At 31.9% G+C, this 72,089-nt stretch overlaps 3 protein-coding genes across 3 annotated transcripts; 1 reads left to right on the top strand and 2 right to left on the bottom strand.

Annotated features, from left to right (window-relative positions):
- The first annotated feature begins 4,052 nt into the window (after positions 1 to 4,052).
- On the top strand, positions 4,053 to 30,042 carry LOC132750750 (aminomethyltransferase, mitochondrial-like). The gene is made up of 9 exons (XM_060741144.1): positions 4,053 to 4,171; positions 6,874 to 6,957; positions 7,539 to 7,733; positions 8,133 to 8,315; positions 8,634 to 8,712; positions 9,498 to 9,643; positions 10,615 to 10,801; positions 13,216 to 13,332; positions 29,456 to 30,042. The coding sequence occupies exons 2-9, from the start codon at positions 6,877 to 6,879 to the stop codon at positions 29,674 to 29,676; spliced, it is 1,209 nt and encodes a 402-aa protein (XP_060597127.1). The 5' UTR covers positions 4,053 to 4,171; positions 6,874 to 6,876; the 3' UTR covers positions 29,677 to 30,042.
- Positions 30,043 to 39,787: 9,745 nt separating this feature from the next.
- On the bottom strand, positions 39,788 to 42,046 carry LOC132754122 (uncharacterized). Its single transcript, XM_060745061.1, has 3 exons — positions 41,486 to 42,046; positions 40,827 to 41,106; positions 39,788 to 40,750 (listed from the first exon to the last, which is right to left on the bottom strand). The coding sequence occupies exons 1-3, from the start codon at positions 41,824 to 41,826 to the stop codon at positions 39,788 to 39,790; spliced, it is 1,584 nt and encodes a 527-aa protein (XP_060601044.1). The 5' UTR covers positions 41,827 to 42,046.
- A 9,376-nt stretch (positions 42,047 to 51,422) lies between these two features.
- LOC132748938 (uncharacterized) lies at positions 51,423 to 54,082 on the bottom strand. The gene is made up of 2 exons (XM_060738968.1): positions 53,474 to 54,082; positions 51,423 to 53,095 (listed from the first exon to the last, which is right to left on the bottom strand). The coding sequence occupies exons 1-2, from the start codon at positions 53,530 to 53,532 to the stop codon at positions 51,739 to 51,741; spliced, it is 1,416 nt and encodes a 471-aa protein (XP_060594951.1). The 5' UTR covers positions 53,533 to 54,082; the 3' UTR covers positions 51,423 to 51,738.
- Positions 54,083 to 72,089: the final 18,007 nt, after the last annotated feature.

Raw genomic sequence — 72,089 nt, forward strand, 5'->3', positions numbered from 1 at the left:
GCAGTAATTGTAAAAATTAAAAAAAAAATTTGGAGATAGACCAAAAATGTTTATTTTTAGATTAAAAAATTACTCTAAAAATGAGTTTGCGGAGATATGACAAAGTAAGGCTAAAATTGTAAATACTTTTTGAGTTAGCATTTTTTAAGAGTAATAATTTTACTATAGAATATTAGTAGATTTTTACATTCTAAAGAACATTTTCAGCCAGAGTGGTTGAACCGCTGACACTGAATCACTTTATCTTCGTAAATTACTATGTCAAAGTGTAAATTCATTCACGTGATCTCCAACGTGGGCCTTTCTCGATAATAACAATATAAAATTGTGCCATAAAAAAAGAAAAACAAACATTTTACAAAATTTTTAATCAATGAACTTGCTAAAACAAACTGACATATTTTGAACCATTATGAAAAATGAAATGATTGTAACCATCTCTAATATTGTGATTAAATGATACAGATATAAATTATATTACCATTTCATTTCATTTCATTTTATTGGCAAATCGGCAAATAAACATTACCTTTGGCCATTAACAGAGTATCATGAAAAATATGGCCAAAAGTTAAATAGTTACAAACATTACATCATACAATATATAACAAAAAGAGTACAAGAATGAAACTAATTAAGAAGCAGTTACATCTTCAAGAGACTGTTGCCTCAACTTAAATGCATTATGAACATAGTGAGCACATTTAAGAATAAGCTTTTTGTTATTAGTGGACAATATAGTCGAAAATTTTTGTATAGTAGGCCATGAAATGTTTCCTAAATATTTGGATCTTATAACAGTATAAATTGGACAACATAAAAGGAAGTGGTATTCTGATTCAATAGAGTTATATATACATAGTTTACATTTGCCATCGTTTCTATCAATGTTAAAATGTTACCAATAATTCTTTTTAATTCACACAATTAAAGTCAATACCACATGCATTCAAAGTCTCAAGTATTGTTTGTGGTTTAATATCAACGTATGAAAAAATATCTGCTCAAGTTCTTAACAATCTTTCAAGATTGCAAAATCGTCGTTTTCAAGATTTTACATCCAGTGAATTTTGCGATCTCCCATATTGGTTTTTGTCGCACAACGTAGATACTGGACATTCCATGAACAGGCTAAATCAAACCGAGCCGGCAACATTTTAGATCATGTCGTATTGTGCTTTAAGAATTCTGCTATTATCTAATAAATATAATCATTGATGACCCGGAGAACACTGAAACTCGCATGCAAACTTAAAATCTATGTTTTGACAAGACAGTGGTATTCCGATCCCATTGGAATGTTAAATATCTATTTATTTTGTGAATATTTTAAGACTTAAAACAATGATTTATCTGAAACTGATGGCAAGTCAAAACTTCCCCACAGACTTGATGTTGTTGATATAAAATTCCATAGTTTTGTGGAAGTTCTGCTAACTGCAGTCACAAGTTCTAAGAGACAACATTTCTGTAAGGACAACGTCTGATAATGTAAGTAAGTCTGACCTGAAATGGACAAAATATTATCATTAACAATTAAACAACAACAATGTTCGATACTCCAAATAGTTCCAAATAGTTCATACGAATATCCGAATATAGTTATCCGAAACTATGTGATTGTGAAACTTTGAGAAATATATATAAATTAATGATAATACTATGAAACAAATACTAATACAAAATATAAATTCACTTATAAAACGTATAAAAGCTAAAATATATTACTTACATTTTTATGCTTCAGAAATCATTTTTTAACTGTTACTTTCCTAGTTAGCTGGCTGATTTAGATACGATTGTTGTTGTTATCACTGGAGTTAGAACAATTTTATTGTCAGGCCCCTTCAGGTCACATGACATATATTTTTCAACTTGATTGGCTGGCACGAAAGATTAGCCTAAAAGTGTTACATGTGTTGGAGATACGACGAAAAAAGGCTAACAGCAAAGCTTTCCATTGGACATAGAACAAAATACAGACGCTATATCTACAAAAGTATGACGTAAATCTTCACAAGTTTTGTTTTGGAGATAGAACAAACTAATACTAAAATAAATGTGCAGTTATCTCATTTTTGGTAAAAATGGAGTTAGGACATTTTTAGAATAAGGCGACGATTTGTAGCTGAATTCCGATGGTGAGGGAGCACTTCACTAGGTGCAAACTATTTATGATGTGTTGTTGTTCAATAATCTAGACGAAAAATGCCATAAAGATTTATAAAACAATAAAAATTCTGTGCAAGTTTTACATTTATAATGTATTTATAAAAAAAAGTCAGCGCGACACATTTACGATTTTTTCCTGAGCACTATCTGACGTTATAAATCTTATAAAATGTCAATTGCAAATATCTTAGTCCGTGCATTATAATGTGAAGGCCAATACCAATTGTCTCTTGTTTATTATTTTTTCAATTATACTTTAATAAACGAGATTGTACCAGTCTTGCTTTTTCTGTTTTGAAATTAGTAAGTTAATAAAAAAACATGTGTACGCCAGTCTATGTGATAACTAAAGAACTGAACAAATAAATAATGCTTTAAATGTCGTCTATCTATGTGATATAATTCTACTGCTAATCGAATCTATCCTTTACCATTACATTTCATTCCTTATTAAGGTCAAATTAATTTTCCAGACAAAATATTTCTTTGTGTGTGTATTTGAGTTTTACCCATATGTGCGAGTCCTCAAGCAGAGTATTTTAGTTTTGGGCTGATAGTGAAAGATACAGATAGAGTAAGATATTCCTGGTTCTTTAACGAACCAAGTAAAAGCACTCATATATGACCTCGATCTAAAATCTCATCCGAATTATAAAGTTTGTTTTGAGTAATTTCAGTTGTCCAGCCCGGGAATCGAGTCCACAATGTTGAGATGTCTCGCGCTCTAACCGATTGAGCTACGCGGGCTGGCTATAAAAGATAAAACATTCATAGAAGATTTCTTTGATGCCGCAGGTGTTTTATAAGTAAATACTTACAGGAAACAATACATGTATGAAGGGCACATGAGGTCTTCCTCAACCAGTAAAGCAGGAACGTCGCCATATGACATATGATTTTTTTTTTTTTTATTGTCCTCGTCATATGATGCTGAAGGGTCGAGGGCATCCCAAACAGCATCTTACAATGTCATTTCATGTATAATTATAAACTGTATACAATGACAAGAAACAATAATATAAGATACATGTATATAGGAATGTTACTTAATAGCTATAATACTAAACATAAAAAAAACAACAACAAAAAACAAAACTTGCCCACCTTTGATACATGAACCATTGGTAGAATTTTCTTTGCTAAAAGAAAAATATTTTAAATATAAACTTAATCTGAGGCGCCCTGAAAAATAGTTTTGACCAGTTTCCATTCTTTTTCAAAATCTGATAATGTATTTCTTTTGAAAGCTTTATTTCTGTTTAAATTGTATTGAAATTGAAGAAAAAATTTGAGTCTAGGGAATGTCAAAGTTCCATTTAAAAATCTACTTTGAAAAATGAACTGTTTTATTAATAGTAATGTATTATACAGTGGTATATTGTTTGTTCCTAGGATAGTTTTTCCTTCACAGTATTCCTTTACTATAATTGCTTTTTTTAATTTGGCCGGACCTTGCCATAAGAAATCAAATAAGATTGTATTTATTTTTTTCAACATTGTTACATATCAGGTGACATATGAAAATATCAATAACAACAAAGGTAAAATAAACATGTATTGAGTACACATAGAGTATATGTGTAACGTTTTAAACTCTATACACTACACGTGAACACAGTATAAATCCATGGTGTACTTTCGAAAAAAATGGCAGTTTTTATCTAAATTCAATTGACTAGTAATTGGGAATATAGCTTCCCATACACAGTTCGTGCATTCTATAATTCAAATACATTTGTAGTATATGTATTTTTGTTCAAATTTGGCATGACTATTTATCAATTCAAACATCTTGTTTCTGTTATTTGTACGTTTTATTAGATTACGGCTTAATGAGCAGATGGACCCTCACGAAACGGTTTTAGTGTTGTCTGACCGTAAAAGTATTTTTAGTTGCTTTGGACCTTGCTTGTAGAGCAGACGCTTGCATTTACTCACAAAATAAATTTCTATTTCAATTGAAGTTATTTACTTCCAGAATATCTTTTACTCACGGAAAGTAAGACATGAAACACATACGAATGAATCAAAATAGTATTGTTTTGCTTTTAATGAGAATACCAAAGAATGTCACATATCTTTACAAGCTTTATTTTGAAAAGTAACTTAATTTCGCGACATTGTTTATGTTGAACTGGGTTGAAGGAAATAAGGTCATGTCTTGTAATGGCTACAAACGTTTGATTGTACTATTTTGATACATGTCATTGGTGGTATTTTATTTGGTATTAATAACATAATGAATCAGTCATGTTTAGTGCTTTTTTCCCCTTTTATTTTACGGCCAAATACAGGCCACGGGCTCATATACATGTATGATTCAGTGCAGCATATTCCCCCAACAAAATCAACTTAATTATGATCGCTCGTTTTTTGTTGTTGTTTTTTAACATGAGACATATTTTTCATATTTAAAGCCAGTATAGGTGCAAACGGATCTTGAATTGCATGCAGTGGAAAGTGCCAGTTTACCATACATTGATGATTAATTTTCCTGTCTCGCACCTCAGGGCCTTTTTACCTTCTATAACAGGGGCCGGTATAGGGCTGCTTCATTTACATCAAGTTTTTTCTTCCCCTTTTGCAAATATACCGTGCAATTTTTCCCCAAAATTAAGGGCTGGGCTGCTTCCCCAAACTGAAAAAAAAGCCCTGCACCTGATAATGTAGTCCTATAAATATGACGTCGCTTTGAGATATTTTTTCTTCTGGGCAAAGCAACGTCATATCGAAATTGCTCAAAAACCCATAGCATGTTCCGCCAGAAAATCGGGCGGAACGAAAAAACAATGAAGACAGCGTGTATTTACATAAGTTTTGACCTATTTATGAACAAAACTAAAAAATAAATACCTTTTGTCAAAATAATTAAACTGTCACATCCGAAAAATCATGATTAAATCCTCTCATGTATTTCAATTCTTTTTACAGCCGATAAACAAATGGCGGCCATAAAGTGCGGGAAATCTGATTGGCTAATTCAAATGCAAGCGTTTAACTGAGTCAGAACAATCTAACGGAAAATTTTTTTTTAACGAAATAATTGCCCATGCACCGTCAGTGTGTTCGAATATATTTTTCCGTTCAAAAAATTGGAATCAATCTGTAAAGCACCTTGCTTAACCAGTATGGCTGATAGACAAAAATAGATTGATGTTTATATTTTATTTTAAATTGATAAGTACATTGTTTGAGAGTTTTTGTGTATGATTGAGCATGAAATTGAAAGAAAAGAAGATAAGCTTTTGAATAAAGCTGCTTTTGAATAAAGCTTGAAAGGCAAGACAATAGACATTTTTTTATTTTTTTATGATGCTATGCGTTTTTGAGCAATAACTATTAGACGTCAGACTTGACCGACATAAACTATAACAAGCCTGTAACGTCTAATATATTGGACTACTGATAATGGTACATCAATCAATAATTTACTTGCGCGAAGTGTATAACACCCATGCGAAACAGATACATACTTTGAAAAACATCGTACCTTTACCATTTATTATCTGATTTTGTAATTTTAAAGTTTATTTTGAGGTAAAATATTTTTTTAAGCAAATGTTCTCTTTTTTTTTTTAAATACAACCCATCTATCCACACCAACAGTTAAACAATTTAACAGGACAAAATCCACAGTAAATTTCCATTTTTTTTTTTATTTTTTTTTTTTGCCAATCTGGTACAAAGGGCTAAAAATTCATTAATATTTTTTAAAATAAGTTCAATATGAAATAAGTTGCACATAATAACTTATTCACAAATGATCAAGGATCCAATATTTCAGTTTTATTGAGTTATTTAATCTTATTTATTTAAGCAGAATTGATTACAAATAATATTTTCTAATCACAGAAAATTTGGCAGATACATTTAATTTACTTGGATGTTAAAAATATCTAAGTGTTGTCTTTCTGGAGAAACATCTTACAAGAGTTAATGACATAAACTGAAATGTTGTTGATTCTAGAACTGGTACAAATTAATGGCACCCAACAATATCAGTGTGAAATACATGTAACATCATGGCAGCATTCTGTACATGTGTATATACATGTAGTTACACATATATGTCTGAAGTTCTGTGCAGTCTGGCCAGAATATGAAGTTGGCTGCAAGATACAGCTTTTTGAAATTTATATATATATTAAAAAAAGAGAAATATAGACAGTTCAGTTCAAACTATAAAGCTGGATCCCAAATAGGCCTAGGGCTGTCATTGAATATCGGGATATTCAGCATCCAATACAATATCGATACACATTTTCAAATATCTATACAAGCTAAAATTATTTATTTCTGTTAGTAAATATATACCTCTCAATTTTTCCTAATAAGAGAAGTCACTTTTTTTCCAGTTTTCTCGGCTAACTTGAACTTTAAACTCTGTTTTCAAATGTCAGTGACAAAAATATCAGAAAAAAGAAACTTTCTGTTAGTTTGCAGTATTTGTAGTCTAATACAAGCATGCATGACTCTATGATCCTATTTTATAACACACATTTAAATGTTTTTCATTGTATTTACTGTTAAAGTCGATATATCGTAGATATTTGTCTCTCGATATATCGATATAAAATTGTCCATCAATGACAGCCCTATTCCCATAGCACACATTTTAAGAATAGTTTTAGTTGGATTATGTTTCATCAAATTCATTGCTTGTTTCATCAAATTCATTGCTGCTTTTATCTATGCTTTCAGGAAATGATGTTTGGTTTCCCAGCTGCTCTTTTGAAGCATGGATATATACATGGTGTGAAACATTTCAAAAGATTTGCAAGCACAGTAAGTTATTTATTTAAATTATTTTCATAATAAAGTGAGAATTCACAAATCATTATATGTTTTTCAGTGATATATAATGTACTGAAATGTGGTGTACAGTGAATTATATTTTGATATTTTCAAAGTCATATTATAAAAAAATAACTGATTACTCATTATGAGCTATATTTGACAACAGATGAATTGATTAACTTACATTCCGAACAAATGAAGTAAAATTATTTCAAGCCAGTGCTAATGGGCATAGATGGTAGCTTGCAATTTCCAGTACCGTCCATGAACAGGCTGAATTTGGACCTGAAACATTTTCAATCTTGCCATATTGGATTTTCTTTAGGGATTCCATTTTCCACTTTTTTACATAAACAAATCAGTGTGATATCTTCATTATTATATACTTTTTTCGTATTGCCCAGGTTGTCAGCCTGTATAGACAAATGGAAGCTTTAAATAATTAACTCTATTAATATCATATGGACGAGTAAAGAAATGGCTCTGATAAAAACCGACAAGTAAATCAAAATCAGATTTTGCCGTCCCTGTTGAAATGTTATGTTTTACATGTTTTATAAACATTACAGAATCTGCTTCGAACATGCTTGTATGACTTCCATGTTGAGAATGGAGGTAAAATGGTACCGTTTGCAGGCTGGGAAATGCCAGTACAGTACAAAGACTCGATATCAGATTCTCACAACAATGTTCGCACACAGGCAGGAATATTTGACGTCTCGCACATGCTGCAAACTAAAGTTAGCGGGAAGGATCGCATCCAGGTATTTTCTGTAATTGTGTCAATAGGGATATGTAATTTCTTTGAAATTAAAACAGAATTTTTGTAACTTTTATTTTGTATTACAAACAAAATATGTAAAGTAATGCAAATCAATAAAAGTGAATGTTGCATGCACAAAATCATTGCTAAAACCCTGCTTAAAATAGCAGACTAATATTTTGTTTTTATTTTGTTTACATACAATATTCATGTGTGTTAAATAACAGAGACATCTTATGTTACAACTTTTTGGAGATTCGACCATTAGATTATGGGAGCAATATAATTTTACTGTTTTCATGAATTCTATAAAAAATATTTCATATTTCATATAGCTTTATTCCCTTTAAGTTTAAACTCATAGATGCTTTATTAATCATTTTCATATTTGTATGTACAGTATATGGAGAGCCTTGTAGTAGGGGACATTGCGGGTCTCAAACCTAACCAAGGAACACTGTCCTTGTACACCAACAACACCGGAGGTATTATAGATGATCTGATTATAAGTAACACAGATCAGGGTTACCTATATGTTGTCTCAAATGCTGGATGTGCGGATAAAGATTTGCCGCTGATGATGGTTAGTTTGAGCTTTAATTATTCAAATATTTATATCAAGTTGATTGCCGTTTTCATTGATAATAATTATAGTGATCAAATGTATTAATGGTTTTATGCCTATTTGATATTTACATGAGGTAGAATTTTTAATAAAGCAGTATTTTACACAGAAACAAATGATAAATACATGTGTGTTCATAAGTATTACAAATATAATGACTCGTATATAGACTGAATAATTATGTTTTACTCTTTGCATATTACTATATTAGTTTTCTTCATTGACATTGAAAACTTTAATTGGCTGTTAGAATAGAATCTACATATTTGGTTTCAGAATCAAGCCGAGAATATGAGATGTAAAGGTCTAGATGTGAAAGTGGATGTGATATGTAAAGGATTGTTAGCTCTACAAGGTATGGTTTTAATAATGTCTTATGCCAGCAAAAGTGCCAACAAAATCAGCTAAAAAAATTGAACATGGAATCACTTGATTTTTAGGGAGTGTACCTGTCTGATTTATTGTTTTGGTGTAAAAATGAGTGGGAAAATTACAATGTAATTCTAGAGACATAGGAAAATAAATGAATTAAAAAAACAAAAAAACAAAGCAGAGTAATTCTAAAAACACAGAAATAAGAAATTCTACAAACCAATACAAGTCAGTAGAAAACCAGCAGGATAAGTGTTTTTGCAGTGAAAGTCTCTGTGAAAAATAAAAAAAAAAAATAAACTTCCAGTCTAAAGAACGTGTAAAATCTGTCTAAAAATTATAAAAAGTCTGTCCGAAAAGCGGGAAAAGTATGTCTAAAAAAGATTGGGAAATCAGCCTTTAAAAAAGAGAACTGTCTAGAATCTAAAAGAAATGGAATATCAGTCTAAAAATCAAGTAAAGTAATTTAAACGGATCCAGGAGACAAAGTTTTAAAAACCAAATAAATTTATTTGAAAAGTGATCTAAAAATTCAGTTTAGTATTTGATACTGACTGTCAGCATGCATTTTCTTATATTCCTGGACTAAACAATTAATTATTTTTAGGAGAAGTTTTAAATCTTTAATGACTGAATATCAAACAGTACAGATCATTATCAGATGACATGATCGTTGCCAGTCATAATGGGTAGAATCTGTTGCCACCAGAAGGCAAGTGGTTAATGTACATGTAATAAACGCTTTCATTGCAATATTTATATTTTCAGGTCCAGGTATGGTAAAAGTGTTACAACCAGGTTTAAAATTTGATCTTAGTGAGTTACCATTCATGACGACCAGGTCGGCCACGGTATTTGGTATAGATGATTGTAGAGTAACAAGATGTGGTTACACAGGGGAAGATGGGGTAGAGGTAAGTCAGTGATTTTTCTTACTTAATTGGGAAGAGGCCTTAGTCTGAATTTGGGACTAATTTCCTTAGTCTGAATTTGGGAATAATTATCACTAAAATTGCTGAAATTAGGAAGTAAAAAGTCTGGTGTAAGTTAAGAGTTTTGGGAAACTGCATGATTTTAGAGAAAATTTCAATTGGGAAGAGACCTTTTATAGGTCTCTGTCATATAAGGTAAAAAAACACTGTATGTTGATGTAAAGTTCTTTTGTTGTTTGATGGATAAAACAAAATAGACCTGGCCTCAAGGTTATAGATTTTCTTTTGATGTCTGTCTTGAATCTCTGGATTTTCATTGGTCAGTGTACAATCTGTCCAATTAAATTCCTGAGATCTGAGTTTGAGCATAGAAAGTTTCTTAATAACCTCAGACCCTCTTCTCAACAATAAATTTATTCTAATAGCTTTCATTAGGAATCTGCACTATTCTTCTACTGGACAGTTTTTGACTCATTTATTTTTACTGATTGTTATGGAGAAAAGAAACAGTGAAGTGCAACTGGTTGGTGATATTGATATATTTCTTTGTAATTTTAAACCTTTGTCCTGTTAGTAAATTAAAGTTTGTTGTTTGAGTTTGCCAGAGATGCCAGTATAAAGTTTGTTAAAAAAAATTCTGCAAACTAATCGGACTAAACAGATTTTGAGCCTCTTTGTGTCTGAGGTGTTATCTTTAATGGTTAGGCATCAGAATTGCAGCTACAGTTTATCCCTGCTAATTGAAATAGGTTTGCAAGGGTGATGAACACTCAAGAAGGTCCATTGAATAAAAGTTGCAGATTTAACAGATTGGAGAGTGTGTTTAAAAGCTCATAGCTTCCTACACCATCAAACTAACGAATTCTGTGTAACCAAAATGACAGGTCACGCCTCCTCAAAACAACTGTATTCTTGCAATCTTATTCCCTGTATATTACTCAACATTTATATAGATATCAGTGGCTACAGAGAGAGCCGCAGAACTGGCTCAACATATGTTAAACAGCAAGGATGTGGACTGTAGGCTCACAGGGCTTGGTGCTCGAGACAGTCTCAGGTTGGAAGCAGGTCTTTGTCTCTATGGTAATGATATTGATGAGAACACAACACCTATTGAAGCTACCCTGGCTTGGACAATAGGTAAAACATTTTGTTGCAATTGTTTGTGATTGTGCTCTTACAATATAAGAGAAGGTATTATTTACAAATAATTAGCCTTTGTATAGTTTAGGTGTCAGGATATATCGCAGAGTCAAATTTGTATGTAAATTAATGCATTAATGAAAATACCTTTCAGTAAATAACTAAGCGTGTTCACCTTATGTTTGAGGGGTTGCCTTTAAGGGTTGAGGCATCTAAATTGCAGCCTCCGTTTATCCCTGCATGAACATAAGAAACACTAAATGGTTCCAATTAACTGGAGTCTATGCATCTCTTAGCTCCAACATGACTGTGAGGTGGTTTGGAAACCTGTTGTTGCTTTAAGATTGTAAAACCCAAGGTTAGCTAAAATCATCTTCCTCATGGTTTCTGCGCCATTTAACATAAATTATGTTGTTGTGCCATAAAACTAAACAAAAACAATTTAAGTGTGTGAAAGCAGTTAAGTTATAATTACATTATTAATACATAATGGAAAAACCAAGGAGAGCTTTGTAAAATATTGTTTGAATTCTACAATGCTAGTATCAACTTGCTAAGCTCAATAGAGAGAGAGAGGGCTACAGATTAGTGATCAAGGGGCTGCTGTTTCGTTTCTCGGGCAAGTCGTAATTTTTCTGTGGATCTCATACATTGAGTCTAATGATTATTTGTCACTTTTATCACTGCTGATTCAGAAAGTGTAGGAGTATTTTTTGATCTTTCGGAAGAAATTATGAGTAAGTTCACTGGGAATTTCTTTTAGGTGGATTGACCGTTAAGATATGATAAAAAATGTATTAAAAAGTAGAAAAGCAAACAAATCTAACATGCTAGAAAAAAATTAGCTGCTGAAAAATAAAATGCACTTCATTCTAATTTCAGTTAAGTTGTTATTGTTTTAGTGTATGGTGATTAAATAATAAAATAAATGTGCTCATAACTTAAAATTTTGTGCTAGATAAACTTCTTTGGTGACTAAAGAAAAGCAAATTCTTTTTTGAAATTTCCAGGCAAAATTAAAAGATATGCTGAATAGGATGAGCTTTATATGTACTGATTGAGACTGAATGTGCAACATTATACAGTATGCTTGGCTTGCAATAAAACCCTGCCATACCTTTGTAACAGGTTAAAGTAGTGAATTGATTTGAAATACTGCTAAACTTGTAATAAGAGATCCCTTTTGCAAAAGGCTTAAATTGTTGGTTAATATATCTGTCTCTTGAGACAAAACTTGACTTTTGCATCAATTAAGCAAATTTAGACATATTGACCATGACATCACTGCTGTGGTTACAGGAGTTGTTCAGCTTCATCATTTCCCCTTTTTTTACGTAGAATATTTGCCTTTTCTTAAAAGCTGTTAAAGATATTCACTTCAAACTTGAATAATTTGTTGACTGTCAAGGGCAGGTAAGTCTGCTAACTTAAAGCATGTTTGATGAATTATGTCCTATTTCTATGTTGCTTTTATTTAACTTTATAATCCAGCACTGAGAAAAGTGGATTGCGCTGTCCGTGAACAGGTGTTGTATTTCTTTGTTCTCAAACTTTATTTTGTCTGCTTACTTGTTCTATGACATTTTTAATCTATAACTTACCGGTAATGTTGAGTCTTTATGATGTGCATTTTGCTGATTTTAAATAAACAAGCTTTGTCTGTTTACAAAAATTTATTTAATTAACTGCTGATCAAGACACAGTTATTTCATTTCATTAACACGTTTAAGTGCAGCATATACATTATTGCAGTAGGAGGGTTTTATGAAATTCATTGGATAATATACAGTATTTACTTTATCACATACCCGTGCCGCTTTTGCGACTCCCTAAACATAGTATTGCACATATTTTTTTGATGTGACCTCATTGAGTTATACAAACTGAGCATAAAGACATGCTAAATGTTAGTGTTACATTTTAGGGACATCAATAAAAAGTGATTCTTTTTCGCTTTAAACAGTCTTTATTTTGGGTAATGTTATAAATAGAATATTATATTTGTGTAGATTCATTCCTTAAATTATTGAACTTGTTGAATGAATTAATATTAAGATTGCCAGAGGCTCACATAGAATATAATTTCATTTAACCTACACTCATTTAATACCCTTTATTATTAATTTGCATATATTATCAATTTGAGAATTTTCATTGCTTAGATATTGTTTTTCACAAATGCATTGGGTTATGATGGGTGACACTTTTCTTTGCATAAGGTGATGTTTTTTTCGAAAACACATTGACTTGAAAGGTCAAAGTCACAAATAGCTGATTAATTAGCAGTCACTGATCACAATGATCAGAAATCACAATAATGGTATATTAACAGATACATGGACAGAAACTGGTGATAGATAAATTAATATTTTGTATTTTTATATTTAGATACCAGACATATTTTATTGTAGGAAAGAGAAGGAAAGAGGAGGGAGGTTTTCCTGGTGCTGATATAATTCTTAAACAGATCAAAGACAAACCAAAACAACGAAGAGTTGGCTTTACCTCCTCAGGGCCTCCTGCTAGAGGTAATTTATTTATTATGATTGTTTGTCCTAAATCTTAGCTCTGGCCTTTTCCTAATTATTTTGGGAAAAAGTAAAATTTTGCTTGATTGGGAAGTTATATATTTGGTACATTTTGAAACCTTCTCATGCTCTTTTGGCATAGTGTTTTGAATTTTGCAAAATCATTTATTCCAAACTATGCAAAGACCATTCAATGAATAAAAAAATTAAAATTTGACAATGAAATGTGTGGAAACATCTGCCTGATACCATACTGGAATGAACTCGAGCAAATTTGTCAGTTTTGAAGGCGGGAATTCCAGTTCCCTTCAGATTTTTTTTTTAATTGGGAGAAATAAGCATATTTGCCATTTGATATGGGTGTGGTCATCTGACTTGAAAGAGGTATGAAGCTTCTGATATATGGTGAAAGAAAACAGTTTTCATAATTATCTGTATAGTTTTGGTATAAGTTTAGACCTTGCTTCTAATTTTTTTGTTTTGTTTTATATATCTATCTTCCAACTTACATAATATGTAACCAGTATTAATTTTAGTTTGACTATTCAATGATTAGAATAAGTAGAGCTATTGTAGTCACCCAAGCATCGGCGTCGGCGTAACCACTTTTGTTAAAGTTTTTGTAATACCTCAAATATTTTCAAAGTCCATTGACAATATATATATCTTTAAAACTTTGCACACTTGTTCACCATCATGACCCCAACCTGTAGACAGGAGGAGGTAACTGTATCAAGCATTTTGACTGAATTATGCCTCTTTTTCCTTTTAGAATTTACATTAAAGTTTTTGTAACACCTCAAATATTTATACAGAATTATGCCCCTTTTTCAGCTTTCAATTTTACATTATCAAGGCTCTTTTACTATCAAGCACTAAGAATAGTCGAGGATTGCTGTCCTACCGACAGCTCTTGTTTGAAAACAGTGTGAATGTAACTAGGTGAAAGGTTTGTAGGAAGTATCATTGATTATAACAATCTTACACCTGCTGCCGGTACAGACTGGAATATCTTGCTGAAGAGTAACTGTCAGTTACCTAAGAGCTAGATATTCCTGTTGGTAATGACATCCGGTGATTGATTATTTTTCTTGCATATTAAATATTAATCATATTTCATAAAAAAATTTATGAAAACTGATATTTTCATGTTGCACATTTTTCTTACAGTAGTGTATGAATTTATAACTTTATTCATAATAGCAAACTGACATCATCCTAAGAACGCAATTCATTCATAAAAGACCTATTTAAAGCAAGCAACCTGTCTTACAGTTGGGGTGTAAGACAGGTTTTTCTAGCACTGGTGTAATCGGTGGATAATCCTGTCTGGTATGCAACAAATTTTTGGTATATAATGGCCGAGCAATTGTAGAAGATAAAACTTTGTGGTTAAGGTATCTTAGCTTAAAAGTTGTAGGTTCAAACCCTGCAAACAGACTATAATAATCTACTGTTTAGGCTTAATTCTGGATCTGCCCTGCCTATGCACATGTGTGCTAACTGGTGATGATCTGCGCTGTTCTCTAGTCAGTCAGTACACATTTTGAAACTTTCCCTAAAAATGATGAATGGTTTTGTCTAGACAGAAAGACGGACAAGTCTATTCAAGATATTTAGCGTGGTAAGAGTAATTAAAGTAACAAGTTTGCTATATATTTCCAACTAATAAAGCTTTATTACTTAATTAATACTGATATCATTTCCTTTTCCTCATTTAACTGTCAGCTTCTCTTATTTCTTTTATTACAAATTAATGTTAAATTCAGTACAAAATTAACAATCTATGGAATGTATACATTGATTAAAATGCAAATACAGTTAAGCAATAATTGCCATTTTAAAGTACATAAACTTTTCAATTTTGACTTTTCTGTTCCCCTTGGTATGTGCATGCCATTGTTAGAAGGCACAGGCAAGAACTTGTACCTGTCGACCAACTGCCAATGTCCTGACTGAAGCCAAGGGGAGTGTCCCTACAAAGTACACATAGACGTCAAAGATTAAGGGTGCTAGGATGTGTAAGCCCCTAAGCACTAAGTGACGGCCTGAAAGGCATGAGGCATTTTGCTTGGCACCAATAGCCCTGAAAAGGGATATTCCTGAAAAGGGCTTCATATTGTCCAAGGTTACTGTTAATTTAGATTTTCATCGACCGCTGTAACAGTGCTTTTGACTCAAAATTAATATCTTTGGCTAATACTCTGTGGAAATTGCATTGAGGTAAAATATCACCACTTAACCCTTTAAGGACATGACTAGTGACATGACTGGGGTCTGAACTCGACAGCGAAGTATATCAATGCAAACTATGAAGAAAGTGTCAGTCGAAATTGATGCAAAAGATAGTTGGTGTGGAGGACGACTGTTTCCATGTTAAATTACTTTCAAATAACATTTTCTTAATTTATATCTTTCATTATTTAAAGCCTTAATTAACAGTTACTATAATTACTCAATTTTCAAGGAGCTCATTTACTTTAATAAGAAAGTCTTTGAGAACTTGAATGTTAAGTAACAAAGAACATTTATTGTGGCAAAAAACACAATCTTACCATTTATTTTAATTAAATCACACTCTTCAAAGCAGAATATTCATTATTTATCAGTATCTAACTGTTTTATGGCCATTCACTCTCTTTAATTGTTGGTAATTATTGATTTGGGTGTTTCCGAAAGAAATAAAAAAGGAAGATTAATGTTATTTGTATAGCGTAAATGGTGAAACAATAACAGTAAGTCTTTCTATCCAGGAAATGTTTAATGTTTATATACCTTAACTTTTAAGAAATAATTGTATTTTTTTAAAGGTGTAAAACTGGTTAATTGACCCATAACATGCTAACTATCTGAAAATTAATGAACTTTTCAATTTTTCAATCTGGACATATCCATTAATATTTATTTAGGGACAGCTTCAAAATATTTACTGATTGAATGCAAACAAGTGCAGACCATGATCTGTGCCATATGATATTGGATTGCACTTCCAGGATGTAGGCCAACTTGCTTTTTGTATCATTTCATATCATATAATTAGGCCAAAAAAATAATGTCTTAATAATACAAATTGTTTATACAAATTTATTTTAGTTCAATTGTGTTGGAAGCTATAAGCTTATTGAAACACTCTCGAATCCGTTCCTGGAACCAACCAGTACTAAGCAATGAATGTAAAGTTTCTTGCTCAAGGAAACAACGGCTTGCCCCTGACAGGGTTTGAACCCACGCGGTCAGCAATCCTTAGATTACTAGTCCGACGCGTTAACCACTCGGCCACACCGCCACTATAAGGCCCCCTTATCAGTGCAATGAAAATGTTAAGGCCAGAGGAAGAAAATTTATACATGGTCTATCCTGTTTTCTCGTATTCTCGGGGGGTTAAGGACTAAACTTGGTTGCATAATATTTATAAAACATTCTGTTACAGTATTTTTAGCCTGATACACAGAGAAATACCTTATTAACAAAATACAAAGAAAAAAAGATCGTAACTGTAAGCAAAACTAAAGATATTTCTGTTTGTATATACTGACCTTCACCCTCTATGTGAAGCAGGTGCTTTCTCGTATTCTCGTGGAATTTGATTGGTTGTTAAGGCTGGTCGCTATGTGATGATTTTATTCTACATACCAGTTCAAATCATTAGTGCAACACCTAATTAAGTGTTAAATGGCCTAAATCTGTAATTGTATTGTGTTTTAATAACAGCTTGGCAGGCCATATCAAACTTTAAGGATCATATTGACGCCTCTTTGGTACCAAATGATTTTGATTGTTCCAAAAATAGTTTGAACTCCATTTAGTGTTGTTATTTACATTATCTCTCTAATATATATTAAGTTTACGTTTATTTATTAGTTACTTATTAGTTATATGAACATTAAACAATGAATACTACTGTTTTCCATTGCAGTTGTCGAAAATGAAATGTGTTTAGGACAAACAATGTTTCATTATTGGTTTTTAATTGGAGTTCATATCTTTTTTTATACTATCTATTCGTGGAACAAATATTTTGAGCTGTATTGTATAAATAGTAGTGTGAGACCGTCATTTGAAGCGTCTTGCGTCAGAGACCCGCTACAGGTTTCTGCAACATGGAAAAAACTAGAAAATTGATGATTTTTGGGGGGAAATTGATAAATTTAATGTTTATTCTCTGGATTTTACTATTATTTCCACGGTTATTTTGGTTTTTTTATCTGTTTTTGTTGCATTTCTTTTATTTTTTAATGGAGATGAAAATGCTCTGCTAAATAGACATGTTTTCGGATATCGACGGAAGTCGCGAGCGTCGCTTCCATCCGTTTTAATGATTCCACGAGAATACGAGAAACCCCGAGAATACGAGAAACAGGGATACCAGAAAATCATAAACACACCATTAAATTTTTCTTTTTGGCCTTTGGCAAAACATGTAATTTCATTGGCCTTAAATTTCTTTTTCCCAATAGTGTAATCAATAAAATACATTCTATCTTATATCCTCATCATTAATTAGTTTTTACATAATTCATTAGACTTATAGGTAAATGACACTAACTCACCTTTATATGATACATGTTACAAGTAAGATCTGGTAATTCTACAAGAGATGTAGTCCTAGATAATTATCCCTTATATCACAGTGCTGAGTATCTTAAATTTACTTGTCCACCTTGTCCACATTTGGACAACACCATTCATAATTTTTAGGAGAAAAATTTCTCTTTTTTTTATTTGGTTGGATTTTACATCACACCAACACAGTATAGGTCAATAATAGCGACTTCTAAGCTTTACTGGGGAAAGAAGACCTCACTGGCTCAGGTGCCCAAACAGGTACCTAAGCAGAACCACCAATATTCTGTAAGCTAGCTGGATAGCTCCCTCACTTGAAAGAATCCAAATTTTCTGTTGGGAATCCAAACCCACGGCGGAGAGGGGCAAGTGAAATATGTACTGACTGAATAGCAACCAGTCCATGAACCATAATGTCATATTGTCTGCACTGGTTTCATGAGTATAGTCAGTAGCTGCCTGGACAGGCTAAGGTTTAAAAAGGTAGCTTGTACCTTTAATGTCACACACCTCCAGATTCCTGTTTATTTTCATGAAAATTTGGAAACTGAATTTAAAAGTAAAATATTGTGAAGTCAACAAAGAAAACAACTTACACAATGCTTACCACACTTACAGCCCATGTATATTTTTTTAAAAAAGGTCGAAACATGCAAAAATGGCCGTACTGCATTAGTAACGCAGTAGAAATATGGTGAAAAATAAATGGAAAATCGGTCATTATAGGCATGTAGTTTGAAAATTATTAAATTTTTCTCGAAACATTTTATTTATTTTTTTTAAATCTTAACCCATTTTTCTCAAGTTTGATTTTTTTACCTATATTTTGGCTCATCCAGAGGCATGCAGCTTTAAAGCTGCTCAGATGTCCAGATGATTTAAACAAATATTCAAATAATCTGACTTAAAAAATTAGTTTTACTATTTCACAGACATTCATGATCCATATCATCAAATTTCTTCTTCATTGATTGTTTTTGCATAAAGTATAATTATTCTGTGCAGAGTATGGCATATTCTAAAACAGCTGACTTTCCTATTGTGTGCAAGTTAGTTTTTTTTTAGATTTAAAATTGTTCTCAGGCCTTTTACAGCTACTTTGAGAAAAGGCCATTGAATATAAAAGTAAAATATTGTCAAGTAAAAAAAAGGAAATAATTTACACAAATTGCAATCAGCACCTTAAAATAATGAAAATTATCAAAAATAGGCCAGAATATGCCTTACTAATAGTCCTTACTGTGTAAGTCATGCTATAGAAATGTGGTAAATTAATTCTGCAAAATCAGTTATCAATTGCATATAAACATGTAAATCATTTCTTGAATTGTGAATATTTGTACTTTTCTTAAAACATTAGTACAATTTTTGTTTCAAGTTTGATTTTCTTGACATATTTTGGCTCATCTGGAGGCATGCAGCTTTAAACATTATGTCAACCTTACTTTTGCTTAAGTTGTTGAAACAATCAGATAATATCTTAGAGTGCAGACATAAATATGACCAAACAGTTTTTTCACAACATTATTTTCTGTTCAAACAAAGCAACTGAAAGTTATATGTTAAAAATTTAATCATTTCCTCATTTACATACTAAACTGACACATGGCTAATCAGGCTATTAAACAATGGTAAATCACATTTTATATTACGTTAAATCAAATATTAACAATCCTTAAGGTGCAGTAAATTACCATCTAACATTCACTCCTGTGTTACCTTTGAAGAGCACATAAAATTTTATTTGAAACCTTCATTAAATCAGTTCCTCTATTGTAATTGAATTGAAATTAATGCACTATTAGGCCAACCATAAGAAATGTTGGTGTTTCACAAAACAGTCAAAAGATTTGAGCCGCGCCATGCCAAAACCAACATAGTGCGTTTGCGACCAGCATGGATCCAGACCAGCCTGCGCTTCCGCGCAGTCTGATCAGGATCTATGCTGTTCGCTTACAAACCCTATTACAAGTAGAGAAACTGATAGCGGACATCCATCGCAAACGCACTATGTTGGTTTTGTCATGACAGGGCTCATTTAGCAGTGAACATGTAGATACTAGGGCAATTTTAGATGAAACCAACAATTTCTTAAGGATAACCTAGGCACATTCATGAATTCATACCACTATATCATATATTATAACAATTATTTGACCAAGTAATCTGGCTTGTTGTAAATAAGGGGAGACAAAAAAATTGTTTTTTCATTTGCAAATTCAATTGTCATTAAATCCATGACTTTTTACTACAAATTTTTATAACAAATTCTAGATAAGAGAATAAATTGGTCATGTATGATAATATAAACAAGTAAATCAGCACAGCAGTATCTTTACAGACTTTTGTTGTTTCATGTATAATGAGTGCATTTCTGATTCTTTACTTTTCTCCTCCAACAAACAGAATTAATACTTCAGTTATTTTGCTAGTTATTACTTTATTTAAGCTTGCTTGATAGTGGATATCAGGTTGATTTGTTTATTTGGTGTTTTAGACACATCAAATCTGTTAACATTAACTGGTGATTTTCCAACTTTACTTCACTCATCTCAGGTACCCCACTTGGCATGAGAGGGCTGTGAAACATAAGTATAACCACAAACTTTTTCTCATGTCAAGTCACAAGTACAGGGTAATTTGCAGAAAATGGACTGAAAATGTATCTGATTTTCATATAATTTATCAGTATTAATTTTTCGAATCAGTTGGTACAATAGCTTCACAACATTATGTTATCAAATTGCTATTTGGGTTTGAACACACAAGTTATAATTGTCATTTCTTAGTAAATGAAAACTTGCCAACCAAAATTGAGTTTAAGAGATGAGCCGTGCCATGACAAAACCAACATAATGGGTTTGCGACCAGCATGGATCCAGACAAGACTGTGCGGATGGGCAGTCTGATCAGGATCCATGCTGTTCGCTATCAGTTTCTCTACTTGTAATAGAGTTGGTAAGCGAACAGCATGGATCCTGATCAGACTGCACGGATGCGCAGGCTGGTCTGGATTCATGCTGATCGCAAACCCATTATGTTGGTTTTGTCATGGCACGGCTCAGATTTGTTTTTTTTTTCTGTTTCCACTATATTAAAAAAAATACAATGTATGTAGTATTGCAATTCTAACATCAACTAGGTGATGGTGGTTGTGGTAATTTTCACCTCGGATCACGGCAGTTAAAGTCACATTGATGGAAAGTTAGGTGATTCTTTACAGCAGGTCTTAGAGGTAGCAATAAAAAAAAGAATGGTTCCTTGGAAAAAAAATAAAAGAAATTAATTTTACGTTATATCTTTTCTCATATTAGATATATAGTCATAACATATTTCATCTTGTCTTTAAAAATATGATTTTTTTAAAGGCCCAATTAAGCCGCAGTGAACATTTAAATTTTCAAAAAAAAAAAAAATATTTTTTTTATTTTTTACAGTTTCCAAAAAGTTACATATTGGTCAGATACATGAATCTTTTGCTTTTTTTTGCAATCGGTATCGTCATATTGACTTAGTATTTTGTATAGCAGTCAAAATACATGTACTTAACTTAAATGTTTACATTTTTCTACTTTTAACATTTAAGTTTACATTTTTCTACTTTTAAGACATGTTACTGCACCTTTTGGGCAACTTTCTCCAGTTGCTCTAAATTGATTATTAAAACATTATTAACACAGTCATGTTTACCTTTCTAAAAAATTGAAATGTTATTGATTTCTGAGGCATATTGTGCCTTTAAGTATTAAAAATTACATTATTTATTGAAATTTTTGGAAAAAAGCAACTGATATCAAATATATTTTGCAACATGAAAGTTTTAATTATATAGTATTAGTTATATTATAACGACTTGCTAATTCATCAAGTAAAAGAGTTACTGCATCATCTTCCAATAAAACATCATCATTTGGAACACTGTACTGAAACCATTTTGAAACACGCAAGAGATTGTCATGCAGATATTTAGTTTTCTCTTCAGAAATTCCTTTCACAATGTCAATCACTGATTTATTATAGCGGCTTATTAATTTTTCATCTATGGTGTATGTAAAACTTTCATAATCTAAATAGTGTTGAAAAGGGAATTCTGTTTCATATTTGTCTGTGAATAAAACGGGGATACATCCACTGAGTATTGAGTCGTAGATAGATTTTCGTGTCGGTGAATCGCCTGGTGGCTGTAAACAGAATACCGACTTCTCCATCCACGGAATAGTTGTTGTTCGATGTTTTACGGAACATTCAGTAGTTTTAAGCATGATCTGTTCTGTTTTTATTTGTGAAATATCTGTATCATTTTTGTAAAATTCCTCAGGCCCTTTATCAGTCTGCACTAAAAATTGGTCTAGAATTTGAGCCCTGAAAAAATTACTCCGCCGAGTACCAGCTGCTAAAAATAGAACTACTTTTCTCTCAGATAATTGTGGAACCTTAAGTTTAAACTTACTTTCGTTTAGTTTTCTAAGTCCCGTTTGAAATTCCAGAAACGTTTTATCTTTATCATGATTAAGAAAATGTACATAAGACGGATACGGTGCTACGATTATTGATCTTCCGTAAATTCGTTTGCTTCTGTACCAGTTTGGATTTGACTCTTTCTCTATTGCAAAATATGTAATATCTTTTGTTTTCGGATGGCGTAACAATGGACAGTACTCAGAGGCTTGCTCTCTTTGTATTTTTGAAATAGTTGAAAAGTGAGGTTTACGTAAACTGCTATTGAAATACTTGGATTCATTTGCTTCTAAATATTCGAATAGCTCATTTATAAAAGCGTGGGATTCATGATCAAAGATGAGGCACTTCAGTCCGGTGTAAGCCGGTATATAAAACATGTCGGCTTTATTTGGATCCTTAGTACGATAAGGACTGTGCATTAATTTGTAATGAATCACAGTTTCCAACGCAAACTGATGAGTGTTTCTTACACTTCTCTGTCCATGTTTTTCTCCAGTCGATTCATCAATTGGAGTTTTGTCATTATCACTTAAATGATTCAATTCTTCTCCCATTCCACAGTAATCTAAATTGTAACAAAATGAGAACTTTTTATTGTCAGTAAATTGCCTTTGAATGTCGTAATTGAATTTTGCCGGTAAATCATATATATAAAACTTGAACGGAGTTTTTATATTAGACGCGTCAGTTAGCACAGTGCAGTTTTTGTGGATAGTCTTTCTATGAAAATCCTTCGTGTTCCAAGTCGCTCCTCTGAAAGTAGATGCGTTAGACTGTATCTTGTTAGACAATGTCTTGTGGGTAGGTTTTGTCGGATATTTTATTGTGCCGTGTGATTTTGGTTTGGTTGGTATTTTGAAGATTTTATTTCTTGATGCAGCTATAATTGGTTGCTGTGTTGTAGTTGGATATATTCTAGACTTGATTCTTATCAATGGTTGTGTTAAATATGACTCCGGTAATGAGAGTGGACTGAAATATAAATTATTTATATGTTATATAAGTATGTAGAAATTTCTGCTTTTATGAGAAGAAAAACAGTTTTTAGATCATTTACTCAGGTGCCTTAAAGCTACTGACCCACACACAGTTATTTATGAAACAATTAAGCGGCCCTTTACAGTGGCAGAGGGGTTGCCTGTAGGGGTTGAGAAATCAGAATTGCAGCCACCATTTTTATTTCTATGGTTATAAGATGCAACTGGAGCCTATTATCTCTTAGCTCCAGCATGTAAAGTGATTTTTACCCCTGGTGTTGATTTAAGTTTGTAGCACCTGAGGTTAGTCAAATTCATCTTTTCTGTTTCTATGCCAAATATCAAACTGTGTTGTGTGCGATAAAACAAAATAAAAAAAAAGTATTATAAATGTGCAAATTCCTTACTACCCTGAATATCTTAAAAGGAGTTGTGTTGGAAAGTCCATCTTTCGATGTGGACAAAATTATTCATCACGTTTCAGAAAATTTTCAAAATACATAATTATTGACTGAATAGCAAACAGTGCAGACCATGATCAGATGGCATGGTAAGTGCCTTTTGATCTTTGTCTGCACTAATTTGTTGCTGCCAGTTTTTAGGACCAAATCATGTGTATATCATAAAGTTCCATAATTATGTAAATTAAATGTGTATGAATCAGGAGTGTAAATCTTTCTTTCCTAGACTCTTCATTTTAAAAGCTTTTCAAACAACTGTGTGTGGGAAAGTAGCTTTAAGATTCATTGCAAATAGAGGAACCTTACAATTATTTAACCCTTCCACTAGCTGCCTCAGCTGTAATTGTATTATAATATGGTGTTAAAAATGCTCAGGGTATTACATAGAATGCACTTTTGAAAATCTGTACTTAATTATTTTTAAGATAGATGCTTTTTTTTCACATTACATTGTATTTATATAAACGATATAAAACCTACCGGTGTATATTTGTATTTTATATTTTGAAACTACAATAACTGATAGAAAAATGTTTAGCCTCAAATCAATTTATAGAGGATATTGAATGAGTGTAAGTTCAATATTGAATTTATTGCACGAGTTGAATAAAATTATATTATGCGAGCCTCTGGCGAGCATAATATTATTTTATTCAACGAGTGCAATAAATTCAGTAATGAACTTACACGAATTTAATATTCTATTTATCACATACCCAAAATAAGACCGTTTTAAGTGAAATAAGAGTCATTTTTTATTGACGCGCCTATAGTATAACGCTAACATTTAGCGCTTCTTTACAATATGTTTGTATAACGCTAATGACGTCACGTCAAAATATATGCACGGCCGTGCAATACCATATTTAAGGAGTCGCAAAATCGGCTGTGTGATAAAAGGAAAGAAATTACAAAAAATAGCATATAAGCTGCTAAAGGGTTAACACTCAAGTACGTCAGTATATAATTATTTTGACAATTTATTTCCCAAGCACTTAAATCATTTAGATAAAAAAAATGTTGAAACAAGTCTATGCAACTGTGAAAAAAAATCTGAAAATTGAGGAAAAGAAATTTAAGTGATAATAAGTGAATGTCTTATGTTAGGTGACAATTGCTTTGTGGCTGTGAAAATTGATAGTGGTATAATGAGGGTAATAAATTAGAAAGATAATTTAGAAAATAAAACATGAAACAAAATAAGAATACATGTATAAATATTTAAATTTTAGCAAACAAAGAAAAATTTTGTTTGATATAATTAAAAAAATTGTATTGAAATAAATTATATCAATTCATATTCTATAATCAAAATATATGTATAAATCATGCAGAAAAAAAAAAAGTGAAAGGATAAAAATGCTAAATCTGTACATTATAAATATAATATTTGAAATTTTGAAAATAAAAATAAAAGACAAACTTTTAATACTTATTCTGTAGAAATTTCCCAGAAGAGTTTCTATAACTGCAAAGACTGCTAGAATTATTATAAGATATCCAAATAAAACTCTTTTTCCTTTTCGAAATAAATTCCTCATTTTCATGAAAAGTTAAAATTTTTACTCCTTATCACTGAGTTATGACCGAAGATAAGTGAGATATTATCTCAAGACTTTTTAAGTCCTTGTCTGCAATCTAGGTAAAGTCCACGATAAGGTCTTTACTTAACTGTTATTGTTTGCTTATCTTTGTAATAAAAGGTTTAAAAAATTAAATAGTGTATTCAACATGTTACCTTTAAATTATTAGTAAAAATATTGTAACAATGAAATTATAATACATGAAATGGAAGCAGTTTGGCACACTTTAACTGTGTTAAATTACTACTATACACTGCTGTCAATAACAAGAGATGATTTAAATTTATAATCGCAATCTATTTTAAATATGTTAACCATTTACAAATATAGCTTTTGCATGTTAACATTTAATAAAAAGATTTTAAAATATTCTAAATGAACTATACTTTTATCATTAAAGGCAGAAAATTATAACGATTTTTAAAAAAAATATATTTTTTGCATTCAGATATATAAGGAGAAATTAGCCATTTTAAGTTTATGCAATGAAAACTTTAGTTTATAACAGTAATCCTTTTTTTGTCATTACAGAAAATAATTCAATATCCAAAGTATTATTAATAAGAATTGGTTAACATGAAGTATATAATCCAAATTTTACAATATCCTTTTTTTAGTGAGGCAAAATTTATTTTCCATCAATGTTTATTGTGAATAAAGTAAAAAAAAATACTGATTTTAATTATAAATCCCCTACTACTACTCCTTATTTCTTATAAAGTAAGAAATCTTTTTTTGTTCAGTTTAAGAAGTTTTTTTCAGTGAAGGAAAGAAAATCCACAGATTATATGACCTATTGTAATACCATCCCATACATCAGTTCACCTTAATATCTTGTATATGTCGGCTAAAAAGGGATTTCCATCATACTAATAGCATTAATATTGGAAGATGTAAATAATTTATGTGATGTAAGCAAGTGTTTTTTATCTGCTAATGGAAAGAGAATAGTATCCATTGATCTCTCATTAATTATCTCTTTGCACACTAAATATCTTAAATGGACTTGTCCATCTTGGAATCTGGACAAATCCATTCATCAAGTTTAGGGATAATTTTAAAATAACTATTGGCTTAATACCATAATAAGGTGATTTTTCAATTTGGACAAATCCATTCATCAATTTTAAGAAAAATATAATTATACTGTCACTTAATAGCGAAACAGTGTAGCTATATAGACCATGAACAGATGGCACAGATGTGCCGCCGATGTTGCACTGGTCACATTGTTAGAAATTAATTTGCAACCAGAAGGCTCAAAATTACAAGATTTAAGGCTGACATTGTTCACTTTATTATCTATTAATATATTATCATCGACAAGATAAAAAAATTCTCTACGACCTTGGTTTGTCCCAATTTTAGAAATATTTTATCAGTTAAATTTTTTTTACTGAGTTATAAGCTACTGATTTTTTTCTGCATAAGAGTTGCACTGGTGTTTTTGTAATAGCAACAAGCATTGAAATGTTGGCATTTTGTTTGTTAGATAATATAGAAAACAAGAACATTTCTTATTCAATGTTCAATTTGATGGTAAGCCACAGTAAATAATCTCTGGTCAAGCTGGTCTGTCTATACTATAAGATTATATCAGAAATGTGTATCGCAGTTTAGATATTCTAAAGAAATGATAAAATTTGATTTCTTAGATAATATAGAAAAACAAAAGATTTGCAAATTTTAATTCAATATGAACATAATATTATGCTCTGTATAATAGTATTGTTAAAAAATAAAGAAAGGTGAAGTTCAGTATAACTTTTCAGTAAAATTTAATCTTGATAAATAAACCAGTTGAACTTGTCATCTCACATATCTGAACCCACTATACAAGCAGTGTCAGTTTTATTTTGGCAAGTAAATAGTGAATGTCTGTATATCAAGCTTCTTTAAATTCACTCTCTAAATAACTAAAACAGACTTGTCTGAATCCATCTTTCAGTATGGAGTTAACTATTCATCATTTTTAGGGATATTATGTACTGACTGAATAGCAAACACTGTGCAGACCATGAACAGATAGCAAAGAGGGCTGAGCATAGTCTGCACTGGTTGCATGGCTAAATTCAGAATTTTAGAAAGATAACCGTATATATTGTCACCTTAGTACCGTATTATATTAAGTTAACTCTTATTTAAATTTTATAAGGAGTTAACCCGTTATTGCACTAAGCTAACAATGTATTGATACCATTTAAATAGACTTCTTAAGTTACTGCCCTTGAATAGGAATTTATTTATGAAACAGCCAGTGTATTTAGTCAATAACTTAATGGACCGCCTCCGTGGTCGAGGGGTTAGAGTCAATGACTTCTAATCCAGTTACCTCTCTGGTGTGGGTTTGATCCGCGGGAGATGCTTTGGTAGTTAAGCACGGAGGAATGTAGTCTTGTACTGGTGTAACTCTCCAGGAACGATGGTTAGGAAACTACCCGCCTATATGACTGAAATACTGTTGGAAAAAGGGGTAAAATGAAACAAACAAACAAACAAACATAATATTTCGGAAATCTTTTCCAGATTTTATATTTAATTTATGTGGTGGCAAAAATCTTTTATAGGAAGTACATGGGGGCTATACTTGAACAGCTGTTCGATTCTCAACAACATGTACAATCATGTTATAAGCAATATGGTCAAAGTTAGGGATGGTTAATATTGTATGTAATGATTTATAATGTTATGAAAATAATTCCTCAGCTTGCTCAGGTAGCAACAGGTTTTACCTATGTGATCAGTGCAAACCAAGATCAACCAGCACATCAATGCCATCTATCATGGTCTGCTCAGTTCAGTCATTACATATTTTGAAATTTTCCCTAAAAATGATAAATGGTTTTGTCCAGATTGGCAGAAGGCCAAGTCTATTTAAGCTATAATTCAGTGAGGCAAGGGATAAGACTGTTTAATGATGAGTTTTATTTGAAATAATGAATAATTAAGTGTAGGTAACACATTCTCATGTTATTAGCACTGAATTGATTCCCTGTAAGGAACACCTGTCCGTAAAGGTAATTAGAATAATTAAAACAGTTACTTGCTGAAAACATTAATGGAATTAAGATTTTTATATTGTTTTGATTATGGTAATTAGTGTGTAGTATACACTGATACTGCACTAATTACCTCTTTAATTTTTACTTCATTTCATCAATGTAACAGATGTTATGTTACAACAGAGTGTATTTTCATAAGCCAGTTATGATAAGATTAAATTAATACTTACGTGTCCGTGTTACAGGTTTGAAGTTCAATGTTCAGTCCATTAAAGTGGATTGGTCTACAATTAGCACATTGTCCATTAGTATTTCAATAATTGATAGAAACAATAAAAATGTAACATTTGGATATTCTTATAAAATATTGATGAACAAAATTATAGTTCATACAATTTCTAAGTGTTCTTGTATGAACATTTTAATATGATGAATAATAATATTATGTTCTATAACAATTCATTATTTGCTATATATGAATATATTGTGTATTGGATCATGTATCTTGCATGTCCCAACAACATTTATATATGATTCTTCCATGGTTTTTAATGTTATGTCTGATAGTAAATACTGTCAACATAATTTTAAAGTATTACAAGATTCTATTATACACCAATTCACTTTAACATTTTTGAGGATATTAAGATGTTATTATATGAAGTTGGTCCGCTAATAGTATAGAGGCTTGTCATAATACACAGATGTTCTGGCTCTATTCTGGTGGCAAGGGCTTATCCGTGACCTTCACTTCACTGTTAAACCTTTATATTGATGAAAACCTAAAGTAAATTTTACAAACAAGTAGCCTTTATTTTGAGGTTATTTTGTTCTTTTCAATCATTGAAAGGTTTGCGGAAAATGTGGCGTTTTTTAAGTATCTTAAAAAGATGTGCAAGCTGATCCTGGTCTGTACTGGTAGCATTTGTTAGAATCATCATGCCGTTAGTTAAACCTATTGCTTAATTATTACCTTGATTGTTTTAATGGTCTATAGTAACTGAATGGTGTGAAGTAGTTATAAAATTATCTTTACCAAATAGACTTATCACTAATATCACATTTTTGTTTTATAGGAGGCACAGAAATCTATGATGAATCAGGAGAAAAGGTCATCGGCAAGGTCACCAGTGGATGTCCTTCACCTACTTTAAAAAAGAACGTTGCTATGGGTTACGTGGAACCTGCCTTCTTCAAACCAGGAACTAAAGTGAAATTCCTAGTTCGCAAAAAGATGGTGGATGCAACAGTTACTAAAATGCCTTTTGTACCAACAAATTATTTTTTTGGAAAATAATCTCTTTAGAATATTTTTAATTAATAATTGTAAATAGTAAAATATTGATATTATGCGTAAACTGTTATGAACTGTGTGATTTCCATAAACATTTGGTTTGGGGAGGGGGGTTAAAGGAGTATATAAATAACGAGTCTTTTCAAGGAACAATAATGGGGGTAAGACATTACAGTTAAAGCATGTTATTTGATGCCTATTCTTGGTGGATGGGGTAAAAGTGATTTTATGCCAGATTATAGGTTGAATGGGTGGAATGAAACATTTGTTAATTTATTCAAGAGGGATAGGGTATTTGCAAATTATTTGGTTGGTGCAGTTCAGTATAAAGTAAGTATTTACCAGTATTATATTTACCTATTTTGTCAGTTATATTGTATAAAATGTTATAACATATGTTTCCTGTGTGACCCATTCTGTGGGACAGCATTGGAAAGATCTATTCATAGTGAAGAAATGTAAAAGTGGTAATCAGTGTGATTGAATATTGGATACTTGGGCATTATATTATCAATATTAAGATTTAAAAAATTAGAAATATATTTTTTTTAGCTCACCTGTCACAAAGTGACAGGGTGAGCTTTTGTGATCGCTTTTCGTCCGGCGTCCGTCATCCGTCCGTCCGTCATCCGTCGTCCGTAAACTTTTACTTTAAACGACATCTTCTCATAAACCGCTAGGCCAATTTCATCCAAACTTCACAGGAATGTTCCTTTGGTGGTCACCTTTAAAAATTGTTCAAAGAATTTAATTCCATGCAGAACTCTGGTTGCCATGGCAACCGAAAGAAAAAACTTTAAATATCTTCTTTTAAAAAACCATAAGAGCTAGAGCTTAGATATTTGGCATGAAACATCTTCTAGTCAGTGTCTACCAAGTTTGTTCAAATAAAAGCCCTGGGGTCAAAATTGGCTCCGCCCCAGGGGGTCATTGATTTTCTCTATGTGCATATAGTAAAAACTTAAAAAATCTTCTTTTAAAGAACCAAAAGAGCTAGAGCTAAGATATTTATCATGAAACATGTTCTAATAAGTGTCTACCAAGTTTGTTCAAATAAAAGCCCTGGGGTCAAAATTGGCCCTGCCCCGGGGGGTCATTGATTTTCCCTATATGCATATAGTAAAAACTTAAAAAATCTTCTTTTAAAGAACTCAAAGAGCTATGGCTAAGATATTTAGCATCAAACATGTTCAAATAGGTGTCTTCCAAGTTTGTTCAAATAAAAGCCCTGGGGTCAAAATTGGCACCACCCTGGGGGTCATTGATTTTCCTTATAATTTTTGTGTATAGCAAAAACTTAAAAAATCTTCTTTGAAAAAACCCAAATAGCTAGAGTTAAGATATTAAGCATGAAACATCTTTTAGTGAGTGTCTACAAAGTTTGTTCAAATAAAAGCCCTGGGGTCAAAATTGGCCCCGCCCCGGGGGTCATTGATTTTCTTTATATGTGTATAGCAAAAACTTAAAATCTTCTTTGAAAAAACCCAAATAGCTAGAGTTTAGATCATAATTAAGCATGAAACATCTTCTAGTAAGTGTCTACAAAGTTTATTCAAATAAAAGCCCTGGAGTCAAAACTGGCCAGGCCCCAGGGGTGTCATTGTTTTTATCTATATGTGTATAGTAAAAACTTAAAAAAAATCTTCTCTTAAAAAGCCCAATGAGCAAGAGCTTAGATGTTTAGCATGAAACATCTTCTTATGGGTGCCTACCAAGTTTGTGCAAATAAAAGCCCTTGGGTTAAAATGGCCCTGCAACGTTGGGGGGGTGGCTATATACAGGTGAGCGACCTCAGGGCCATCATGGCCCTCTTGTTTTAATTTCTGTGCCTGTAGCAATTTTGCTTAGGTAATGTTTCTCTGACATTATAAATCAATTCAATATGAATGTATATAGACATATAGGCAAAATCAAAACTGTTCAATAGAAATTCTTTAAACTTGGCATGATGTTAGAATATGATAACAGAAACATTTTAAGCAAAATTAAATTCATCTATATGTCTATACGAAAACGTTCTTAAAGAACAGTTTGATAGGAATATGTATTAAAATTCAAGAAAAATTTTGGATTACCATGTTTTCATGTGTACCTATCAATGTATAAAAATTTGTTTTACGGCCTTGTCAAGCTTTTCCGCTGTATATTTAAGGGACATTAAGGTCAAAGTATTTAATTTAACAGCCAACATTACAAAGCCTGATCATACCTGAGGGCTTTGCTTAATGACATTGAAGGCATTGCTGCTTACATTCAAAAATGATAAGCCAGTGTTACAGCAATGCCACATCTGGTTGGACTGAATAGATGTTAAGACTGGCATGACACTGTATATACTGGTGGAAAAGGCTTGTCACTTGAGGTTACAGAAAGTTAAGAATTTATATGCCTAGGATAGCTAATAAATATACATTGAGATCTGAATTTTAGCTTGACTATTTGAAGAATAGGGAGAGATATTGTACTCCCCTAGGTGTTAGCGTCACATTGATATACAGGCTGGCCGGGCACTATATATACTTATGGCAATGGCTTATCACTTGAGGTAACAGAAGGTTAAGGATTAATATGCCTAGGATAGATCATACATATACATTGAACTCTGATTTTTAGCTTGACTATCCGAAGAATAGGAAGAGATATTGTACTCGCTCAGGTGTTAGCGTCACCCTTCTGTTAAGTTTTTGCATGCAAGTTGGTATAATTGCAAAATCTACTGAATGAACTGGATTGAAACATGTATTTGACAGCATAATAGGAGGTCACTGTCCAAGGCCCATAACTCTAACATGGATTTTGATAGAATTGTGCACATTTTTAGCTCGACTATTCGATAAGAATAAGTAGAGCTATTGTAGTCACCCGAGCGTCGGCGTTGGTGTCCGCGTCGGCGTAACCACTTATGTTAAAGTTTTTGTAATAGTTCAAATATTTTCAAAGTCCATTGACATATGGCTTTGAAACTTGGCACACTTGTTCACCATCATGACCCCAACCTGTAGACAGGAGGAGGTAACTGTATCAAGCATTTTGACAGAATTATGCCCCTTTTTCGACTTAGAATTTACGTTAAAGTTTTTGTAATAGTTCAAATATTTTCAAAGTCCATTGACATATGGCTTTGAAACTTTGCACACTTGTTCACCATCATGACCCCAACCTGTAGACAGGAGGAGGTAACTGTATCAAGCATTTTGACAGAATTATGCCCCTTTTTCGACTTAGAATTTACGTTAAAGTTTTTGTAATAGTTTAAATATTTTCAAAGTCCATTGACATATGGCTTTGAAACTTGGCACACTTGTTCACCATCATGACCCCAACCTGTAGACAGGAGGAGGTAACTGTATCAAGCATTTTGACAGAATTATGCCCCTTTTTCGACTTAGAATTTACGTTAAAGTTTTTGTAATAGTTCAAATATTTTCAAAGTCCATTGACATATGGCTTTAAAACTTTGCACACTTGTTCACCATCATTACCCCAACCTGTAAACAGGAGGAGGTAACTGTATCAAGCATTTTTTCTTACTATCAAGCACTAAGAATAGTCGAGCGTTGCTGTCCTACCGACAGCTCTTGTTCAACTTCTTGAAATTCTACATTATGCAGGGTTTTTTTCTATCAAGCACTGAGATTAGTCAAGCATACTGTTCTACTATTTTCCATTCCTGATTTTTATAATTTATTTTTTAAAGACAGTTGAATCCAATGTTTAAAATGTTTACCTTTGGTATTTTACAAAGCATTTCATTAGCTAAAAGCTTAGGGTTTTTTAATCAATATTCATGAATTGTTTTTCCAGATTAAGCATTTACAGAGTGAAATTGTACAGAAAATGTTTTTTTTATCCAAAGATTTTACTAAAAAATAATCATGAAAAATTACTGCTCCAAAGTGTATGTTTTCTAGAAATAACTAGTTTTGTGTGTTTATTTGATGTCAAATTACTTGGTGCATGCATAAGATATACATTTTTAATATGTTAAGCTGACATTAGTTCACTGTCACAAGTGGCATCACAGTGGTGATGTTGTCAGTGTCTAAGATTTGATTTAGACCAACAGAAAATGAGATTAGCTGACATCCATTGTTTATCATGGTAATTCTTATTTAGAAAGCACATCTCAGACAATTGTACAATATTTGAATTGTTATTGAGGTATATTTTTTATTGTTGTTAAGAAATATACAAAATGTTAAGGAGACTTGTTAAGTCTTATTCAATTTATGTAAAATAATGTAAAGTTTACAGTTTACGAGGTTTGTTTGGAAAGTTTGTATACTTTCTTAATATTCTCAATAATCAGGGAAACTTTTTATATTTTAAAACTTTATATTCATAGAATTCAACATCTTTTACATTTAATCTTTAAAATTCTATTCTATACTTCAGACAGATGTAGGTACTCAAACATCTAATTTCAACAATATTGATTGAATATCTTTAGATGATGTAAAATTATACAAACTTTCTGAACAACCCTCATTGTATATACAATGTATACAAGAAAATTGTTTTGCAGGTATATTATATTTTTTGCTCTATGTTTCATGAAATCTCAATATTTTATCTAATGCTGTTTGCAACTGTAAGATCTGTTATTACATTGTATATTTAAAATCTAGTCACTTTTGAATCCAAAGAACTCATCTTTTTAAGTTTTATATTAATATATTGAGGTGTGTGCCTTTGTCAACAAACTTAAATAGGTCTTATTTACGTTTTTACACATCTTCTCTTGTTTAAAGAATGCAAATGAAGTGCCATCATTTGTATAACTTTTTGCTTGTTTGATATCTTTGAATGAATAACAGAAGAAATGAGTATACTGTTGAAAACCTAACTTATGTGTATAGTGTTTGTCTGATTGTCATCAATTTTAAATAATAAACTTGAAACAATATCATATAGTATAGTTTTTACTGTAATATTGCAAATGAAAACCACCAATTTTCATGTATTTTCTTTACTCCATGAGTAACTTTTGGAAAAAGGTTTAATGGAATACATAGATAAATCTTAAAAATGGTTAGGAAATTGCTCAAGTTGTTGCCTATAATAATGAGACTGAATGTTGTGTAGATATTTTATCTTTTTATGCCCACGGGCATATTGTTATTTAATCTTCCGTCTGTCTGTCCGGGCAAATGGGAGGGCATTTGTTGGGTACCGAGAACAATAGGTAACAGTAAATTCTATTCATTCGGATGGTATTTTTGTGTACTTTTATGGTCTTACTGTGTACTTTCAAACAAAAATACCCAATGAATGTCGTCTTGTTCGCCCATCCGTCCGTCTGTCTGTTAATACGAGGTTAAACTAGAACGGCAAGTTCGATTTTTCTTACGTTGTACCTGTACCAATGGCTTCATAGTTTACTCACTTTCTAACCAATATAAAGTACATGATCTAAGCAAGTTACATAACTATGGCTTCCATATTTACCAAATAATTACCCTTTTCAGTCATTAGAAAATGAAAATGGATACCAATGGCTTTATAATTTCCAAACTTATCAATACAATGTATTGCTAGGTTATATAACAGTGCCGTTCATTTTTTCCTGGTTATTTCCCTTTTTTCATTTTGAAAATAGAACCTTGTCTGGTTAAGCTTTTCCGGCAAGTATGATTAATCTTCAATTTCACCTAATTGCTTAATTTATTTAATGATATCTTTCATGTTTAGTAGGTTGATACTTTGAATGATCCTCTAAGGAGTCTCTAGGGTTAAGGTCACTTGTTAAAAAATTAAAGTTAAACATTTTTGCTCATACAGCCTTCATTTTTATATGTCCGAAAGAATGTCGGCGAATTATGTTATATTCCCTGGCCGTCCATTAGCAATTTGGTTTCCAGAGCATAACTAAAGTTCCTTTTGACCCACAGTATTCAAACTTCACAGAATGATTGTCCATTATAAGTGAAAGACCCCTATTAATTATAGGGTCACAAGGTCAAAGGTCAAGGTCACTATTACCTAAAAACTGAAAATGGTTTCCAGAGCATTACTAAAGTTTCATTTGCCCCACAGTATTCAAACTCCATAGAATGAGTGTCCATATTAGGTAGAAGACCTCTATTTTTATGTGGTCAAAGGTCAAGGTCACTTTAACCCTAAAAGTGAAAATGATTTCCGGAGCATAACTTTAGTTTGGCCCACAATATTCAAACTTCATAGGATGATTGTCCATACTAGGTAGAAGACCCCTATTGATTTTGGGGTCACAAGGTCAAGGGTCAATGTCACTATTACCTTAAAACTCAAAACAGTTTCCGCTCAATAGCTTAAGTATTAATCAACCTACAGCTGTACAATTTTATAGGATGAACAGCCGTGTCCAATACATGACCCCATTGATTTTAGGGTCACAGGGTCAAAGTTCAGGGTCTTAATGATCTTTACACTGAAAGTTGTAGTTTCTGGAGCATAACTATAACGTGATGGTGGTGCTTTGAAAACAGCAACTGTATAAATATGAAGGTTCTTCAGCTATAAAAGATTGCTTTTTGAAGGAGGTAATACTGTATTTAATTCCCATGTCTTACAAATGTTTCATCCTTACTTACAAAAAAGCACTTTCGAGCATATAATGCTCCGACTAGCGATGCTCTTGTTAAGTTGATGTCTTTCATATTTAATACAAACATGCCAAGGGAGGTCCTCCTTCTTTGGGTGATGTAAGGGGTCATTTAAGTCAAGGTCAACAATGTCACAATGTTTTTTTTTTACATTTAACGTAATTCTATTAACAGATAATCATATATATATGATAGGAACATTAAAATGAGGTATTTCCCTTTTGGTGTTGGGTCAAGAATACCAGTGCTAAAACATTTCTATACTTTTGCTCATACAGCCTTTATTTATTAACAGAAGGTAATTTGCATGCTATTCTGTAGGGATCAGAGGTTCAATGACACTGGTGCTAAGAATATATTTTTACACTTTTGCCCATACAGCCTTAATTTATTGATAGATGTATTTCATATCTGATAGAATGATAACTTGCATTGTATTCCTCCTTAAGATGTAGTTAAGAGTAAGTTGGGTCTAGGTCATCAGTGCTAAACAAAGTTTTTTAAACTTTTACCCATACATCCTTTATCTATTGACAGATGAAATTCATATTTGAAAAAAAGGAAATTTTCATTTTCCGTTAATTATCTCCCAAACAGTTGTACATATTCAACTCAAAATTAAAATATGGATATGTCATAAGAATACACTAGTCAAGTTTGAATTTGGTCATGGTTTGATGAAAGCTGACAGAGAAATCCCTCTTTAACTTGAAAAAATCAGAAAGTTCTAGTGTTCATTATCTCCCCTATGGTTGAACACATTTAACTCCAATTTGACATATACATACATCATAGGAATGCGCAGTTCATGTTCGAATTTGGTCGTGGTTCAATGATTTTGGACAAAGTTATCTCTCTTGAATTTTGAAAAAAATTGTATTTTTAGTTTCAGCACTCATACTTTTGTAGAAATGTATGTAGTCATTATTTTGGCTACAAATATGCAATATGCAATTTACAAAAGATAACACTGAATAGTTTCAGTACCTTGAACACATTGTTTTCTCGTTTAGGGCAAAAGCATTCTTTTACTTGGGGACCATATGCCGCTTTTCATGGAATGGCACTACTGTGTCACATTGAAGGTTCCATGATAACCGCCGTATGAACACATCTGCGGATGTTTCTAAATTCAAAATTTCACCAGTTTCGTGTTAAATGTTGAATTCTGATTAAGGGGGCGTGGACGGTAGTTTGCACATTACAGTACCGTCCATGAACAGGCTCAATCAAACCGAGCCTACAACATATTCAATTATGTTGTGTTGGACTTTCTTTCGCGATTCTTGCTTTCTCTATTTGTATAAAAACGGTTTGTGTTTACATGGAATAGTTTTAGGGGCTTTGAACTTAAAATGAAAGAAATAGTTTGTGCAAACAAATTTGGAACTAAATATAGTAACATCTGAAATTTGGCTGCATGCGGGGGCATCCGTGGCGTGACAACACATTTCTAGTTTCTAAATAAAACAATTCAATTACTAAGAGAAAGTCTAAATATCATTACCTGTTTGTTTTTTAGCTCACCTGTCACAAAGTGACATGGTGAGCTTTTGTAATCGCTTTTCGTCCGGCGTTCGTCCGTCTGTCCGTAAACTTTTACTTTAAACGACATCTCCTCATAAACGGCTAAGCCAATTTCATCCAAACTTCACAGGAATGTTCATTTGGTAGTCAACTTTAAAAATTGTTAAAAAATTTTAACTCCAAGCAGAACTCTGGTTGCCATGGCAACCAAAGAAAAAAAACCTTAAAATATCTTCTTTTAGAAAACCGAAAGAGCTTGAGCTTAAATATTTGGAATGAAATATCTTCTAATTTGGCCCCGCCTCGGGGATCATTGATTTACTTATATGTATATAGTGAAAACTTAAAAAATCTTCTTTTAAAAGGCCCAAATAGCTGGAGCTTAGATTTTAAGCATGAAACATCTTCTAGTGGGTGTCTACCAAGTTTGTTCAAATAAAAGCCCTGGGGTCAAAATTGGCCCCACCCAAGGAGGTCATTGTTTTTCCCTATATGTATAAATTAAAAATTAAAAAAATAAATAAAAAAGAGCTAGAGCTAAGATATTTAGCATGAAACTACCATTTTTGTTCAAATAAGGGCCCTAGGGCAAAAATTGGCCCCGCCCTGGGGATCATTGATTTACCTTATATTTTTATAGTAAAAACGGACAAAAAAATTCTTCTAAAAAAAAACCAAAGAGCTAGAGTTTAGATAATAAGCATGATCTTTTAGCGATTGACTATCAAGTTTGTTCAAATAAAAGCCCCTGGGTTAAAATTGGCCCCGCCCCGAGTGCCAGATACAAGTCAGCGATTTCAGGGCCATCATGGCCCATCTTGTTTCCTCTATGTAGTTAAAGTTTCATTTCCCTATTTTCTATTAGAGAGTAAAATAATTCAACCTGAAACATTAACTTTCGGGTCGAGTTGACTAGTATACCTATGTTAATAAATAGTGACTGGTGGTGTCATCCTGACAAACAGTAAACATGTATTATTATCAAAATACTGAGATTATGTAATAATCCATTTTTTAAGATAAGTAAATAAAAAAGAAAGATCACGATTCCGAAAGACAGTCATAGGCAAATTGTATCACAAATTAATGGATGGATTATCACCAAACATGGTCTGTAGCATTCTTCAAGGTTTCTTTATCACGTTTGCTCAAATTAATTTTATTTGCCTCATTTAAGGGCCACTTGAGCTGAAAATGGAAAAGATCACGCAGCGTGAGTCGATATGCTTAACTGACATGTACCATATGAACAGTAACAATGAAATTGGGACATTTGTGAAAGGTTCCTATCATTTTTACTATGAAGAAAAAACAATTAGTGTCGGGGAAACTTTATATCTAGAGAGGCAAGTTGAAGTTGAGCTGGACCTGTCTTTCGACAAGTTCATTTGAAAACATATTTCTATCACTGAATAACAGTTGTTTCTGGCAAGCGATTCAGGGCCATCATGACCCTCTTGTTAGACTTTTATTTTCCTTTGCTTCTGTTGGTTTATTTGCAAAAGTCTTGTTTCTTTGATTACATTTTGCTACTTTATTGACATTTAATTTCACAGTCATTTCAAAAGAAGAAAAATAATATTCGTTTATGCGTAATGGGCCTTTGATTTTTATTATTAGAATAAAAGGAGGAAAGCACATACTAAAATTAGTACACAACTCAGTAATAGAAATGAAACAATCCCAAAATCGATTAAATTTAACATTTATTTCACTCATAAACACCATCTCATTTACACAACATACGATTGAGAAAAATATATAAATTTTGGTTTAAATCATAATGCAAGAATAGAATGTACATGATAAGTCAAATAAATCTCTACAACATAATTCATGTACGTATATTCACAATGAATTAATCAAAACAAGCATCATTAAATATTGTACATGTATATACTTGTCACAATCAAGTTATTAAGTGTCTGCGTTTTTCTTATTACATTTTATGTTAAGATATTGACTTTTACACATGAATCAGGATGTTCTTTAAGTAGTTTTATTCAGATATTATACACTTCAATGTTGTCATCTTTGTATCTGTATATATACATCCTAGTCATATGTTGACTACAACAGACTGTCATAATTCCCTTTTTTCTACTATCAGCTTTTACAACCTCTCCTATCAGCTCACCATCACTTGTAAACTGTAAAACGTTATTGGAGCCATATTCAGATACCAGCACACTACCTGCTTCAGTGAGATAACAACACCTTGCCCCATTTAATTGTGCATCATTTAATGGTGTAATAACCTGACCATTGTTGTCCAGTACTATCAATCCATTATAGAGGTCAGCAACATAAATCCTCGTAGCATCCTTACTGACAGCTATACTGCGTATGTCAGAGAACAGTTTATGTCCGGACTGATCCCTACTGAACTGATTAAGCTTCCTGCCAGATAATGTATACATATAAACTGATGTGTATTCATCTGAAATATATAAATTAGTGTTTGCAAATGCAAGACCATAACAGTCAAAACCAGTGTTTATCTTATTTGTTGTTTTCATTTTTCTTTCTAGAGAAATGAAATGAACTTCTTTTTGTGATGAAACAGTTACTGCTACTTGTGCATTATTGATCATACATACTTGCCATAGACTTCTAGGTAGATCATAGTCGTCTGTGACAGTATAGTTATAACTGTGCAACCGTTTAAGCTTTTTGTTATTGTTATCAGCTATAATTATTGTACCGTCATCCATACAGCAGGCACTGCTGATATTACAACTGGTTTTATCAGTACTAACTTTTACATTATATGATTGATTTCCTTTAATCTGAAATAAAGGGCCAGTAGTCTTAGTAAGTTTCTCTGATAGTAAGCCTATTGTCTTCTTTTGTTCTAACTGTGTAACAATTGTTCTATCAGGTTGAAAATCTATGCCTTCCACAGGACTTTTAAATTTTGCATCTTCTATATATTTGTTAGCAACATTTGCAGCATCCTCTGCAATCTTAACATAAACAAACAGTTCAGATTGAATTATGTTTGTAGATGCTAATTTGTCATTAGCTGATGTAATCATGGACTTGTTTGTCTTCAAGACTTTTGACTTTATCTTCTATCTCATCAATAGAACTTTTCTCCAGCTTGTCAAGATGGTCATTGATTTCTTGCCGGAATTTGCTAATAGTTGACAGTATTTCTGCTTTCCTCTCTAGCAGCTTTTGTTTATCCTGTTTAAATTTATCAGCTTGTTTAGCAAGGGTCTTGGCAATGTTCTTGAGTTTTGTTTGAATTTCACTGGATGCAACTTGGTAAGTATTGTTTTGAATAAATTCTGGTATGTAGAATGTGTCCTTGCATAATCTGGAAAACGAATTTAGACAGTTTATTTATATAAGGCTATGAGACGAGTGAAGAGATAATGTTTTATTCTCTGTGACATATCAGTATTTAAGACAGAATATTATGTTAAGACTTTTTACTACCTATTAAATATTCAATACATTAAAGTTATGCCCATCCAAATGCATAGCCATCGAAATTTACCTATAAAGAGAGCGGGCAGTCTATTTATATTTCTGACAGATTTATGTGTTTTATGCTGAACAATTTCTAATATTAACTGTTTGTCAAACACCATTATAACAGTCTACCATGTGAAATATATAGTAAATTCAGCTCAACTTGATGAGCATAATTTCACTTTAACTGAAAAAACCTATGTTTATATATTGAATTTTACCTATGATCAACTACCATACATGTAGAACATCCAACATTATCGTGGTTTTGAAAGTACATATCAATGTGTTTATGACTGTGTCTGTCACATCTCTCTGTTGGTGCCCTCGGCAGACCTTTGCTGGTTCCTGATTTAACTTGAGATTTATCCAACACCTTGTGACCAGCACACAGAGGCACTTGACCATGTACTTGAACACAAGTTATACAGAAATAATCCTTACAGTCTACACAGAATTTTTCACCTTCAGTGTTTTTCCCTTTGTTTTTACACATTGAACATAATACATCAAATATTTCATCGGAAAGAACATCCTTATCTATATGTTCACTTGTGGCCATTTTGTAGAAATTTTATCCATATGTGTAATCTGAACTGATCTATTCACCAATAAAGCTGTCTCATTTTCGTTTCAGAGTCATTTTAAAACATTATTATTACAACAACATTTAATCACAGTTCTGAAGTGTTACAACTATTATGATATTTAACTTATTCCTTTCTATGTGAAATTATTATCTCAAATTTTGCCGGTTCACACTACTAAGTTTGCAAATGAAATAAAAACGCTCATATTCATTGCACGTAGAATTTTTATCTGTTATTAAAATGTCAGTTCAAAGTTCACAGCTGAATTCCAAATTGATAAACCTTATCAAAATATGCAATGTTAAGTGTTTACTCAATCAGAGATGTTATATTTCTGGTCTTTAAAGATTGTTTAGCACGACATTATTGTTGTGCTTGTGTCAATTTAGTTCTTTCTATTCGGCTATTGTCTTGTTGGGTGGTTCCAATATTCCTCACTTGAATACTGTTGAATAACCCCTAGGATATGAGGCCTGATTTTTAAAATTGTCTTTTGATGTATTATCTGTGATATGCAGGCTTCATAACCTCTTATCCCCTTTAAAAGAATATCCATTTTATTTTGTTTCGCCCATTGTTTTCTCGTTAAGGACACACGCAGTTTTTTAATAGGGACCATATGCCGCTTTTCATGGAATGGCACTAACGTGTCACATTGAAGGTTCTATGATAACCGTCATATGAACACATCTGCGGATGTTTCAAAATTCCAAATTGTACCAGTTCATGTTAAATGTTGAATTCAGCTTAGCCGGTGCTAGAGGGCATGGACAGAAGTTTGCACTTGGTTTAACATATTTATTTTTTTGATGCGTTAATTTAATGTCGCTGCTGGAAAGCCCATATGGGCGACCGTACACTCCAGTCGGGCCATCCAAGAGCGTCCCGCCGAGATTTTTCGTCGATTTTTTTCCAGCTTTATTGGAAGAGGAAGACCCCAGGTGCCCCTCCAGACATTATTTCAGGCACGAGCGGGCACCTGGGTAGAACCACCGACCTTTCGGAAGCCAGCTGGATGGCTTCCTCACATGAAAGGTTTAACATAGGTTTAACATTATGATATTAACACCCGGAAGAAAATAATCTGAACAATTTTAAGAAAAAATTTCTTTCCATAAAAAAATAATGTAACCGAAAATGATCAGCACGGATCACAGGTTAAAAAGGCTACCTTTATATTTCAGTGGTTATCTTTACAGAAATGTATAAGTAACATTTTGATTTCTAATCTCAATTAATGTATGGTTTGTGATAAAAGTACAATTGACATTGTTAAATAAAAATTGTTTATCTTTGTTATTCAAGCTCAAACAATATGCCAATTCTGCAAACTCAAAGATTTTAAAACAAGATGACATAGGATGTTTATGAAGTAAAAATATTATTATTGACAGACTTACAAATTCGTAAGCAAGCAGCGTATTATTTTCAAAAAGAAATTCATTGGCAACTTAAAGGGAAAAATTTAAGCAGGCCGATCAAATTATAGCCCTGAGGTCAAAATAAGCTTCGCTCCAAGGGGTCATTGATTTTCCTTATATATGTATATAGTTTAAAATCAAAATATCATCTCTGAATTGACAAAGGCTAGAGGTAAGATATTTGGCATGAAACATTTTGTAGTGCACCTCTACCAAGATTGTTCAAATTATTAGTACTTGTGTCATAATTGGCTTCGCTCCAGGGGTTCATTGATTTTTGTAGAGCCCGCTTGCGCGTATGTGTATAGGTCGGTGTATGTGCGTCTGTGCGTCCGTCCGTCAGTCTGGTCATAGTGAGGCAGAGTGTGGCACAAAAATTTCAGGTGTCTGTGGCAATGGTCAAGGCCACACTAAGGGGTCAAATGTCAAATAAAAAATTGAACATTTTTGTGCTGATATAACTTCTATATACATGGATGGATTTTAATATTACTTAGCACAAATGTTCTCCATGTTGAGTTGTGATGATTTGGCAAAAGGAAGGTAAGGTTACAAGAGGTCAGTGGTCAAATAAAGATTTTAAAATTTTGTCTGATCTATCTTGCTCATTTTTATAAGGATTACAAAATAATTTGGAAGAAATTCAACATTAAGGGCTGGAGTGTATACACAAAACCCAGGTTAGCCGCTCAAAGGTCAAGGTCGCACTTGGGGTTTGGCGCAAAACCTGTGTCCGGAGTGAAACTTCTACATGCCTGGATGGATTTTAATATACATTGGGACAAATGTTCTCTAGTGAGGCAGAGTGTCGCACGATAAATTCAGGTGTCTGTATAAATAGGTCAAGGTCTTACTTCATGGTCAAGGGTCAAAGTACAAATTAAAACATTGATTTGTGAGTATAACTTCTATATACATGGATGGATTTTAATATAACTTAAAACTATGTTCTCAATGGTAAGTTGAGTCGTCTTGCGCAAAATGAAGGTAAAAGAGACAAGAGGTCTAAGGGCAAATAAAAGTATGAAACTTTTTTCTTCGCACTCTATCTTGCTTATGCTTTGAAGTTTTATGCTTAGTGGACAGAGGAATTGTCAGGCCAGGTTTTGCTGAGCTCTACATTATAAGTTGTCAAAATGTCTGTTCAGTGCTTGTGTGTGTGTGTGCGTGCGTCCAAACATGACCATGCCATTACTTCTTCGTACATGAAGGAATATTAGAATAACATAATTGAGTTTTCAGGCACAAATGTTCCTCATGAGACATGAAGCATGTCACTGGTCCAGAGGTCAAGGTCACATAAGATGATGCAATGTCAATAATTCTTGACTAATTACAGAGATATTGCCCTTTGTTACTTTTCCTTGTCCGGGCCATAACTTGAAAATAACTGGTTGGAATTCAAAACAACTTCATACAATTGTCAAACACAATAAGGGGAAGTGCAGTGCACAAGAACCATAACTCTATCTAAAGTAATTACAGAGTTATTGCCCTTTGTTACTTTTCCATTGATTTTTTTGTCCGGACCATAACTTGAAGACTAATGGTTTGAATTCAATATAACTACATACAATGGTCAAGCACATTGAGAGGAAGTGCAGTGCATAAGAACCATAACTCTATCTTGACTAATTACAGAGTTATTGTCCTTTGTTACTTTTCCTTGTCCGGGGCATAACTTTAAATCTACTGGTTGGAATTCAAAACAACTTCATACAATTGTCAAACACAATAAGGGGAAATGCAGTGCACAAGAACCATAACTCTTTCTAAAGTAATTACAGAGTTATTGCCCTTTGTTACTTTTCCATTGCCTTTTTCGTCCGGACCATAACTTGAAGACTAATGGTTGGAATTCAATATTACTTCATACAATGGTCAAGCACATTGAGAGAAAGTTCAGTGCACAAGAACCATTACTCCATCTTGACTAATTACAGAGTTATTGCCCTTTGTTACTTTTCCTTGTCCAGAGCATAACTTGAAAACTCCTGTTTGGAATTCAATACAACTTCATACAGTTGTCAAGGACATTAAAAGGAAGTGCAGTACATAAGAGCCATAACTCTATTTTGACTAATTACAGAGTTACTGCCCTTTGATACTTTTCCTTGTCAGGAGCATAACTTAAAACGTACTGGTTGGAATTCAAAACAACTTCATACAATGGTCAAGCACAATAAGAGGAAGTGCAGTGCACAAGAACGATAACTCTATCTTCAGTATTTATAGAGTTATTGCCCTTTGTTCCTTTTCTTTGTATTTCTGGACTTATTACAGAGTACTTCAATTAAACTTCATCAATGGCCAACCACATTGAAAGGAATTGCAACATATAAGAACCCCAACTATCTTTAATTGCCCACAACCATAACTCTATATTTCAATTCTTTTACAAGGTATTCTGTTACTAGTAACATCCTCCTTTCCGAAGCAGTCTTGCGGGGGTATTAATCACATTTAGTGATAGTTCTAGTTTAAATATAGTAAACACTTCAAAAAATCTTCTTTTATGAAGATATAAGGCTTAATAGAGCTTTGATATTTGGCGGATGATATCACCTATATGTCCTCTAACAAAGATTGCAAAAGTATTTAAATTGGCCTCACCCCGGGGCCATATGTTTCCAAATATGAAAAACACTCTACTGACTACTGTTTCAGTTAAGATATCCTGGAAAATCACTTCTTGTTTTTTTCTAGTGTGTGTTTCAGTATTTTTATGTTTTCATATTTCTGTTTAAGTATGCTGTAATTTGACAACAATTAAGTAAGCAGAAAGCAAAAGTAAAACATGAATATATATTAAGTTACTTGTACATTTAAAATGAAATAACCTCATATTGTACAGCTCCATCAGCAGATATCTTTTTTTCCAAAGCTTGGGTCAGTAATACATAAGTGCATTTTTGCAGTTTTATGATACTTAAGAAGCTCTGAGAGTGAGATTCCTCGGAGGTTAATAACAATTAAGTGTATTAATTTTTCACAATAACAGGTGATCGAAGTTTCAAGAACTGAATCATATTGTCAATATTCTTAGCAGCTCATGACATAACCCAAAATGATTAAGATTAACTAATGAAACAGTACCATGTTTTACTAACACATGTAGTACCAATAGTGGGTCGTCCGTGGCCGAGTGGTTCAGGTCTTGACATCAAACCACACTTTTTTAAGAACAATAGTCTCCAGTCTCAAATGCATCACTCATCAACGCAACAGCATTAAGTGGAAAAAAACGGCAACTATCATCATCTGTATTAAAAACTCCACAATCTACATCGCTGAAGTCACAAGTCTTTGGTCATTCAAACCAAACATGAGGCAACTGAAAAAGCCTGATTCTTGTCAAGAAAGATACAATTTTCATGTTTTTCTCAATCAGAAATTTGCTTTTATTGATTCTTTAAACTTGCTATGAGTATATATTTCAGACAAAGGCGGACTTTGTTCCTGTTTATTTTATGGCCTTTTCCGCCTAATGAATAGCCCTTGGGTGGATTTTATTCCAGCTTTGCAGTATGCTGGAATCCGCCTTATAGGACAAATTTGCATATTTCAAGCTCTAGTCTCCTTAAGGTCAGATATACGCTTTATATAGCACACATAGTTGGAAACTCTTACTTATTGCAGGCTTTTTCATACAGGTACCGTTGAAACAAACATGCATTAAGGTAAAGTTATACATTTACACAGTTTCAATATGCTGTTGGATCATTTATTTATACAAATATACAAGTTCATATACATAGCACATGGACATACAAAAATGCATTTAAATCTGTCACTTTCAGGCAAAAATGTTGAATGTACTTAATAATATATTAATATGGTATATTGTGTGTGAAAAATATGCTCTGAATATTGCATTCAAATAATTAAATAATTCAGGAAACAAATCATTGAGAAAAATATACAAATAAACAAGTGTTTAGCAAACTCAAATAACAAGTGTTTAGCAAACTATCAAGAATAAATAATACTCGGTATCGTAGAGGACTCAAGAATTGAGGGCTGCAGGGGGTTATCATTATAGTTACCTTCATACAGCAATTTTACAGTTAAATATATCATTAAAATACCCGATGCTCACCCATGTTACATTCAAGAAATACAAAGCACCCGATAGATTTAAATTCAAAAATGCTTATCTCAGGTGAAAATGTTAAACACTAGGCAATGCCCGGACAGCTACGGACACACAGACTCAACCATCACCTTTACTTTCCACCACCATTTTCATTCATTAGATGATTGATCAGCATTTAATGAAATTGATCTGTATATTGAAATTGAATGTTAGGGGAGGTAACTAGAATTACTAGTTGGAACTACCCAACTGGTTGCTTCTGGTAAGATATATCTACCTATATTTGTTGTTGCGTTGTTTTGTAACTATCAATTATTATCTGTAGAAGTAAGTCACTATTTTGAGTAAGTCAAGTTATTTTGTCAGAGTTATGCCCCTTTTACTTTGAAAATAATATGAAATGTTCAGTTTCCGTTCATTATCTCCACAACGGTTTAACACATTCAACTCAAACTTGACAAATAGATAAGTCATGTAAAAATACAGGTCAAGTTCGAATTTGGTCATGGTTCGATGATTTTTGGTAGAGTTATGCCCCTTTAACTTTGAAAAGACTATGAAATTTTTAGTTTCCGTTCATTATCTCCCCAACAGTATTACACATTCAACTCAAACATGACAAATGGATATGTCATGAGAAAATACAGGTTACGTTCGAATTTGGTCATGGTTCTATGATTTTTGGCAGAGTTATGCCCCTTTTACTTTGAAAATAATATGAAATTTTCAGTTTCCGTTCATTATCTCCCCAACTGTATTACACATTCAACTCAAACTTGACATATGGATATGTCAAAGGAATGCGCAGGTCAAGTTCGAATTTGGTCATGGTTCCATGATTTTTGGCAGAGTTATGCCCCTTTCACTTTGAAAATAATATGAAATTTTCAGTTTCTGTTCATTATCTCCCCAACAGTGTTACATATTCAACTCAAATTTTACATATGGATATGTCAAAGGAATGCACAGGTCAAGTTTGAATTTGGTCATGGTTCAATGATTTTTGGCAGAGTTATGCCCCTTTAACTTTGTAAAAAGGACATTTTCAGTTCACATTCATTATCTCCCCAACAGTTGTACATATTCAACAACAAATTAAAGATATGGATATGTCATAAGAATGCATTGGTCAAGTTCGAATTTGGCCATGGTTTGATGATAGCTTATCCCTCTTGAACTTTGAAAAAAAAATCAGAAATTTTAAGTTTCCGTCCATTCACATTCACATTCAACTCAAATTTGACATATAGTTACATCTTAGGAATAAGCAGTTCAAGTTTGAATTTGGTCGTGGTTTAATGATTTTGGACAAATTTATCTTTCACTAAATAGTTTCAGTGCCTTGAACTTTGCATAAAAATGGTTTGTGTTAACACTGAATAGTTTTAAGGAATGAAAAAAAAAAAATTTGTGCAAACAAATTTTGAACTAAATATTATAACATCTGAAATTTTGGTTGCACGCGGGGGCATCCGTGGCATGATGACACATTTCTAGTTTTTAATATGTCAATAATCAGGGTATCTTAAAATAAATCTTAACTTCATATAGACATCAACATCTTTTACATTTAATCTGTAGGATTCAATTCTGTATTTCAGTTAGCTGTACTAAAACATCACCTTTCAACAATATTGATTGAATATTTTGAAAAATCGTTAAATTATAAAAACTTTCTGAACTTTACCCTCATTGTATATAAGATTCAATGTATACAAGAAAATTGATCGGTATGTTTACTATACATTTTGCTCCATATTTCACAAAATCTCAATATTTTATCAAATAAGATTTGTTACATTATATATTGAAAATCTAGTCACTTTTGAATCCATATGAACATATTTTTTTTACATTTTATATTGTTATATTGAGGTGAGGTGTATGCCTTTGTCAACTCACAAACATAGGTTTTATTTACGTTTTTTACACATTAAGAATGCAAATGAAGTGTCATCATTTGTATAATTTTCTGCTGCTATTTTGTTATCTCTGAGTAAATTACTGAAGAAATAAGTAGACTGTTGAAAACCTGTCCTATATGTATATAGTTTGTCTGCTTGTAATCAATTTTAAATAATAAAACTTGAAACACTAACATACAGTGTAATTTTTACTGTGATATTACACAAGTGATGAAAGAAAACCAGCAAGTTTCACGAGTGACTTTTCTATGAAAAAAGGGTTAATGGAATACTGCGATAACTGGTAGCTATAAGGTAATACATTACTGGTAGCTATAAGGAAATACATAATTATCCAGTAGCTATAATGAAATACATAATTATCCAGTAGTTATAATGAAATACATAACCGCTAGTTATAATGAAATACATAACCAGTAGTTATAATGAACTACATAACCAGTAGTTATAATGAAATACATAACCGCTAGTTATAATGAAATACATAACAAATAGCTGCAATGGGATACTTTGAACTGGTTGCTACAAAAGAATACATAACTGGTAGCTAAAATGTAATACATAACCAATGGCTGAAGTGGAATTGTAATGAAATACTTTGAACTGGTTGCTATAATGGAATACACAACTGGTAGTTGTAATGGAATACATAACCGGTAGCTGTAATGGAATACATAGCCAGAAGCTAGCTATTATTAATTATATACCAGTACATAACAGGTAGGTAGCTATACACTCCTCACTTAAGTGCGACATTTCATAAATTCTAGAACTGACGAGATGAACTTTCTTGTATATATTTTAATTCTATTTCATTTCAAAATTAATAGTATCTCGACATCTTAAATGTCAAATATTACCAGTAAAGATGCCCTTGATTTTTCCCTACGACAGGTTTTCTAGATAGAACTAGAAAATAAATGTTGTCATTTACGAGACAATGGTCCTTAATTTTTTGCATTTGGTATAGCTATTATATTTGTACTCTTAGAATAAATTTTCTATAATCTTGCAATATGAACATTTTGGAATAAAAAACAACTCGTGAAAATGCATTTCATACCGAATATGCATAAATCTTATTTTCAAAATAAATAACATTATAAAATCCACAGATATCTCATACTTACTAAGTACTGTATATAAAATCTCGTGTCATATAGGTGTCAGAGTTGGTTGGGATATCTGTCTTACATTTACAAGGAACATATATGCGTAAGGTGGTCCTTTTTTAATTTTTGGATGGAGTATGGGTCACTGGATTCTAGGTCAATGTCTTGCATTTATGATTTGATTATAAATAAAGTTTTATTGGGCATTATGTTATCATTGTTTAGACATTTGTGTTTAAGTAACACTTTACTGTTTCATGATGGAATCTCCTTTACTCATAAAGAATTGCAAATTCAGAATAGTTCAAATCTAGCTCATTGTATAATACATGTATGATGTGTATTGTATATATATGAAACTGCATACTATTATTGTCCGTACCTTTCTTTCTTGGTATCTGATGAAATACTTTTTTTTATATAGGCAATTTTCTTATTCTTTTTTTAAAACCTTTTATATGCCGAATGTGATAGGTGGTTTATAGTTTTATGCCAGGACTACTAAAAGATGTTTTTGTGTGCAGTAAAACTGTCTTTCAATATAGTTGTACATGTAATATATTATTGCATAGGTTAAATATCTCCTTTTTTTCTAGCACAAAATTACGAATGCCATCCTGTTTGTTACTAACTGAATTAACTTCTTTGTATCTGTTGATTTGTTTTCACAAATTAGTAGAGTTTAGTTGATGTTTAGTATTTTGTGTGGAAATCAAATGCTTTATATTTTGCTACTTTATTGACATTTAATTTCACATTCACTACATTTTTTTTTTCTCAAATAATAAGCATTAAAGGAGAATTTATATAAACGTTATAAAGCCCATTTTTGTCCTTTGAAAGACAAAAAAATGATATTGCTTTTAGGCATAATGGGCCTGTTAGTTTTATTTTATTTAAAAGGTGGAAAGCGCTTAAAATTACGCAACTAAGCAATGAAAAATAAAATAATCCCAATATAGATACGAAAATGTGTTTAAATTCTACATTTATTTCACTGAAAACAATCTCACATACACGTTCAAACAATTTAAAAAAATATATAAAATTTGTATTAAATTATAATGCAAGAATACAACGTATGATGAATCAAATAAATTTTTCACAAAATAATTCATGTATATAAACAAATTAAATCAAACTAGTAGTATCTTTACATATTGAATATCCATATACTTGTGCAACATTTTAAGGCAAACAAAGCCAGGGTGTCGGTGTAAAAGTGTAAATAGTGTAAAAACTATCACAATCAAGATATTTAAGTGACTGTGCTTTTCTGTTTACATTTTATGTTTGAAAATTGATTTTTACATATGCATCAGATTGTTCTTTAGATATTTTTATTGATCTCATACACTTCCATGTTGTCATTTTCATATCTGCTTATATACATCTTAGTCATTTGTTGATTACAACAGATTGACTTAATGGCCTTTCCACTGTCAGCTTCTATAACCTCTCCTATCAGCTCACCATCACATGTAAACAGTACAACATTATTGGAGACAACTCCAGATACCAGCACACTACCTGCTTCTGTGAGATAACACCAGTTAGCCCCCTTTAATGGTTCATCATTAAATGATGTATTAACTTGACCATTGTTGTCCAGTACTATCAGTCCATCATAGTCAGCAACATAAATCCTTGCAGCATCCTGACTGACAGCTAGACTGCGTATGTTAGATAATAGATCATGTCCTGACTGATCTTTACTGATCTGATGAAGCTTCCTACCAGATAATGTATACATATATACTGATGTTTTACTGTCTGAAATATATAAATTATTGTTTGCATATGCAAGGCCATAACATACAAAATCAGTTTTAATCTTGTTTGTTGTTTTCAATTGTCTTTCTAGAGAAATGAAATGAACTTCCTTTTTTGATTGCAGAGTAACTGCTACTTGTGTGTTATTGATCATACACACTTGCCATGGCATTCCAGGTAGATCACAATAGTCAGTGACAATATAGTTATAACTGTGTAACCTTTTAAGCTTGTTGTTGTTGTAATCTGCAAGAATTATTGTACCATCTTCCATACAGCAGGCACTGGTGATGCAACAATTGTTTATATCAGACTTAACTTTTACATTATAAGATTGTTTTCCTTTAATCTGAAATAAAGTGACAGCAGTCTTTGTAAGTTTCTCTGATAGTGTGCCTAGGGTGTTCTTTTGTTCTAGCTGTGTAACAATTCTTCTATCTCGTTGAAAATCTATGTCTTTAACATAACTTTTAGACTTTGCATCTTCTATATATATGTTTGCAACATTTGCAGCATCCTCTGCCAATTTAACATAAACAAACACTTCAGATTGATTTGCGTTTTCAGATGCTAATTTATCATTAGCTGATGTAATCCTTGACTTGTTTGCTTGTAGCTGTTTTAGACCATCTTCAATCTTGTCTTCAAGACTTCTGACTTTATCTTCTATCACATCTATTGAACTTTTCTCCAGCTTGTCAAGATGGTCATTGATTTCTTGTCGGAATTTTCTGATATCAGCAAGCAGTTCCGCTTTTCTCTTTAGCAGCCTTTGTTTATCCCTCTTAAATCTATCAGCTTGTTTAGCTAGTGTCTCAGCTAAGGCTTTAAGTTTTGTCTGAATTTGTCTGGATTCAACTTGGTAAGTATTGTTTTGGATAAATTCAGGTATGTAGAATGCATCCTTGCATAATCTGCAAAATAAGTTCAGACAGATTATAATTATATTAGGCTATCAGATAACTGAGGAGATTAAATATTTTATTCTCTGTAACATATAAGTATTTAATTAGAATATTATGTTCAGACTTTTAAGACCCTATTAAACATGTCATATATAAAAGTGACACTATGCCCATCCAACGGTCTTATAAAGAGAGTGGGGCAGACTGTTTTATATTTCTTGCATATATAATATTTTGTTTTATCCTGAATTTTTCTAATATCAATTGTTATTAAATCAGCATTATAGCAGTCTATCATGTGAAATATATTGTCAATTTAGCTCAACTTGACACTGAACAATTGAGCATAATGAAAAATATAATCTGTTTTTATATATTAAATTTTACCTGTGATCAACTGCCATACATGTAGAACAGCCAACATTATCATGGTTCTGACAGTACATATCAATGTGTTTATGACTGTGTCTGTCACATCTCTCTGTTGGTGCCCTCGGCAGACTTTTGCTGGTTCCTGACTTAACTTGAGATTTATCCAACACCTTGTGACCTACTAATACAGGTACTTCATTGTGAACTTGAACGCAAGTTTTACAAAAGTAATCATGTCAATCTACACAGAATTTTTCGCCTTCAGTATTTTTCCCTTTATTTTTACACATTGAACATAATACATCAAATATTTCATCGGAAAGAATATCCGTATCTATTTGTTTACCAGTAGCCATTTTGTAGAAATTTTATTCAAATATGAAATCTGAACTGATCTATTCACCAATAAAGCTGTCCCATTTTCGTTTATTCACAGCAACACTTAATAATCACAGTTCTGAAGTTTTGCAACTGTTAGGATATTTAACTTATTCCTTTCTATGTGAAATTATTATCTCAGATTTTGCTGGTTCACCCTACTAAGTTGACAAATGGAAAAAAGGCTCATATTCATTGCACGGTTGAATTTTTATCTGTTAAAATGTCGGTCCAAAGTCCAAATTGATAAACCTTATCAAAATATGCAGTGTTAAGGTATTAGCACCCTAATGCATTACCTCCGCTTTGAAGAGTATTCAAATAGGCTAGAACTACTGTTAACTACATTGAAAATGAGGGGCCATGGGTTCAATCCCCAGAAGGGTCAACTTTTTTTTTCTTTCTTTTTTTCTTTTAACATTATTTATGTATCTCTCATGTCCCATTTGGAAAGAAAAAAGTGTTTAATTTAGATTTTTTAATTTATATAGGTATTTATTGGCTAAATTATGCTTAATCTAGTAATAAATATGGTACCTGATATTTTCAAAGTGTTATATAATCAAAACTAGACGGTAAAAGTATTTCATATTTTACAAGATCAACCAATATAACTTTATAAAATTTTAGGGAAACTTTGAAAACAGGCACTCATTTGGGTAAATTTAAAAAAAAATTAAATTAGGCTCCCTAAGTAGAAAAATGGTCTGACACGTGGTTAAAATGGGTGGGGTAGGGTAATATTTTTATACAGATTTCATAAATTTTAAGTAGAAACCATAATTTTGCTTATGTGGATTGTTAGCTGAATGGTACTATATGTTTCTTACCAAAAATTAATGGGAAAACATTTTTCATTAGAATGTTATTGCAGATTATTTAAAGGTTCCGCATTTCTAAAAAAGGGCCCTCATAACATCCTAGCTTGAGTTCAGAAAAGTGGCCATAACTTGATTTCCGTACGGTAAACTTTGTTTAAATTTTGCATACAGGTGTACTTTAAGGTATACATCTAGCCTATGATGTCAATTTTTTAGTTTCTGAAAGTGCCCATTAGGGTCCTAATACCTTAAGTGTTTACATAGGCTTGGTTTAACATAGGTTTAACATTATGATATTTATAAAGCAATAAACACCCGGAAGTAAATCTAAACAATTTTAAGAGAAAAAATATGTCTTTCCATGAAAAAATCTTGTAACAAGAAATGAAAACTGATAATAATCAACACGGACCACAGGTTAAAATAGACCACTTTGATATTGTCATTGGTTAAAGTTAAAGAAATGTAGAAGTAATATTTTGATTTCTATACTCTATTCATGTCTGGTTTGTTATGGAAGTACAATTGACATATTTATTTAAAAATTGTTTATCTGTGTTTTCAATTAGATGATGAAGATAATTATGCCAATTTTGAAAACTCAAAGATTTTCAAAAGCTGACACAGGAGGATATTAAGAATGTTATTATTAAAAGACTTACAAATTTTAAAGCAAGCAGCGTGTTATTATCAAAAAAGAAAGTTGGTGACAACAATGAAAATGAACGCTTTAAAGCAGCATGTCTCCAGATTCATGCACATTTTCATGAAAATTTTGAAAATGTTTTTAATAGTAGAATATTGTGAAGTGAACAAAGAAAGTAATTTACACATTGTTATCCGCACTTACAATCCACATAAATTAAGTACCAAGAAGGGGTCCAAATATGCAAAAACAGCCCTTAATTACAGCGTTAGTAACGCAGTAGAATTATGGTGATGCATATACTGCTCAATCAGTCAATAAAATCGAACGTTACATGTAAATCATTACTTGAATCTTAAATGGTTGTACTTGTCTTAAAATCTTATTACACTTTTCTCAAGTTAGATTTTCTTTTAATATTGTTGTTCATCTGCATGGAGGCATGCATCTTTATGCAAGAAGCAGGGAGAGAAGTTCTGTGTTAAGAAGAAGAACAAAAAAGAATGTGAACAAAACAAGTTCATTACAATCATCATGTGATAAGACGTCACTATCGGACAGTGGAAAATCAGATGGTGAAGTAATAGAGAAGACAAAAGGGGAGCAAAGGAAGAAAAGAAGCAAATTGACAACAAGACGAAAAACTGAGACTGTGAAAAATTTTGCTAAAAACGCGACGTGCCGAGTCAATTCCTGGTAGACAAAACAGGTGATAACAATGATGAAGAAGATTCGTTACAGACAAAATGTGAAAGGGAGCAAAAAATCACAAAAAGGTTAGAAATGTCAGGGAGTGAATCAAGCCAGGGTCTGAAACTACATCATGGGCTTTGTGAGCTGGAAATATTAATTCACCAAATAAGTACAAAGCTTCTACTAATCCTTCATCGCTCATCATCCCCAGCACGAGTGACTATTTACAGCTAGGTTTCTTTTCCTCGGGGGAAAACTTTCAAAATCTACATTTAAAAAATATCTTATTTTCCCCTAAATTAAAGGGAACAGCCCCTTCCCCTCCCTAATATTAGTATGTCGGTGCAATGTTGTTTATAAAAAGTATTCCAACTTTTGTTGTTGTTTTTTTGTTTCCATATTGATTGTTTTTTGTTGCTTTTCCTAGTGTGTGTTTCAGTATTTTAATGTTTAGTCATATTTCTGTTTAATTATGTTGTTATTTGACAATAATTAAGTGGACAGAAAGCACATGTAAAACATTAATATATGAAGTTAATTGTACAGGTATAATTGAATATCTTCATATTTTACAGCTCAACAAGCAGATGTCTTTTTTTCAAAGCCTTTGGGGAAGCCAGATGTTCAGTCATACATAAGCTCATTTATGTACTTTTATCATACTTCAGACGCTGATGCCGCAGAGGTTAGTAACAAGTGTATCACTTTTTCACAATAACAGGTGATCGAACTTTCAGACTTCAAGAACTGAATACATTGTCAATATTCTTGGCAGCTCATGATATAACCCTAAATGATTAATATTAACTAATGAAGCAGTAACATGTTTTACTAACACATTTAGTACCAACAGTGGGGCGCCCGTGGCCGAGTGGTTCAGGTCTTGAAATCAAACCACTTTTTAAACAATAGTCTCCATCATATTTTTAGTTTCAAATGCCTCACTCATCAACGCAACATCAATTAGTGAACAGACGGCAACTATCATTCTCTGTATTAAAAACTCCACAATCTACATCGCTGAAGTCTCAAGTATTTGGTCATTGGAACCAAACATTTAATCAGACATCAAGTGAAAGCCCAAAACCTTAAATGTCACAATCTGAGGCAACTGCAAAAGCCTGATTCTTGGCAAATTAAAATTGTTTGAAAGATACAATTTTCATGTTTTTCTAAATCAAAAATTTGCTTTTATTGATTCTTATGCTAACCAGAATCCGCCTAAGAGGAAAACTTTGCATATTTCAAGCTCTAGTCTCACTAAGGTCAGAAATACGCTTTATAGTACACCAAGATGGAAACCTCTTATTCATGGGAAGCTTTTTCGTACGTGTACTGTTTAAACAAAAATGCATTCTTTAAAGTTATAAATTAACAAAGTTTCAATATACTGTTGGATCATTTATTTATACAAATATACAAGTTCATATACATAGCACATGGACATACAAAAATGCATTTAAATCTGTCACTTTTAGGCGAAAATGTTGAATGTACAGAATAATTTATTATTGTATATTTTGAGTGAGAAATATTCTCTGAACATTTCAATAGGATTCAAATAATTAAATAATTCAGGAAACAAATCATTGAGAAAAATATACAAATAAACAAGTGTTTAGCAAACTCAAATAACAAGTGATCAGCAAACTATCAAGAATAAATAATACTTGGTATTGTAGAGGACTCTAGAAGTGAGGGTTGCAGGGGGTTATCATTACAGTTACCGTCATACAGCAATTTTACAGTTTTTATCATTAAAACTCAATGTTCAGTCATGGAATATTCAAGAAATTCAAAGTTTCCGATAGGTTTAAATTTCAAAATGCTCATTCCGGTTGAAAACACTACTAGGCAATGCCGGGACAGCTATGGAGACACCCCATCCCATTTGCTCCATCTTTTTTATGCCTATTGAATGGACATCATTAAACTTTTTATATCTGTATTTTTAAATTGAATATTGGGGAGGTAACTAGAATTGCCAGTTGGAACTACCCAACAGGTTGCTTCTAGTAAGATCTTAATTTGATTTATAGATAAGGACTTCAAATATAAATATAATCAAACCATATAATTTAGAAAAAAAATTCACCATTCATCCTTTAAAACTTTTTAAAAAATAAACACATTTAAAACATTTAAAAAGAATGTACATTTTTTTCAAATGGTGATATTCATTACCAACATCCTCCCGCTTAAGTTTTCTTTTGCTTAAGTTTCATATAGACATCTCACTGTCTCGAAAAATTATTTCATATAGTAAAATGTAAATGAATAATCCGAATAAAATATAATTCTGATGGCTGCAATGCTTACATAAAATAGCATCCACACAGAAAATTGCTCTTTTTTGTAAGTCAGATATAAGACATTTATTTCATTTCTCAGAAATCAAGATTGAAATCAATAAAATTTCATCCAAACTTTGTAATACTAACTTATAATTGTCCTTGTCCTGCAGAATTTATTTAAATGAGTATTATCAACTTTGGGGATATCAAGATGAAAATTTAAAGTCAGTCAGCAAGCAGTATTGAGCCTGGTCAGACTACACATATAATATGCAGACTGGCCTGGCATAATACTGATGGCCCTGGTTTAATCACTTTCGGTTACAGCAGGATAATGGCTTTTTTAATCAGTCATTCACAAAATACTAATACACATGCTGAATGGTTAAACAATATTAAGTATCTGTTTAACCTATGATAAGAAAATTATAGTGCAGAATAATAAATGTACATATTTATAATATTATAACTCAATGACTAGCATTTGCTGTATAATGGAGAACAACAAAGACAGGACAGGACTCGAATATTTCACACAACAATATTAAAACCACAGATTCCTTGTTGCCCTGACTATTTAAGATCAGCATATCAATAGGAAGCACAAATATAACGTGACAAAAGTTGTGCGATTTAAAATAATATCAAGAAATGTGGAACGACACATATGCCCCCTTTATAGCCCTTGACTCATATTATTGGTAATATTGTTAGAGAAACTTGCCATAAATGTTAACACAGAAGTGTTCAATTATGGAAGAAATAAAAAATAATGAAGACTTTGCGATAAATAGTTTTCAAGATAATGAGGCATTTAAGGCCCCTGTGACCTAGACCTTTGAACTAGTGACCCAAAATCAACAGGGGCCATCTTACAGTTATGACCAGTCAATTTTAGAAATATGAAGACTTTGTGAGCGGAAACCATACTAACAATCAAGAAACCTGTGTCCTTGCTCTTTGACCTATTGACCCCAAAATCGGTAGGGGTCACTTAAAATTTATGACCAATCAGTATGTAAAATATATGTAGACTTTGTGATAAATAGTTTTCAAGATAATAAGCGGAAACCATTCTGACATTTAAGTCCCCTGTGACCTTGACCTTAACTCTAGTGACCCCAAAAGCAATACGGATCATCTGTTGGTTATGACCAATCACTATGTGAAATATAAAGACTTTATGATAATTATCTTTAAAGATAATGAGCTGAAATCATACTACCATTCAAAGACCCTGTGACCTTGACCTTTGACCTGGTTACCCCAAAACAATAGGGGTCATCTTCTTTCTGATATTCTGTGACTTTGACCTAGTGACCCTAAAATCAACAGGGATAATCTACTAGTTATGACCAATCAATATGTAAAATATGAAGACTTTGGGATAAATTGTAACCAAGATAATGAGTGGAAACCATTCTGACATTTGAGGCCCCTGATACCTTGATCTTTGACCTAATGACCCCACAATCAATAGGGGTCATTTACTAGTTATGCCCAATCACTATATGAAATATGAGAACTTTGTAATGAATACTTTTCAAGATAATCAGCGGAAACCATTTGACATTTAAGGCCCTTGTGACCTTGACCTTTGACCTAGTAAACCCAGTATCTATTATAGGCGTTATCTACTAGTTATGATTAATCACTATGTAAAATATGAAGACTTTATGTTGAATACTTGTCAAGGTAATCAGCGGAAACCATGTGGTCAACCGATGAACAGACCAACATAAGCAAAACAATATACCCCTTCTTCTTCAAAGGGGGGCATTTCTGAATTGTGAAGTCAATGTTTTATTAAAGGAGCTCCAATGAGGTCATAAAGCATAAAATTCTAAATTCTTATTCTAAATTCTCTTTTTGGAACATATTGAACAGAAAACTATGCAAAAGACATAAAAGAATATACTCAGAATTAAATTGAAACCCATTTTTTTGTACGATTTTTAGCCAAATTTAAGTTATTTGCATCATCTTGCACACTTAAATTGATTATTCTAGTAAAATGGACTTAGAAAATGATTTGAAACTTTGCAAATGAGTTATTGACCCGGACATTTATCAAATAGTACACAAGTCTAAAAAATATTCAAGATCTGTGATGTCAAACAAAACTCAATGGAATCGCTTTAAGAACATTTGTAAACTATCTCAGCGTTATTGTGTATTAAATAATTATACAGAATGTAGATTTTTCTATGGTCAAATTTTGAAAGAACATATTCTATTTCTTAATACAAATGAACCAATTAATCAAGCATACCCGTAACAATATATGTCATCAAAATACAATCTTTCTTCTGCTAAACTCTACCAAAAAGAGACCTAATGGCCTCATAAAATCTTATAAAGGCTAATAATGGGGAAATGAGAAAAAAATACAAAGAATTAGGTAACACAGGCACATATTATTAATATTATTGTTCAAAATGTTCACTGTTTATACATAATACACAAGAATATAAGATAATTTATATACAGTAATACATAAAAGAAACAGTATTCCACAACAATACTGAATGGTACAAAAAAGTAGCAAAACAACAACCAGGAATCTAATAATTAAAATTTCAGTAATAAAATATACATGTATACAATACTTCAAACTTGTTCTACAACCAGGCCTTCATTGCTTGTTTGAGTTGTTTTGTAACTATAAATTATTATTATTATAAAGTCTTTATTTAAAGAGGCTACACAGTTGCAACAAAGGCAATCTACCCCATGGGCCTCATAAAATGTACATATTTACAATCATACAGTTGTGAATAACATGAAATATTATGCAGAAACATTAACATAATTATTTTGATATTGCAAATAGAAAAAAGTGATAATAATGATATAAAATGCACCCAAAAAATACAGTGAAACAAGGCATTTCAAAATTACAAATAAACCTTTGACAATAACAATATTTCAACTAGAGCAGTGTTTGTCTTATAATTTTATATTTGATTTGTCTTTTCCAATTTTCTATGTATTTATGTTTAAAGTTTTGAAGTGATTGAGCGTATGCTGATTGGTATTTCATTCCAGATTTTTGACCCTGAATAGTTAAAACTTTTTCTGAAAAATTCTACTTGGTATATGTTAAGTTTTGAATCTGTTGAACGTAAGTCTGTATCTGTAGAATTAAGTCACTATTTTGAGTAAGTCAATTCATTTATTTAACTAGTATAATTAAGCCATCTTTGTTATAGTTATTGACTAATAATGAGGCAAACAAAACTTATGAAATAAATAAATCAATCACATTAAAATCGCCCAAAAAACAACAACATTTTCTTTAGATTTTTTAAGTGTTGGTTATATTTTGAGTGTTGGTCAAGTAATTGTAGCGCAAAACTTATTTAAGGATGGCCAAAAAATTGTTTTTCATTCGGCAATGAACCCTCAAATCTATCATTGTAACCAATCAAAGAGGTTCACAACTTAAAAAAAACCCTTACAAATGGGTTTTTATCACGAATATAAACTAATGTTAACATTGTTGTAATAAACAGCATGTCAAATATTTTAAAGAACTCCACTGAGGACCAAAAACATAAAATTGTAATTTCTTGCATAGATCAGGTGGGGAACTTAAAACAGAAAGATACAGAAAACATTATTTCAAAATATACTTGGATATAAATTTAAAATCGTATGTCTGTGTAGAAACAAGAATTACAAATCTTATTGCTTATCTTAATTGTAATTGGTAAAATCAGTGTTCATTGAGAAAATATAGCATGTTTTATACACCCTTATATTGTTGTTTATTACAACAACTAAGTTATGCATACTGCATTATACTGAACCAATGTCCCTGCACTAATATACCAATACTTACCACACAATTTGATGATACAAACGTCACTTGAAAACTCACTGGCAGCTGAATTACGAATTCCAAGGCAAAATGTTTACGACCAATAATATGAGATTAAAATTTCAAATTTCTACTGAAATGAAATGACCAAGACCTAGTGATTTTTTTATATCCAAAGGGTTTCAAACCCAGATTTCTAGACAGAAGGATCTTCTATAGAGAATAATGAATAAGCCTAAGTTCAATAATGAATTTATTGAACAAGGTGAACTAGGCCTATCACTGAAGATGATTCATATCCCCACCAACAACGTTTTGATAATTTAATAGTAAATAAAGTTTCAACTGTGTACAAATAATTATTTTAATTAATTGCAATCCTAACCAGGTCTTCATATTAGCTTGCTATACACCAAGTTTGATTACAATATCTCATTTTAAACTCTAGTTATCGTCTGGAGACCATTTTTCTATTTTAAGTAATAGCGACCTTGACCCTAGGGGGTCCAAATGCAATAACAGCTGGGGTCTTCATATAAGCTTGTTTACAACAAGTTTGATAACAAGATCTCATTCTGTCTCTAGGTAGTGTCCGGGAACATTTTTTCTCTTTGTTCAGTAACGTTGACCTTGACCAAAGGGGGTCCAAATACACTACCGACCAGGATGATGTTATGTGTAAACATATATGAATTGTATGATTTCCCTAAACATATTTGATTTGGGGAGATGGGGGAAAGACGTAAGTTAATTGATTTAGGTAGAATAGCACTTTTGCAAATTATTTGGTGCAGTTAACATTATATATTCACTAGTATTAGTATTGTCAGTTATATTGTATACAATGATATAAAATATATATTTATTCTATTGTGACTCTGTGGGACAGCATCCAGGAGTGATCTATTCATGGTGAAGAAATGAAAAAATGGTAATCAGTGTGATTAAATATTTGATTCTAAAATTGGGCGTAAAGTTATCAGCGTTTAATTAAAAATTAGGGTTAACAATTAAAAAAATCTGATCATAGAGAAATACTTCAGGGCTTTGCTTTATGGCACACTGGTATTGTTGCTTACATTCAAAGGGGTATGCCAATGGTAAAGTAATATTTAATAAAAAGACATTATGGGCTTACAGTGCCACACTTATTTATGTGCTGCATTATTTCAATCTTTAACCTCCAGAATAAGTATAATGTGTTGTTTTTCTTTTAATTTGGAACAATCCATTCAAAATTAAAAGGGGTTTTATCGTTGAAATACAAAAATTAAGCCACCAACAGTTACCGTATAGAGCCTGGTCAATCTACACTTGTATGGAATCTGGTTGGACTGCATAGATGTTCAGACTGGGCTGGTACTATATATTCTGGTGGAAAAGGTGTATCACATGAGGTTACAGAAAGTTAAGGATTTATATGCATAGGATTGCTAATACGTATACATTGAGCTCTGATTTAACTGAAGAATATGTAGGGAGAACCGTTGTACTTACCTAGGTGTTGACGTCACATTTTGGTTAAGTTTTTGCGTGCAAGTCGGATTGCAAAATCTACTGAATGGAATGGATTGAAACAATTATTTGACAGCATAATTAGAGGTCCAAGGCCCATAACTCTGATATGGATTTTGAAAGAATAATGGACACTTTTGAACTTCTTGAAAATCTACATTAGGTAGTGTTTTTACTATCATGCACCACACTGTTCTACTATTTTCCATTCTTGATTTTTAGAATTTATTTTTTAAAGAAATTTGAAATCCAAAAGTAAAAATGTTTAGCTTTGGTATGTTACACAGAATTTCATTAGCTAAAAGCTAAGGGTTTTTTAATCAATATCCATGTTGTTTTTTTCAAGATTAAGCATTTGTTATGAAGACTTTTTTTATCCAAAGATTTTATTGAAAAATAATCATGAATAATTACTGCTCCAAAGTGTGTGATGCTTTCCAGTAATAATTAATTTTGCGTGTTTATTTGATGACAAATTACTTGACGCATGCATAAAATATACATTGTTTAGTATTAATTAATTCTGAATTAAGGGCATTTGATAACACAACATGAGTTCACTGTTACATGTGACATATGCTGATGTTGTCAGTGACTAAGATTTGATTTACACAAAATATGGGATTAACTTACTTCCATTGTGTATCATGGTAATACATATTGAGAAAGCACGTCTCAGAAATGTACAAAAATTAAATTGTTATTGGATCATATTTTGTATTGTTGTTAAGAAAAAGAAAAAATATTAAGTTTTATTCAGTGTATGGAAGGAAAGTATTGTTTATAGTTACACTAGGCTTGTTCCGGAAAGTTTGTATTATTCTCGACAATCTTGGGAACTTTAAATACTTTAAAACTTTATATTCATAGACTTCAACATCTTTTACATTTAATCTGTGAAATTCAATTTTTACTTCAGACAGTTGTAGGTACTCGAAATCAAATTTCAACAATATTGATTGAAAATTTTTAGATAGCATAAAATTATACATACTTTCTGAACAACCCTTAATTATTGTATATATAGGTATACTATACTTTTTTGCTTCATATTTCACAAAATCTCAATATTGTATCTAATACTTTTTTGCAAATGTAAGATCTGTTACATTATATATTGAAAATCTAGTCACTTTGAATCCAAATGAACTCATTTTTAACCCTTTACCTCATATATACGCGAAACAACGCACTTTCGACCCCCCCCCCTTTTTTAGGCCTGAAATAGTGAAAAAAATGACCTATTTGGCCCCAACACATGTTTTCGTTTGAGAAATGTTGCTAAAAAAAGTGAGCACTTTTTCGGCGCCGCCGTCCATCCAAAAGATACATCAAGGGGTTGCCAGAAGGGGGATGTGCCCCCTTCTGTATTGGGGGTTTGAAGGGGGCGGAGTCCCACTCATCGCCAAGAAAATTTTGGACTTGTGAGAGGCTTAAAATGACCCCAGGTCGATCATAAGGTAACGTGTGACCAACGCTGAAAAGCCTTTGACTTGAGAAGTTGCAGCACGTTGAAATAAATTTTGATGGAAAAAATCGAGGCAAAATAGTGATTATTGGCAATTTTGAGATGTCCCCTCGTTGCCATGGTAACAGGAAATTAATGACTGAGCATGTCGTTACAAAGGCAATGGTCCAGTCAACATTTGTGCCAAGTTTGATTGGTATTGAAAAAGTTTTCATAGTTTCATAGCAGTTTGAACTTGTAAGAGGGGGCTTTTCAGTGAAAATGGCCATTATTCATTATTTGCTCATGGGGGAAAGGGTTAATGTTTTATATTGATATATTGAGGTGAGGTGTATGCCTTTGGCAATTAACTTAGATTGGTTTTATTTACGTTTTCTACACAGCTTCTCTTTTTTAAAAGAATGCAAATGTAGTGTCACCATGTGTATAATTTTCTACTATTTTGGTATATCTGAATGCATAACTAAAGCAATAAGTAAACTGTTGAAAACCTGTCTTATAAGTATAGTGTTTGTCTGTTTGTAATCACTTTTAAATAATAAAACTTGAAACACTATCATACTGTGTAATTTTTACTGTGATATTACACACACGATAAAAGAAAACCAGCAAGTTTCATGTACTTTACTGTATGAGTGACTTGACTTTTCTATGGAAAAAGGTTTAATGGAATACTGCGATAATTGGTAGCTATAAGGTAATATATAACCGATAGCAGTATAATGGAAAACATAACAGGAAGCTATATTGAAATACATAATCTGTTGCTTTAATAAACAAAATAACCAGTACTTATAAAAAATACATAACCATTAGCTATAATTGAATACATAACTGGTAGCTTGAATGGAATAATTTGAACTGGTAGATATAATGATAGACAAAACTGGTATAGCTATAATGAAATACATAACACGTAGCTATAACAAAAACATAAGCTGTAAGCTATAATGTTATACATAACCGGAAGCAACAATGAAATACATACCCAGTAGCTATAACGAAATACATATCCGCTAGTTATAATGAAAAACATAACCGGTAGCTATAATAAAAAACATAACCGCAAGTTATAATGAACTGCATAACCGGTTGCTATCATGAAATACATAACCGGTTGCTGTAATGAAATACATAACTGTTAGCTTAAGTGAAATACATAACCGGTAACTGTAATGAAATACATAACCGTTAGCTAAAGTGAAAAACATACCCAGTAGCTATAATAAAATACATATCCGCTACTTATAATGAACGACATAACCGGTTGCTATCATGAAATACATAACTGGTATCTATAATGAAATACATAACCACTAGTTATAATGAAATACATAACCGCTAGTTATAATGAAATACATAACCCTTAGCTAAAAATGAAATACATAACCAGTAGCTATTATGGAATACATAACCAGTAGCTATAATTAAATACATAACCCTTAGCTAAAAATGAAATACATAACCAGTAGCTATTATGGAATACATAACCAGTTGCTATAATTAAATACATAACTGGTAGCTATAATGAAATACATAACCGCAAGTTATAATGAACTACATAACCGGTAGCTATAATGAAATACATAACTGATAGCTGTAATGAAAAACATAACCGCAAGTTATAATGAACTACATAACCGGTTGCTATCATGAAATACATAACCGGTAGCTGTAACGAAATACATAACCGGTAGCTGTAATGAAATACATAACTGGTAGCTATAATGAAATACATAACCGGTAGCTATAATGAAATACATAACCGGTAGTTATAATGAAATACATAACCGGTAGCTGTAATGAAATACAAAACTGGTAGCTATAATAAAATTCATAACTGTTAGCTAAAGTGAAATACATAACCGGTTATAATAATGAAATACATAACTCAGACAGGTAGCGTAATGAAATACATAACGCGGTAGTTTATAATGAAAATACATAACCGCTAGTTATAATGAAATACATAACCGCAAGTTATAATGAAATACATCAAACCGGTTGCTATCATAAAATACATAACCGGTAGTTATAATGAAATACATAACCGGTTGCTATCATAAAATACATAACCGGTAGCTGTAATGAAATACATAACCGGTAGTTATAATGAAATACATAACCGGTAGTTTATAATGGAATACATAACCGCTAGTTATAATGAAATACATAACGCTAGTTATAATGGAATACATAACCGTTAGCTGTAATGAAATACATAACCGCAAGTTATAATGAAATACATAACCGGTTGCTATCATAAAATACATAACCGGTAGTTATAATGAAATACATAACCGGTAGCTGTAATGAAATACATAACCGGTAGCTGTAATGAAATACATAACCGGTAGTTATAATGAAACACATACCGGTAGCTGTAATGAAATACATAAACGGTAGCTGTAAACAAAATACATAACTGCAAGTTATAATGAACTACATAACCGGTTGCTATCATGGAATACATAACCGGTAGTTATAATGAAATACATAACCGGTAGCTGTAATGAAAATACATAAACCGGTTTCTGTAATGAAATACATAACCGGCAAGTTATAATGAACTACATAACCAGATGCTATCATGAAATACATAACCGGTTGCTATCATGAACTACATAACCAGTAGCTATAATGAAATACATAACCGGTAGCTATAATGAAATACATAACCAGTAGCTATAATGAAATACATTACTGGTAGCTGTAATGAAATACATAACTGGTAGCTGTAATGAAAAACATAACTGCAAGTTATAATGAACTACATAACCGGTTGCTATCATGAAATACATTACAAGTAGTTATAATGAAATACATAACCGGTAGCTGTAATGAAATACATAACCGCAAGTTATAATGAACTACATAACCAGTTGCTATCATGAAATACATAACCGGTTGCTATCATGAAATACATAACAGGTAGCTGTAATGAAATACATAACCGGTAGCTGTAATGAAATACATAACCGGTAGCTGTAATGAAATACATAACCGCAAGTTATAATGAACTACATAACCGGTTGCTATCATGAAATACATAACCGGTTGCTATCATGAAATACATAACAGGTAGTTATAATGAAATACATAACCGGTAGCTGTAATGAAATACATAACCGGTAGATGTAATGAAATACATAACCGCAAGTTATAATGAACTACATAACCGGTTGCTATCATGAAATACATTACCGGTAGTTATAATGAAATACATAACCGGTAGCTGTAATGAAATACATAACCGCAAGTTATGTAGTAGATATAAGCCGAAAACTGTCCACTATGTAAAATATCGAGTTTTATGAGGCGCGTAGCGCCGAAGGGAATTCAATATTTTACTTATTGGACAGTTTGAGGCTTATATCTGACTTAAATTACTACTTTTACTATCAAATATCATGTTATATATCGTAAAAATTAGAAATAATGTATTTTTGTGCTAGAAATGTACAATGTTAATGTTTTAGCAATTATCTTTTCTTACTTGAAAACCCCTATAGGTATCCTCTTGAATAATAAAATGTCCGTAGCATGAAATTTTCGTGTTTTGAAATATGACCAATTATGCACATGAACACAATGATATACACAAAATATACCAGTTACACAAAATGTTGGACTTACACACATACAGTATACATCAATTTACATTTGGGAGTTTTACAAGAAATAATTTAAATGAAATGATTCCAAATTTGTGTTGAATCTCGGATATTTTAAATGATTGACTGAAACAATCTATGACTTTTAAGAGACATTTATACGGACCATTTAGTGTTAAAATGATATTTTTACTTTACTACAACAATCACGGATGTAAAATGTTGTGTAAGAAATGCCATTAGTATTAATTTTTGAAATTAACGCAACAAAATGATATTTTCTTATTTTCATATTGATATTTAGTCTGGAATCGTTTCTTTATATATTATAAGATGTCAAACATAACCGCTTTTGTTTTAAATAGATGAATTTATTTTCTCTATTGTATTTATTTGAAAAGCTGACCATTACCCTTATTTGAAAAGTTAGTTGACCTAACTGAAACATAACGTACATACAATAAAGCAAATCAAGTATAATTGTCAACTAAACGTACGTATATCTAAAAAAGGGAAAAAAACGGACAATAGACAAGAAATTAAACAATCCCATAAAAATCATATACTAACTGACGCTCCGCTGTCTTTCACTTAGAAAGCGTAAACAGTGATATGATGTTAAGAGCTTCAAACTCGAAAATCAGAAGGCTTGGAATAAAAATTCGTTAAATGAGCCAGATATCAATTATTGTTCTTTTCGTAAAATTACGTAAAATGCGTAATGGGCGAAGGAAAGACATTGCATCATTTCTCGTGTTAACTTCTGAGATAAGAAGTTACATTTTACTTAATCGTTTTTTGTTTTTTTTTTGTTTTTCTTGTTTGTTTGGTTTTTTTTCTTTTTGTTTTATTTTTATTTGGAGAATTTTTCACAAAACACTGTGGTCATACAAGCTTCTTTCAAGACAAGGCACGCTGTCTAATATTAATGTCTTACACGATTAATATTCGACTTACACATTAATATTGGACACCTACCTGTACTGTATTAAAAATACAGTACGGTCAGAACAAAGGAATGACGTCATAGTAGTAAACTAAAATGAAATACATAACCGGTAGCTGTAATGAAATACATAACGGTTACCGCAAGTTATAATGAACTACATAACCGGTAGCTGTAATGAAATACATAACCGGTAGCTGTAATGAAATACATAACCGCAAGTTATAATGAACTATATAACCGGTTGCTATCATGAAATACATAACCGGTAGTTATAATGAAATACATAACCGGTAGCTGTAATGAAATACATAACCGGTAGCTGTAATGAAATACATAACCGCAAGTTATAATGAACTACATAACCGGTTGCTATCATGAAATACATAACCGGTTGCTATCATGAAATACATAACTGGTAGCTGTAATGAAATACATAACTGGTAGCAGGGTCTTTCAAATAGAGTGGTCTGGAGACAGAGCAATTTTACAAAAAATGCTGTCTCGGTTGAGTCACGTGATTGGGTTATCTACCGATCGTGATATGGCCACGGATTTATATGTAATATAAATCCGTGATATGGCATAGCACATCGCAATTCAAAAATCAAATTATAAGATAATGTTTTGTTAAATCAATCAAAAAATAACTAGAAACTAACTCTGACTACATTATATTATCAGTTTTTTACTTTAAAAGTACAATGTAACAATTTATAGATTTGCAATAAAATTAGAAATTTTCGTTTACGGTGTCAAGGTAAAAATCTATTGCTCATATTTGAAAATAGGTCCGAGTTTCATTAGCTTTTTTTAAATTTATGCATTGTTTAATTGATTTTACAGAGAAAAGATGTTATTAAATTGTACCATGTAAAAATATTATAATATTTCACGATGTTATTTGCAAATATTTGATGTTTAATTTGGTGCATTTTCAAAATGGCGCCGATTATCGGCAAATATTCTGAACAAACAATCTATGTGTTTTTTTTTAACAAAGATGGCTTTAAAAAACATCATTTCCTGAAATATTTATTCTTTTTTCAAAAGTTTAAAGATTTTTAAATAACATCATGTCGTTAAAATTTTCATTTTTGCTCTTGTATTCAATACTCGCCCTTTTCTTGAACACTTCACATAATTTGTTTATAGCAAATAATACAGATTTATACCGAGACAGGTTTAATTGTAGCGAAAAGGGTTTACATAGCATGTTTCCAGACCATTCTATTTGAAAGACCCTGCTGGTAGCTGTAATGAACTACATAACCGGTTGCTATCATGAAATACATAACCGGTAGTTATAATGAAATACATAACTGGTAGCTGTAATGAAATACATAACCGGTAGCTGTAATGAAATACATAACCGCAAGTTATAATGAACTACATAACTGGTAGCTGTAATGAAATACATAACCGCAAGTTATAATGAACTACATAACTGGTAGCTGTAATGAAATACATAACCGGTTGCTATCATGAAATACATAACAGGTAGATATAATAAAATACATAACCGCTAGTTATAATGAAATACATAACCGCTAGTTATAATGAAATACATAACCAGTAGTTATAATGAACTACATAACCAGTAGCTATCATGAAATACATAACTGGTAGCTATAATGAAATACATAACTGGTGGCTGTAATGAAATACATAACCAGTAGCTATAATGAAATACATAACCAGTAGCTATAATGAAATACATAACCAGTAGCTATAATGAAATACATAACTGGTAGCTATAATGAAATACATAACCAGTAGCTATAATGAAATACATAACCAGTAGCTATAATGAAATACATAACCAGTAGCTATAATGAAATACATAACTGGTAGCTATAATAAAATACATAACTGGTAGCTGTAATGAAAAACATAACCAGTAGCTATAATGAAATACATAACCGGTAGCTATAATAAAATACATAACTGGTAGCTGTAATGAAAAACATAACCAGTAGCTATAATGAAATACATAACCGGTAGCTATAATGAAATACATAACTGGTAGCTGTAATGAAAAACATAACCAGTAGCTATAATGAAATACATAACCGGTAGCTGTAATGAAATACATAACCGCTAGTTATAATGAAATACATAACTGGTTGCTATAATGGAATACATAACTGGTAGCTATAATGAAATACATAACAAATACCTGCAGTGGAATACATTTCCGGTAGCTGTAATGAAATACATAACAAAAAGCTGCAATGAAATACTTTGAACTGGTTGCTATAATGGAAAACATAACTGGTAGTTAAAATGGAATGCATAACCAGTAGCTATAATGGAATACATAACTGGTACCTATAATAATGGAATACAAAACCAGTAGCTTTAATTGAAAACATAACCGATAGATATTATTTAATACATAACCAGTAGCTATTGTAAATTTTATACCAGTAC

This window comes from Ruditapes philippinarum, unplaced genomic scaffold (assembly GCF_026571515.1).
Source record: "Ruditapes philippinarum isolate M1 unplaced genomic scaffold, ASM2657151v2 ctg1911_1_1_1_1, whole genome shotgun sequence".
Classification (NCBI taxonomy): domain Eukaryota; kingdom Metazoa; phylum Mollusca; class Bivalvia; order Venerida; family Veneridae; genus Ruditapes; species Ruditapes philippinarum.

Bases quoted from the DNA above. Each gene is read 5' to 3' on its own strand.
- LOC132750750 (XM_060741144.1), top strand. From the start codon at position 6,877: ATGATGTTTGGTTTCCCAGCTGCTCTTTTGAAGCATGGATATATACAT. The intron at 8,713-9,497 runs GTATGGTTTTAA...TTATATTTTCAG, and splicing joins AGGATTGTTAGCTCTACAAG to GTCCAGGTATGGTAAAAGTG. The intron at 13,333-29,455 runs GTAATTTATTTA...TTTGTTTTATAG, and splicing joins CTCAGGGCCTCCTGCTAGAG to GAGGCACAGAAATCTATGAT.
- LOC132754122 (XM_060745061.1), bottom strand. From the start codon at position 41,826: ATGGCCACAAGTGAACATATAGATAAGGATGTTCTTTCCGATGAAATA. The intron at 41,107-41,485 runs GTAAAATTCAAT...TTCGTTTTCCAG, and splicing joins TGTATGGTAGTTGATCATAG to ATTATGCAAGGACACATTCT. The intron at 40,751-40,826 runs GTCCATGATTAC...GTTTATGTTAAG, and splicing joins AAAGTCTTGAAGACAAACAA to ATTGCAGAGGATGCTGCAAA.
- LOC132748938 (XM_060738968.1), bottom strand. From the start codon at position 53,532: ATGTACTGTCAGAACCATGATAATGTTGGCTGTTCTACATGTATGGCA. The intron at 53,096-53,473 runs GTAAAATTTAAT...CTTATTTTGCAG, and splicing joins TGTATGGCAGTTGATCACAG to ATTATGCAAGGATGCATTCT.